The sequence below is a fragment of the Prionailurus bengalensis genome, chromosome C1 (genome assembly GCF_016509475.1).
Source record: "Prionailurus bengalensis isolate Pbe53 chromosome C1, Fcat_Pben_1.1_paternal_pri, whole genome shotgun sequence".
In the NCBI taxonomy this organism is placed as follows: domain Eukaryota; kingdom Metazoa; phylum Chordata; class Mammalia; order Carnivora; family Felidae; genus Prionailurus; species Prionailurus bengalensis.
The window spans coordinates 18843771-18904718 of record NC_057345.1 but is presented as its reverse complement, the minus strand read 5'-3'; the positions used below and the strand labels follow the sequence as shown (position 1 = coordinate 18904718).

Below are 60948 nucleotides of genomic sequence, written 5' to 3'. Positions count from 1 at the left end.
GTATCCTCCTCAGGGCTTAGTATTGTTCTTTGCTTCCATTCATTCATTCATTCATTCATTCCTTCCTTCTTGTTCAATACGTCCTTGTGAAGCACTCACTGGGTGCCCTTTCTGAGGTGGTAAGGTATTAAAGAGAAATTTTGTGAATCCAAATCCCCCTCTGAGCCTTAGTTTCCCCATCTGTAAAAGAGGAGTGTTGACCCGTTCTCTACCTGTCTGGTGAGGGAAACTGAAGGAACGAGCAAAGGAGGGTTCTTATGTTTGGGTGCTGAGTGAATGAACGCCCTCTCTCTCTCTCTTTTTTTTTTTTTTTTAACATTTATTTATTTGTGAGAGGCGGGGCACGAGCAGAGGAGGGGCAGAGAGAGGGGGGGACACAGAATCCGACGCAGGCTCCCGGCTCTGAGCTGTCAGCACAGACCCCGACGCGGGGCTCGAACTCCCGGACCGCGAGATCGTGACCTGAGCCGAAGTCAGACGCCCAGCCGACTGAGCCACCCAGGCGCCCCGTGAATGCCGTCTTCTAAACTGAGCACAGTGCCTGCCGTAGAGGAGGAGCGCAGCAACTACTTGTGGAATGAATAAATAAATAGCGAATGAATGAGTTCATGTTGGAATAAATGCATTTCTTCCCCCTCCCTGTCATAGTCCCTCTGCTCCTGTGTTAACTCCATAGACAGGCCGGCAGAGCCAGTCTTGCAGCCTGAGATAAGGCTGTTGGCGGGTGTCTCCCCTATGACTCCCTTGAGGGGGGGACGAGGGCAGACGGCTGATGCATGGAGCTGGTGAAAGTGCCACACGGAGCCGGACCCAGAATGGGCTCTAAGTACCCACGATCCATGCAGTGCTTCCTGCCCCTGTGGACCCTCGTGCTGGAGGTGGCTCTCATTGTCATCTTCTTCTTTTTCACCTCCTATGACACTTCCTCGCAGGATCCAAAGAAGCTCATGGAGACCTATCGAGGTGAGTGTCCAGAGGGGAGGTGGTCACAGAGGCAAGCAGCAGGGACAAGGGAAGAGGAGGTCCGTGATCCTCCGGGGACCTAGAGGTTCCTTTCCACGAAGTCGTTGAGTAAACAGGTTCCCACACCTTCTTCCGTGGGTTGTGCAAAGACCCAGCCAACAATGTAGGCTCTCCTTTAGGACCAGCGTGGACAACCCCTCTTCCATGAAGCCTTCCTTGATTTGTCAGGGCAGTCCGGGCCCCTCCTAGTCTGTATTTACAGAATTCCCTTTGCCAAATGGTCTTTGTAAGTCTCTGCTTCTCTGTCCCCTCCTCCCCTGTCTCCTTAACAGCAAGGAATTTCACGTTGTTCGGCTTTTAGTTTTTGTTTCCTGTTTGGGGGTCTCTCTTGTTCATTTCTGCGCCACCCTCCTTTCCGGAGCTTTGGTCTGTTGCCCCTCCTCCACCCCCAGCCTTCTCCTCACTTATTGGCCGGAAGTCTACATTCTGTCTGCAAACCCAGAGGCATAAGGTATGGCTGAAGAGGAGTGTTGAATGGTTGTTATTCTACATGCAGCTAAAAATAGTCACAGACTGTGACGAGGACAACTGTCAACAAGACGGGGGTGTCGCTTTTGCTTTTTTAATTTTTTAAAAATTATTATTTTTTAAATGTTGTATTTATTTTTGAGAGAGAGAGCATGAGCAGGGAAGGGGCAGAGAGCGAGGGGGCAGAAGATCCTAAGGGGCTCCGCGCTGACAGCAGCGAGCCCGATGCGGGGCTCGAACTCACAAACTGTGAGATCATGACCTGACCTGAAGTCAGACGCTTAACCGACTGAGTCAGCCAGGTGCCCCCTGGCTTTTTGCTTTTTTTAAAAAAAATTGAGATGAGTTTCAAGTGATCTCAGGGGGACGATATCTTATCTATGATAATGGATGGGCCTCCTTGAGTGACCTCCCTGAGACAAAGCTGAACCTGGAGTCTGGTTGAGTGCCTGCTTCTTCCTAAGAGATGTGAACTAGCTAGTTAGTTAAAGCAAAGGTAAGGCATCCCGGGGCCTCAGCGGCAGGAGTGGGACAAAGAGATGGGGGGGAGGGGGCGGGAGGGGGCAGGCAGGGAGGTAGGTGGGGGGAGGGAAGCATCTACACTTCAGGGGCTGCCTAGGGAGGAGCCCTAGGCTTGTTGTACCTAACAAGCAAGGCCTGGGCACAATTTAAATTCATTTCGGTTTACCTTAATTCTTTTCAATCCAATACAGTGTAATTCAATGCATGCATGCATTCATTCATTCAACCCTGTTATCATATCCCTAAATGTGGGATTTAGACACATGCCAATCAGAGCTAATATTTCTTGAACTCTCACTATGTACCAGGCACTATTTAAACGCTTTATGTTGAACCCTCACAACAACCCCATGAGGTAGGTATGATTATGATCTCTGTTTTTCATATAAGGAAAGTAGGCACATAGATGTTGAAGAGAGGTCACTCAGTAGCGACAGCATAGCAAATTTAAATTTATACAGCCTGGTTTTAGTTTCCATGTATTTAACCATTTGGCTTCACTGCCCCATTTCACAACGAGGTCGAGTCACTTGTCGTATAACCATTGGGTGTAGGAGCCAGTATTTAAACTCTCTAGAGTGGCTCCAGGGTCCATGTTCTTCAGCCTTGTGCTGTGCGGCTAACATAAAGTGTCCTCAGACACTCACTTTCCATAGAAGCACAGAGAAGAGCCCATAACCTGGGCAAGGGAGTGGATAGTGTCAGGGAAGGCTTCTGGAAGGAAGTGACTGCCCAGCCACGTCTTGGAGGCTCGGTAGGAGGCAACCATGTGAAAATGGATCATCATCCAGAGTGAGAGGACAGCAAGAGCCACTGTGTGTGCACTCATTGGAGTGGTCCAGGTGAAGGCTTAACATTGCAACATTGGAGCACCAAGATGGGGGTAGGACATGGTAGACCGACTAGATTGAGTCTGGAGTTTGACCCTCATGCTGCTGACCTAATAGGACGAGTTTGGGTTCAGGTTATGGCGACATGCACCATATTTACATGTTACAGGCAAAGTACTGCTACGTTAATATCTTTTATACATTATAATAATGCATACACACAAATTAGAAAATTTGACAGAGGTCAAATGAAATACATAATATTTTCAAATTACGGGTTGTGAGGGTACCAGGACCAGTCAATCTCGAGGCAAGGTCCATTGTTCCCATTACTGAGAAAGAATGTAAATCCATTCCTCCTAGGGTCTTCTTGATAATTTCAAATTCTCTTGGTTGACTTCCTGTCAGATCTAATTAGACTGACTTCTTTCTAACTTTGTGACCAGTAAAGAGTTTGCACAACTCTTTGCCCTTTTTTTTTTTTCATACACTTGGCTGCCATTACGGTTTTGCCTTCATTCGGTGGTTTTAGGCAGGCGTCCATTCCGTGAAAGTTAGTTGAACTAGAACTAGGTAACCTAATCTGTCAACTCACTTAATCTAATCCAGTCCGGGGGAACAACAATGTTATTCAAACCTGCCAATTCCAAAAAGACATTTTTGAGACAATCAGCAAGAATCCTGTACGATACCCAGGAATTGTTGTCAGTTTTGTTAAGTCTGAGAGCAGCATGCTGGGGTTTTTTTTTAAAGGCCCTATCTGCTAGAGAGATATACTGAAATGAGGCAATGTCTGGGGCTTGCTTTATGCCAAAAAAAAAAAAAAAAAAAAAAAAGAATAAAAAAGAAAAAGAAAAGAAAGAAAGAAAAAGAAACCAGTGGAAAAGGATAATAAAATAAGATTGGCCCCGTGTGACAGTCATCAAAACTGGGATGGGCACATGACATTCATCAAGTGACTCTCTGTTCTTGTATATGCTTAAACTTTTCCATAATCCATAATCAAATTTAAAACAAAAACAAAACGAAATCCTGCCATCCGTTGCAACATGATGAATACAGAGAAACAGATGTCCCCTCTTCCCTGTGGCCCAATACTCCCCTCAGGCCACCTTCCAAAGCTAGGAGACTGGAAGCTGTCTGACATCCTGAGCAGGCAGAGGAGGCTCCTGGGGTAACGTGGATCTTAAATGCTCTCAGAAATGCAAACTTCACCCAGGGCCTTTGGAGGAAGAGGTGCCTAGATCAGTGGTTCTCAAAGGGTGGTCCCCAGAGCAGCCACCTCAGCCACGGGCACCTCAGGAATTTGTTAGAAATGCAGATTCCCAAGCCCAGTCCATACCTATCCATCAGAAATGTTCGGGGTAGGGCCCGGCAACCTGAATTTTCCCAAGCAAGCCCTCAAAGTGACTCTTATGCACGTGAAAAGTTTGACAAATGTTGGAGCCAGACGGATTCAAACCCCGCCTCTGCCTCTCCTTAGCTGTGAGACCTTGGGCAAATTATTCACCATCTCTCTGCTTCATTGCTATCACATGACAATAGTACTTTCTCCATACGTTGTTGAAAGGATTGGAAGAAGAAACACATATAAAGACTGATTAAACGTATTTGCTGTTATTATTAATAGACTTTAATTTCTTCTATTTTTTTAAATACCATTTTTTAATGTTTACTTATTCTTGAGAGAGGGAGAGAGATTGACCAAGCATGAGTGGGGGAGGGGCAGAGAGAGAGGGAGACACAGAGTCCGAAGCAGGCTCCAGGCTCTGGCTGTCAGCACAGAGCCCGACGCGGGGCTCGAACTCCCGAACTGTGAGATCATGACCTGAGCCGAAGTCGGCCGCTTAACCGACTGAGCCACCCAGGCGCCCCAGTTCCTGATACTTTTATAAAAACAAACAAAACTGGAAGGGCTAATATGTTCCTCCGGGAGCCCCTGTGGATCTTCTGGAGCGTCTTCTGAGGTGTGCGTCCCCTACACTGGCGACCACCGTCCACACGGCCGGCGATGAGACCAAATGGGCAGGGACCATGAGGGAGAAGCAAAGAGTCACAACATCCAAGAGACAGCTAGGAGATCAAATGAGCTGTACCCGGTGAAAGTGAAAGGAGCTCAGGATGGCTTTAGACGTGTGGTTGGGTATATGGACGTGCCACTTCCTGAGGTGAGAAGCAGGTTCGCGAAATGAACGACGATGTATTCACTCTAGGCTTGGGGCTGAGGCGCCTCTGAGATGCTTAGGGGAAGCAGAGTGTATCAGCTATCCATTGCTGCATAACGGACCACCCCCAAACGTAGTGACTTCAAATGGCCATTTTGATTTGTTAATGGCCATTCGATTTGTTCCCCATTGTGATGAAGTGGTTCAGCGATACGGGTTGGGCCCAGCCGGGTGGTTCTTCTGTCGGTTTCCTAGGCTCTCTCGTGCATGTGCAGCCTGGAGGTTTGACTGGGGTGGGACGGCCTCATTCGCATGTTTGGCGGGTGATGCTGGCTCGTGGTGCATGTGATGTGGCTCCATCACCCTAGCCCAGACTTCTTCACACGGTAGCAGAATAGTTACTCCCGCAAAAGAGGGCAAGCCCCGATGAGTGGGTGCTTTTCAAACCTCTGCTTGTATCGTGTTGACTCAGGTCTCATTGGCCAAAGCAAATCACAAGGCCCAACCCAGGGGGGAGGGGCCTATACTGGAAGGCATGATTCCTTCATTGGAACCCATTACTGTAATGATCTATACACAGAGCCTCTTCTAGGACTGCCAGACTGGGGGAGCATCCTGGGCCCTGCACTGTGGATACTACCCAACTCCCCCCTTACTCCCCAAAGGGAGGAGAGCTACTAAAAGACACGAGGGGCTTTCCCACTGACATATAAATATGGTACCCCCAAATCCTAGAACGTCCCATGTCTTAGCCTTGGCTGTCCCCTTTGATGGGGAAATCTCTTTTTCTATTCCCAGAATGCTGTAGGGGTGAAGGTAGGGTGGGAGTAGAGGCTATTGGGGAGCAGAAATCAGCATGGGGCACTATGGGTGGTCCCAGTCTGGGGCTGCCGAGATCTTCTCAGTCAGCAGTGGGGAGAATAGTGCGGAAGTCGAGCCTCCTAAGGGACAGAAGCTGGGTCTGGCTTCAGAGCTGTTGGTGCTGGAGTGCCTGCAGGCCAGAGGAAGGAGCAAAGGCGGGTGGGAACACAGATCCAGGATCACAGGGGCAGCCAGGCCAGAGGAGGGGGGGAAGAGTCTTGCCCAAAGTCACACAGCTAATGAGTGGTAGGCACAGGATCCGTGATTTGCGCGAACCGGCGAAAATGTTCGTGACAATCCTCTGAGCAGGCACCATTGTTTCATACCATTTTACAGATTAGGCAGCCGGGACACAGAGGTAGAGCCAGCCTCTGGACCCTGACAACCCGACTCAGTCCATACTCTTCACCATTATACTATGTGTGCTATACGGAGAGGCACGATGTGTGGTGGTTAAACCCAGATGGTCCAGATTCAGATTGCTCACCATTTGCTAGCTGTGTGACCTGGGCTAGTTACAGCACCTCTCTGTGCCTCCCTTTCCCTATTTGTAAAATGTGGATAACAAATAGGACGTACTGCGCCAAGTTGCTGTCGGTTAAAGCTGTCAGGCACTTAGAAGGGGGCCTGGTGTGTGGGGGGGGGCGCACCACATACGTGGCCGCTGTCACAACGCTGGTAACAAGTGCCTCGTCTCAACACTGGCCTCTCAGGCTAGACCCTTTCTGCAAGTCATGGGGCTTTCATAAAATTCTCCGGAGGCCTGTCTTAGACTGTAAAATTCCCCTCTGGGGCCCGGTCACGGGGGCCCCTGTCGCACATCCACTCATCACCCCTGAACACCTTAGAGGCCATTAGCCTATCAGCCCAGCAGCCGACGTGGGGTGCAGCGCCGGCTCTGAGAGGTGGAGGCTGGCACCACTGGGGGTGCTCTGAGCTGGGACCTGGCCCTGAAGTGGGGGTCCGGATAATGAGACCTAGGAAGAATCAGAGAGGGGCCTGGGAGACCAGGAGAAGAAGCAGCAGAGTGCAGGGAGCGGAAAGGCCTGAATTCTAACGTCATGGACGGATTCATTTAGGGCGAATGGGCTCTGTCGACAGCTCCCAGAAACTGCCACCCTGACTTTATCCCGCTGGGTGGGGTACAGCTCCTCCCTTAGGGACAGTGTGGGGCCTTGGGGAGGAAGGCCCCGAGCTCCTACACCGGGCAGCGGTGGGGACGGTAGCTGTGCCTGATAAAGCTCCCCCACCCAAGATCCTCTGACCTCCTCCTCCTTAGGGCCCCGCCTCTGCCCTATCCCGGTCACCCTCCTCTCCCCACCCATCGATCCTCTCCTCAGAATATGCCAGAGTTGGGGCGCCTGGGTGGCGCAGTCGGTTAAGCGTCCGACTTCAGCCAGGTCACGATCTCGCGGTCCGTGAGTTCGAGCCCCGCGTCGGGCTCTGGGCTGATGACTCAGAGCCTGGAGCCTGTTTCCGATTCTGTGTCTCCCTCTCTCTCTGCCCCTCCCCCGTTCATGCTCTGTCTCTCTCTGTCCCAAAAATAAAAAAATATATATATATAAAAAAAGTAAAACTCTCTCCAAACCAGAGGATAATATTCATCGGGGGAAAAGTTCTTGCAAGTTCTCTCCCTGGGTATTTATACATGTGAAATAGTCGGTGTTTGTTGATCAAACGTCTTTCTGTCCCGAGTGATGGTGGGCATTATAGCATCGGACTCTGGGGACCCGACGAGGGGTGTGATAGTTTTTCCCATTGAGCGGGTGAGAAAACTGAGAACAGACAGTGTGGTGGGTGAAGGCACAGGCTTCGCGGTAGATCATCTAGGTTTAACTCTGGCTGTACGAGCTGGGGTGAGTTACTTCACTCCTCCGTGGCTCAGCCTTCACATCTGTGACGTGGTGATAAGAACAGCACCCGCCTTGGAAGGTGGTTGTACGAAATAAGTGAGATGGTCTGTGTGAGGTGATTAAAATCCTGGCTGGCTCAGTCCGGAGAGCGTGGGATTCCTGATCTCAGGGTCACGAGTTCGAGCCCCGCGTTGGGCAGAGAGATTACTAAGAAAAATAAAGTAAATAAAAGCGTGTTGCCATATGGGAAACACTTAATACATGTAGGCTGCTACTAAAGTTCAGAGACATTACACAACTAGCTTAAGCCGCACAGCTGGAAACTGCTAGAGCCCTGATTTGAACCCACGTTTGTCAAGCTGCGAACCAGTTTTCGAGCTTGGAAGTAAATACAAGGGTCCAGCCTTTTCCTTTTGCTGGACCTCTCCCTGCCATTAGGCAAGTCTCTTGCGCTCACCTGCCACAGCAGCCCTTGAGCAGGGTCCAAGGCTGGAAAAAGGTGAGGGTCACTCAGAAGGCCCCGGTGCTTTCTGCCCGAACACTGGGTCCCTCCCAGCAAGGGACAAAGGGAGAGAGCTGTTTTCTGCAAGGATAATCTGGTTCTTATCAACAGAACTTCGGGACCTGCTTCTGCCCCCTCTTTTCTGGGCCAAGTCACTGGCTTCTGTGGCCTTATTTTCTTTCTTTTTAAAAAAAATATTTTAATGTTTATTTATTTTTGAGAGAGAGAGAAAGAGACACAGAGCACAACTGGGGGAGCGGCAGAGAGAGAGGGGGAAACACAGAATCCGAAGCAGGTTCCAGGCTCTGAGCTGTCAGCGGATGAGCTGTCAGAGCCCAATGCAGGGCTGGAACCCATCAACCGTGAGATCATGACCTGAGCCAAAGTCAGATGCTTAACCAACTGAGCCACCCAGGTGCCCCATGTGGCTTTATTTTCTCACGTACATGATCAGGAGGTTGAATCTGATCCTCCATAGCAGCGGTAATTACCTTCATTGAGTGTCAACTGTGTGCCAAGCATCGATCCAGATGTTTTACACATGTTCATTCCATCGAGTTTAGTAATAATAATTGCTACATTTACTGAGCACTTACTATGGCCCAGGCCCTGCCTTTGTGCCTACCCAGCATTAGCTCATCGAATCTTTGCCTCAGCCCTGCCTGCTATGTATTTTCCCCATGATTCAGATGAGAAGACTGAGGCTCAAAGAGGCAAAGCAACTTGCCCAAGCACTCTCTAATGGTCCCTTCCAGCTGCCACCCCCGCAAATTCACACGGAATGTAGGTACATTCTAATTCTGTAAGTTCTGTAAATTCCAATTTCATACAACTTTCCGTCTCGTCTGCCTCCCTTTCTCCTTCTCCATATCTGCTCCTGGGCAGTCCTGCAGGATGTTACCATCATGGTGGCCCTTGGCTTTGGCTTCATCAACTCGTCTTTGCGGAGATACGGCTGGAGCAGCGTGGCCTTCAACCTCTTCTTGCTGGCCCTGGCGGTGCAGTGGGCAGTCCTACTGGATGGGTTCCTGGAGCAGCTCTCCCCTAAGAAGGTGGTCATCAAACTGTCCAGGTAAGCAGACAGTGGCTGGATCGTTTTGTGGATCCTTGAGGTATGGGGCCCAAGAGGGCTGGTTCTAGAATAGCTGGGATGTCCCCTTGAAGCCATGCGATATTGGGATATACCCTCTCAAATTACCCACTCTTTATCTAAAATTCACATTGAACTGGGAATCCTGTATTTTCTCTGACAACCCCGGGCTCAGATCTACAGCCCTCCCCAAGCCCTTTCTTTATTATCGACTGTGATTTTGTAAAGTTACACAAGCAGCATGGGTTCAAAGAAAAATGAATAGGGATTACAGAAAAAAGAAAAAGAAATATCACAGTCTCTTGAAAATAAAAAAGTACTGCTAGTCCTCAAATGTTGGTGAGCAAGAAATAGCCACGCCTTTCAATTAAGGTTCATCCATTTGGCTGTATTTATATGAAACTCTTAGAAGTAGCAAAATGACCCATGTTGCTAGGAGTCAGAATAATGGTTACATGGGGAATGCGATGATTACTGAGTAGGAAGGCGCAGTCCGTAGAGCATGCAAACCTTCATCTCGGCGGCATGAGTTCAAGGTCCACGTTGGGCATGGTGCCGAGCCCCCCGCCAAAAAAAAGACAAAAAATTTTTTAAAATTAAAAAAGCCATTAGCCCATGACAGGAGAAACTAGGTAGAATTTACCTTGAAAATTGGTTTTTGGTTTTCTCCACCTCTGAATCTCTGTCCTGCCCAGATGATGATGGTAAATCCCATCTTGGGGGACCTGTCAGCTCTCCAGGCCACTCCATCCTCCCCTCTGAAGCCCTGCATCTCTGAGCACCGCTGTTGAACATCTCCCCGGGAGCCAAACACTGTACCAGGCAGTGCACAAACATGGCTTCGTTTAACCCTTCCAGCAGCGGGCTAACTGGTGTACAGGCTCCGAGAGCGTAAGGCATTTACCAAGGGTCACACAGTTAAGGGGTGGAAAATGGCCTTAGCTTTTAACTATCCGTATGCAGCCCTTCCCACACACTCCAGGGTGGTCAGAACGTGAAACATACAGAGCCCGGTCGGTTCTCTACTGACCCTGATAAAAACCTCCACATTTTTTTCTTCTAACAAGTTTTAGGCTAATCCCCACGGGGATTCAATCTGTCCCCACCCCATCCCCCCAAGAAACACCTGGGAAGAGGCAAAGGGCACTCTCCGGAGGAGCTCTGACAGCGGTGGCCCTGGTCTGGCGTTTCTGCTGCCTTGGCTTAAGGTCGCACAAACCTTCAGCCTCCTGCACCTACTGTCCAGAAATCTCTGGGCTGCTCCTTCTAAGGTCCCCCGCCCACAGGGACCGAAATCTCTGGGCTGCTCCTTCTAAGGTCCCCCGCCCACAGGGACCAACTTGTTCTTGACTCAATCCAGGAAGACAAGAAGAGGCCCTTTGCAGCCTGAGTGAACTCCCCTGCCCAGCCTCTGACCACTTGGATCCTCCCAGCTGTGACCCCCTCCCCCCCCCTCCCGCCACTGGGACTGGCTTCCCAGATTGGAACAGAGAGCTTCTTCCCAACCTTTCCAGGGGCTGGGCTGGTGCAGGGGACGGGGCCAGGCTTGCCTCCGGTACAGCGCCCTCCCCTTCCCCCTGAGCTGAGCCTCCCCTGAGCTGTGCAGACTGACTTGGCACTGAGTTGCTTTGAGTCACCGATGACCAGTCCCTTCAGGGCAGGGGCCTGTCCCACTCAGCTTTGTCCTTTGTTTCCCTCACGTAGTGAAGACTTAGTAAATGGTTACTGGAACAAAATGAAAATAAGAAGAACCCTGAAAGTTGTGATATTTTTAATGCTGTAGTTTGAAAGGTTCAGGAGGCCTCCACCGGAGGATAGTGGCGATAACCAACCCTCTTATTGTGCTTGAAATATATCAACTCAGTTTACCCTTAGAATAGCCTCATAGGCCTTGCCTCCACCTTATAGGCGAGGACACAGAAGCACAGAGTGGTTCAGTGATTTGCCCAAGGTCACACAGCCAGGATTCCAACCTAAGCTGGCTGGACTGGAGACGGCACTCCTAAATACTATACTTCCCAGTCTCGACACCTCCCCAGTGCCAACTGGCCCCTGGGGTCTGGAATCCTACCACTGGCACATGTCCTCTTGAATCAGGCCCTTGCCAGTTAAATGAGTGCTCACCCAAAAGACATAACACGGCCAGTCGTGGTGAAACTTTGAGTGACTCCGGTTCTAAATAACTCCTGATCCCTGTGAGACTCCTTCCCAGGCCCTTGGTCCTCTCCTGATCTTCCCTCTGAAGTCCTTGAACCTTAAGCAAGACACTATGTTGGCAGCAAATGCCGAGGAGGCTGTGTCCAGACTTCAGAGCACAGGCTTTGGATCCAGGCCAGCTGGGTTTGAGCCTCAACTTTTGTTGTTAACTAGCTTTATGGCCCAAAGAGTCACCTCTTCTAGTCTCAGTGTCCTGTTCTGTAACGTGAAGGTACTGACTGGTACCCTAGCATCGTTTACCGAAGGCCACTTAGAAGATTAAAACTTATTTACTTATTTATTTTAAAGGTTTATTTGAGAGCGAGCGAGTAGGGGAGGGGCAGAGAGAGGGAGAGAGAGAATCCCAAGTAGGCTCCACACTGCCAGCACAGATCATGACCTGAGTTGAAATAAAAAATTGGATGCTTACCTGACTGAGCCATCCAGGTACACCAGAAGATTAAAATTTAAACGAGGGGGTGTAGTCGCAAGGCTGTTATACATAATGCTTAACAAATTATGTTATTTTGTACTGACGGTGGTTGGTGGTAGCATTAGGGAGGGAAGGGAGTCTCTGAGCAAGGTGCCCAGAGGAGGGTGGGTTGGTTTAACCACCATGGATTGTTCTGCTTAGTGCCGCCTCCCCCCGGAAGCCCTCCCTGATGAACCCAGTCCACACTGCTCTCTCCCTCCAGTGAGCCACCCCCCTAGCCACATGATATCATGGATAGTCTTTGTGGACAGACTCACAGTGTCAGCCCCATCTCCTCAGCTGGATCATAAGTACCTTGAAAACAAGTTGTTTTCTCCTCTTGAATCCCCACACTGAGCTTGCTCATTTGTCAAGGCAAGGAAGGAATCAGCAACAGTGCTAACAATGCAGGCTTCTACTCCCGAGTTAGTCCTTTGTGCCAATCGCGGTGCTAGACACACATGCACAAATTTTCCTTCTAATCCCCACAGCACCACCATGAGATAAATATCATCATCGGTCGTATTTTACAGAGGAAGGAACAGGCTCAGTGAGATTAAAGAGCTGCTCAAGTGGAAAAGCTGGGACAAGGAGAGGGTGGCGGGTGCTTGAATGACAGGCAGGCCAACAGGTGAAGAGCGCCCTCTATTGAGCATCTTTGCGAGATGAAGGCAGAAGAGAAGCTGGGGGAGCAGCGCCCCAGTTGTCAGACCCCAGAAGGGGGCCCTGAGGGAACAATCAGCCCCTGTAACTCACGACGACATTCCTACAAGAAATTCCTACACCGTGAATCGGAGTGTCCTCAGCAGGGATGAGTATGTGTGGATCAATTTCTCAGATATTGATGCCCCCCTGATGGGGGAAGGAGCCCAAGGAGACCCTAGATGGGGCATCATCAGTCCTCGTGTGGGTGGAATCTTGTCTTCTTGTTCTCCTATTGCGTCCTCAGCTTCTTAAACAGCACCAGGCTGGTTGAACGAGGGAATAAGTGAATGCATGAATGAGAGGATTCCTTTCAGTCATCTCTCTCTCTCTCTCTCCCCCAGTATTAAGCTGGCCACCATGAGCGCCATGTCTGTGCTCATTTCAGCGGGTGCCGTTCTAGGCAAGACCAACCTGGTGCAGCTGGTGCTGATGGCATTGGTGGAGGTGACAGCCTTTGATGTCATGAGGATGATCCAAAGGAAGTACTTCATTGTGAGTAACAGCGCTGCGAGGAGGGGACTTCGGGGAGGAGGGGTCAGGAGGTGTGGGGGGTGCAGAACACCACCTCCATTTGGTGGGTTTTCTGGGATTAAAACAAAATACAGGCCCAGATGGGGGTCCAAAGTGTGGTCTATGCTAAACGTTTAAACATAGCAACCTAATGGCTTTAACCAGAGGTGGTACAGTTGCTGGTGATGACAGGTCTAAGGTTTGACAGGGGACGTGGGTGACGGAAGTGTAATGCAGGAGGAGAAAGAGATTAGAAGAAAAAGGATCAAGGAACAGATAGAGGGAGTTGGATGGACCAAGATGATGACCTGGGGGAGTGATGGAGAGAAAGACTGTAAGGCAGGTGCTGAAATCCTCAGCGACCAAGAGGCAGGTAGATAATCAGCAAGGAGCATAGCGTCTGCTGGCAGGTCTTTTCAAGAGAGCTGGAGACATTTGGGGAGGGAAAAGGAACAGTTTAGAGTGGAAATTTAGATAGGAAGTTCTTACCATTTATTAATTTTTGGTTCTCCCCATCTGTCTATAGGACTTCATTTTAACCCCTACTTCAGTGTATATTTCCTATAAATAAGGGCATTCTATTACATAACGGTTGTTCAATGAACAAACTTTGGAAGTTTACATTAACACAATATTATCTTATTCAAATTTCACCAATTTTCCCAATAACATCCTGTTACAGCAAAGTTTAAAAAATATAAATATGTATATATATAAAGTTTACATATATATAAAGTTTATATAAATATATATATTTAGTTTATATATATAGTTTTATATATATAAAATATATATAAAGTTTAGTTTATATAAATATAAATATATAAATATTTATAAATATATAATATATATAAAGTTTGAAAAGTTTATATACATGAAGTTAAAAATATATAAATATAAATATTATGTATTTTTTCTTTTTGGTCCATGATCACACTTTCCATTCATTTCTCATGTCTCCTTAAACTTCTTTGATCTGGAACAGCTTCTCAGTCTTTATCTCTCATGAACTGGACATATTTCGAGGTTATAAGCCATTTATTTTGGAAGGCAGCTATGTTCACCACTATATCACCAATACTGCACCTAAGCCAGTTATTTTGTCGAATGTGGCTTTGTGTAGTGTTTCCTCATGATTAGTTGAAGAATATGCATTTTTGGCAGAAATTACACCGGAGCGATGTTATGTCCTACTCAGTGCGAAGAATCAAGAGACACATGCTGTCAATTTGTCCCATTACTGAGGATGTTAACTCTGATCACCTGTTAAGATGATGTCTGCCGGGCTCTTCCACTGCAAAGTTACTGTTTTCCCCTTTATAATTAATAAACATCTTGTGGGAAGATAATACCCTGTTTCTTATCATGTTTTTCACACACTGATTTTAGCATGTTGATTTTTTTTTTTTTGCCTGAAACAGTACGATGATTGCCAGTATTTTTTTCTTTTTTTAAAAGACTTTATTTTTAAGTAATCTGTTTACTTAAATTATGTATTAAATAATCTCTATTTAGAGATCTCTAATCTCTAAACCCCAAGGTGGGGCTCATACTTATAACCCCAAGATCAAGAATCACATACTCTACCAACTGAGCCAGCCAGGCGCCCCCCCCTCCCCATATTGTTTTTTCTGATTCCATCTTCCCTTCCACATTCATTAGTTACCGTTCTGCTGTAAGAAAGAACTTTCTCTTCTTCTCCATTCATGCTTTTATTTATTTGCTTGTTTGTTTATTTATTTAGATTACTATGGGCTCAGGGATTCACCCAGGCATACTTCCATTTTCTGCCGCTTCTCTCTGCTTACTACAAGGATTAATTCCCACCCCTTACTTTCAAGGAAGAAAACTGCACTGGAGCTTTTTTACACAAAAAGAGGAGAATTTAACATAAGGACCACCAAAGGCAAGGGATAGCAGCCAGTCTCAGGACTGGAAGTGGATCTGAGGAGTCTTTAAGACCCCAGGCAGTTCACGCTCTCCATCTTTGGGTTCTGTTCCTCCCTGTACATCCAACTTCTGTGCACATCAGCTTTCTCTTTGGTGGAGACCCACGTATCTCTCCTACTGCTCTTGTTCACGTGCCTCTAAGTCCCAGATCCTACGGGAAACAGCTCTCTTTGCTCTCAGCTAGTCCCAGGTCTATGGTCCGGTAAGATAGAATCTGATTGGCTCCCGCGGCCACGTGTCCACTCTGGGCCAATCAGCTGCAGCCAGCGTAGGCGGTCACGGAGTAAACACGTGGCTAGTCAAGAGAAGGGGTAAATTCCCAGAGCTGCAACGCGCGCGTTGTGTGCCGTTCTTTGTAAACCTGTGCCTGCTTTGCCAGGGTCCTCGTAATGATTGTTTTAAAAGGCCGCAGTTTTTCAAAGCCATCTCCTCTCCTCTCTTCTCTGCGGCTTTGAATCGCTAGTTGCGATGGTGCACAGGAGGATTTAGTACTGATTTTGAGAGGTGGCCGCTTCACCTGGGAACTTCAGTTCAGCCTGGGTTCTTGAGTGGAAAGACTCAGGAGGAAACCAGAGGCAGCAACCAGAGCTGTTTCAGTGGAGGCAACTCGAGAAATGGGTACAGTATTCCACGCCAACAATCCCCACTTGTGGTTCCTGGATTCCTGGGGGACCTCACACAGTTTTTACAAGGGACTATCACAGACTTTCGTTTTCATGTGTAAGTGAAATGTGTGAAGGTATCCTTCCCGTTCACTTGTTCATTTCACATGTCTATTCCATGTCTATTATGTACCGGGCGTCTTTTAGGCAATGCAACTGTTGGGGACCTTCCATTCCAGAGGGAAAGGCTGTCAAAAAACCATCAAATAGGCAAACGGTATCGCGTGTTAGAGAGTGTTAAGTACCACAGAGAAAAAATGGGAAAGATATGAAGAGTTGAAAGAGGGGTAAAATGTTAAGGTGGCCAGGGAAAGCTTCCCTGAGTAAAAAAAAAAAAAAAAAAATTGAGTAGAGACATGAAGGCAGCAAGTGTACAAGCCACGTGGGTGTCTGCGTATAAGGGCAGGTCAAGGGCAGGGCGGTGGGAGTGGCCTGCCTCTTCCAGGAGTATTTTATTGCCCACGCTGTTTAGAATTGTTGGCGCGTGGTGATAATAAAAAGGCAGGCTTTTAATTGCTTTTATTATTGTTTTAAATTCTCTCCAGACAATGCACCCCCTGCCTGCCTGCACCCATGGTGGCTCACTCCTTTCACCTGGCATTCCAGGCATTGGAAAAGCCAGTGTGAAGTGGGACTGACATGGGAGCATATCTGTGGGTTTGAGAAAGAGTGAGAGTGTGTCAGGAGTGGAGCAGGAGGTGAAGCCGGGGAGGTTAGGGAGCGAGCAAGTCACAGAGGGTTCTATAGGTCAGAGCAAGAACGTGGACGTGGACATTGAGCAAGACAGGAACCGTTGGAAGATTCTGAACAGAGACGGCCATGCGCTGACTGAGATGTTCACAGGGTCGCTCTGGCTGCCATGTGGAGAGGAGTCAGTAGGGGGACGGTGATTATTGCAATAACTGGGGGTAGCGGTGATGGTGGGGCCAGTGAGGCATGGTGGTAAAAACTCTGCCAGTTCTGGACATTTCTTTGAAGGCACAGTTGACAGGACTTACGAGTGGTCCACTAAGTGAGTTATTAAGGATGACTAACTTGGATGTTCATAAAGCGAACTTAGCGTATGTCTGGCATTTACTAAAGACTTTTAGTTCAGCATTATAAAGTCTGCCTGCTTTATGCTGCAAAATTTATATTGCTCACCTCTCCATCAATTCTGCCAAAAGTAGGAAGCAGTGGGGGCGCATGTCCATGTGGCTTTTTGCCTCACCTAAGTGGATCCCAGCCAAAAGCATGTAAGAGCTACTGATAAGGCCAACCAGCAATTTCCCTGGAATAAGTACATGGTTACTCCCAGGTCTCCTCTGAGAGGGGAGCTGCTGGGCTGGCTAAGCGCCAAACGCTGGTCTCATGACTCCCAAGTCACACCTTAGGGTGAAGCTCAGAACTGTCTCCCGGGGATGGGCCCATGGGCGGAGGCTGTGGGCATTCACTGCCTTTGTTGCAGAAGGACAACCACGTCAACATGATGCACATCCACGTGTTTGCAGCCCATTTTGGGCTGATGGTGGCCTGGAGCTTCCGGAGGCCTCTGCGTGAGAGAGTGATGGAGAAAGATCAGACAGCAAAGAGCTCCAGTTTGTTTGGCATGCTGGGTGAGGACAAGGTGGGGTGGGGTGTGAGTGGGTGGGTGGGGGGGGGTCTCACCCCTGGAGTGAGCCAGAGGTTCCCAGATGGCTCTGGGGAAAAATCTCTCTCTCCTTTGCCAACCCACTCAGGGTCCTCAGAGTCCCTCCATGATGACTCATTTCCCTGAGTGGTGTTGAATGGATTCACAATCCCTTCTAGGGCAACGCCCTTCATTAATATCCAGAGGAGAGGGAAGACTCACGTACTTGAGTTTAAATCAGTTTGCCCAATCCTTTTGTCCTCAAGTTAAGGGAAGGAAGTGGATTAGTGGAGAAAGCGGAGGCCAGCAGTGGAGAGAGGGACAGGGAGGGGAAGAGGACGGTCATACTGGTGTATCCTGCAAAGCTGCAGCGGAAATGCTGAACCCTGACTCCCGGGAGAGGCTGGGAGGAAATCAGGCAGTGAGCTGGGCAGCAGGTGACCCAACAGCCAGCTATGAGGCCAAATGAAATTGGCACATTACGTTCTCAAAATAAGCATTGGGCCATCACAAGTTGGACTCAGGAGGCCTGGGGGTTGGTGATCTCAACTCTCTGGGCCTTAGGTTTTTTGCCTGTAAAGTGTGTGAGTTGGGCCCTATCAACCTGAGAATTCAGAGAAGACATGACTTGCCCAAAGTCACATAGCTAGAAAGTGACCAGGCTGAGACTTGCCCACTCCAGGAAGCCCCCACAGGCTCAGGCTTTGGAGTAGGAGTGCTGGTTTTGGGAAGTGACCCTTTCTGGCCCCCAGGAACCCTCTTCTTATGGATATTCTGGCCGAGTTTCAACTCTGCTCTGCTGCTGGACTCTCCAAATGAAAGGAAGAATGCCATGTTCAACACCTACTATGCTCTTGCGGTCAGCGCGGTGACAGCCATCTCGGTGTCGTCCTTGGCTCACCCCCAAGGGAAGATCAACATGGTGAGGAGGGGGCTGTCCCTTGGGGAGCACTTGGGTCTTGCAGGCTGGACACATCTTCACGCTTCCTGTCCCAGAGCTAGCCCCACTGGGTGACAGAGTCTTATCTGCAGTATCACGGAGCATCGGAGCATCGGGGAAGGGCACTGGCTTATCAAAGGGAACTACAGTGTAGAGACCATGAAATGATCAAAGGCTGTCTTCGGAGAGTGCTTAAATCTATCAGTGTTGACATCAAACAGACATAAGTTTGAAACCTGTTTCTGCTAGTTACTAAAGCCAGCCACCATGAGGAAGAGTCAGCAGAGAAGAGCTAGAATAGAATCGGTCAGTCTCTCCCCTTCCCCTAAGAAATTTCTAGAATGGAATGAATAGAATCAGAGGTAAAGGAGTATGTTACTTTAGCCATGTGATCTTGGCTAAGCCACTTAAACCTTTGGAGCTACACTGGCTCATATGTGAAGAGGGACTTACAAGAACATGCTCATAAAGTGCTCCATGGCAAACATCACTGGCTATTACCAATGTGGCCAGGGAGTCTGTGTGTGTGAGTTTGGGGGGGGAAGAGACGTGTGAAAAGGTAGAGCTAGAGACAAAACGGTTTCCCATGAAGATCAGGTGTGTCCCCAACCAGCCAGGGGACATGGGAAAAAGTCTAGAGAGACAGCAAGGCCTGGAGTGGACAGAATGTGGCCATCCATGACAGGTTAAACACTAAGAGGCATGAGTGTCCTTCTAGGGGAGCCCCATGGTGACAGGGAGTCTAGGCTCAGACAAGGGGGGGACATCTAGGGAGGCAAGTGTGGCCGGAAGTTCAGAGAAGCCAGAAGCTGGTCCCAGGGCCCAGATCTCCCAAGACCTGGTTTGAGTGGAGGGGAGCAGAGGGAAGTAGCAAGAACCCCCACTGTTCTAGAAGAACAAAGGACATAGCCGAAATGTGACCCAGGAACAAGGGCTAGCTTATTATTATTATTATTTTTTAATTTCTTTTGAGAGAGAGAGAGTGCGTGCGTGGGGGACAGAGAGGGAAAGAGAGAATCCCTAGCAGGCTCCACACCAGCAGCGTGGAGCCCAACATGGGATTCATACTCATGAACCGTAAGGTCATGACCTGAGCCGAAATCGAGAGTCGGATGCTTCACTGAGCCACCCAGGCGCCCCACAAGGGCGAGCTTACTGACGTTAGGTCCAGTGGTACAGAGTGGCAGAATCACTAAATAGCCAATAATAATGATAAAAATAGTAAAAGCAATAATGATGGGTTATATTTCTTGAGCCTTTACTCACGGTCCCTGCTAGCTAGGCCGTGGGCTCAGAGTTGTACATGTGGTAACTCATTTAATCTTACCATAACCGTATTAAGTAGGTACTGCTAAAACTCCATTCTTCTGGCGGAAAAGCTGAAGCACGAATGCTTAGGTGGCCAAAGACACATCACTAACAAGCGCGAGGGTGACTGGGATGCGCTTTGAAGTTCAATGCCTCCCAGTCAGGTTGCCTGCCCCTGAGCCTGAGAAGTGGAGTAAGATTAAGACAATTGATGAAGGTCATGGACTCTCAATGGAGAGGAGGGGGTGTGAAGCAGGGAAGATATTACGGTGTTGCTTGCTACCAGCTTACCAAGCAACCCTGGGCGAGATGTTGTCCTCTCTGTGCCTCGCTTCACTCGCCCACGAGCTGTTTCTTTGCAGAATCATATCCACAATGCGGTACTGGCCGGAGGTGTGGCTGTGGGTGCCTCGTGTTATCTGATCAGCTCGCCTTGGCTTGCCATGGTGCTGGGCCTTACGGCTGGACTGATCTCCACCGGAGGAGCCCTGTGCCTGCCGGTAAGAACTGGGCAACCAACACCCTGATGTGCCTTAGACCAGCAGGGCCCCGGGAGCATGGTGGGGCCATGCAGTGCCATGGGCTGCATTAGGCAGGCACTGGCACCTTCTCAGGCTGGCTTCAAAGCTTGGGTGAGATACCCACCCAGGTTGGATGGGACATTTGTTAGGATCTGGGGAGCAACTAACAGAATCCACTCAAGTTTGCTCAGGCATGGCGGGGGGGGGGGATATTAGAATATGCTGCTGGGAACCCAAGAATGGCTGACACCAGGGACAGGAGTGTCGTAAGGAGCCCAAGAAGTCCCAGCTCTTCTTCTTTCTTTGCTTCTCCTGAATATCCGCTCTAACCTCACTCTGTAGACTTCCTTCCCCCTCTTCTTCTCCTACCCACATGGGGGAATGTAGTCTTGCTCTTCGGGAAAGCAGCCAGGTAGAATCTCTCGGCCCTATACCCAAGTGTTCTGGAGAAGGGACTCCTTGGTTTAGCTTGGACAGCGTGCTTATCTTGGGCTGGGGTGTAGGGGGGGTGCTGGAGCATAACATACATACGTGGCCACTGCCCATGAGCCACATGAATGAGGGGGGGAGGGCAGCAGCCAGAAGAGGGACGCTGGGCCAATCCAGGCCATGTCCACTTCTGATTGTTTAGTTCTTCTGAGCAGATGGACTTTTCTTCCTTCCGTACTCAGCAGTTACTAATAATGCCCAAATACCCCATAATAGCCACTTTGTTCTAATACGCTTCTAAGAGAAATATTTAGGAGCAACAACCCTTCATGGGTTTGAAGGCTTGGGAGGAGAAAAAGGAGTAGATTTTTAAGAAGCTGAACTTGGATGAACAGCGGATATTCCGGGAGGCAGTTTCAATCCAAGATAGGGGAAAATGTACCGACAATTTGATCTGACCAGCCGTGAGTAGTCTGCTCTTCACCTTTGGAACTGGAATAAATGTCTTGTAGCTCTTCTGCTCTGAGGCCCGATTCTGAGAGGAGGAGCATACAGCCAAAAACTGCGTAACGAGTTCTCATCAGGCTGGGTGTCCATTGCTTCCTCTAGGCCTGTTTCCTTGACTCTGTCACTGGGGGAATGATTCAGAGATGATTCACTCCTTCGTTCGTTCGTTCGTTCATTCATTCAGCATGTATGTTTTCACATTGATCCTGCTTCCCGGGCTGTAGGGCAGTGAGGGAAATGGACAAATGAACACACAACCACGTGGCAGCTGCTGCAAAGCCCATCTAAGCCAGCCTGGGACGGATCAGGAAATGCCTCCTGGAGCAGAGGGTGTCTCAGCCACATGTTGACAGATGACTAATATTAGCCAGGCAAAGCGAGGGGCAACGTATTCCAGACAGAAGGCACAGTGTGTTCAAAGGCTCAATGGTGAGAAGAGACACCAAAGCATTGAGCTCACCTGGGAGTGTGGTGGCACCACAGTCTTGAGAGACGAGAGATACTCAGGTATATCCCCTGGGCAGGTTGAGGAGTCTGGGTTTTTATTCTGCCGGCAGAGGGGATCCTCAGGAGGGAACTGGCCTGTCTAATTTGCATTTGTATCCGCATATGTTGGCTCATGGCCCCCTGGAAGGCTTAAGGGGCAGAGGGGAAGGAGTGGTGAGGATAAGTCTGGAGGGGTGGTCACATTCTTTTCTTCTCATTAGCCATGCTGTCTTTGGGGTGGCAGTTAAGTTTGGACTAGACCAGTGGGTCTCAGTCACCCACCATTGTCCCCTCCAGGGACGCTTGACAGTATGTGCGGACATTTTTTGGTTGACACACTGTGCGGGGATGCTCCTGGCATCTAGAGGGAGAGCCCAGGGATGCTGCTACACGTGCTACGACACACAGGACGGACTTTTCACAACACAGGGTCATCAGGCCTGCGCTAGACCCTTGCTTCCCAGAGGCTGGTCAGTGGGCCCGTAGCCTTGGCATCACCCGCAACTTTGTTAGAAATGCAGAATCTCAGGCCCCAGGCTCACCGTATCTACCTCTGCGGTCTAACAAGCTCCCCGCGTGATGCCCGGGCACGTGCAGGTCTGAGATGCGCTTCCGTAGGGGAGCCCCAATGCCTACCCTCTTTGGGTGGCCCTGGAGGCCAAGGATCTGTGGAAAACCCGGGGGGAGAGTCCCAGTCTTGCACGTACATCTGCTTATGTGACGCTTGTTCTAGATGTATTTTAACCACGTGCTGGGGATCCACGACACCGGTGGCGTGTACTACACCTTCGGCTTGCCGGGGCTCCTCGGAGAGATCGCCCACATCGTGCTGATCACGTATCAAGCCGACCAGACCAAGAGTGCCATGTGAGTCACTCAGCTCATCCCCTTCACGCCCCCATTCAGCTCGGGGGTGAAACACGCCCCCCGCCAGCGCCCTTCGCTGAAGCACACGTGTTCAGAGCCGGGCACTCAGCAGGCCTTAGCAAATATTTGTCGGCAGATGGATTAGTAAACCCTGCAGAGCCCCTACCTCTCCAGGCCGTGGCTGCTTTCCAGGAAGGACAGCTTAGGGGCGGGGCAAAGGCAGACAGGTGTGAGGCTCCCCCAGATGACCTGACAGAGCAGGTCAATCAGGCCAAGCCAGCCGAGTCTGTTTTAGCTGGTGGTTTGGGTCCCGGGGAAGATTGTGTTGTGCAGTCGGACTTGTTCTGACCTTGTACCAGCAGGCACGCTACCTGATCTCTCTAAGCCTCATTGCCTGATTATGAATGCAGACACTGATGGCGCATTCCCTCCTAGGGTTGTTGGAGGCGACTTGAGGCCAGGCGCCTTGTGGTTAAAAGGATTGAATACTTTTTTCTTTTTTTTTTTTTTTTCTTTTTTTTTTTTAAATATTTATTTATTTTTGAGACAGGGAGAGACAGCATGAATGGGGGAGGGTCAGAGAGAGAGGGAGACACAGAATCCGAAACAGGCTCCAGGCTCTGAGCGGTCAGCACAGAGCCTGACGCGGGGCTCGAACTCACGGGCCACGAGATCATGACCCGAGCTGAAGTCGGCGGCCCAACTGACTGAGCCACCCAGGTGCCCCGAATACTTTTTTTCTTAAACATTTTTTTTATGTTTATTATTTTTGAGAGAGAGAGAGAGAGCGTGCACACGCACGCACAAGCTAGGGAGGGGCAGAGAGAGGGGTAGATACAGAATCCAAAGCAGACTCCAGGCTCTGAGCTGTGAGCACAGAGCCCGACGCAGGGCTCGAACCCATGAACCGCGAGATCATGAGCTGAAGTTGGACGCTCGACCGACTGAGCCACCCAGGCGCCCCAGGATGTAATACTTTCATGTAAGAAAACACTAAGCACAACCCTCCCTGAGGCCTGGGGAGAGGAGGAGCTTGGCCAAGGTCTCACTGTGAGGCAGGAATGTGGGCCTCCGGACTCGGCTCAGATCCTATGTCCTCCAGACAACGGATGGCGGCGACTGGTTTCACATACCCGAGCCCTGGCCATCACCTCCCGGGGCTTGCGTGACTATCTTCCAGGCGTGGCGCACATAAAATGAAAAAGTGACTTGGGCATGATACGGGGATAGGTTTTTCCGGATGAACTGATATAGTGATCGCAGTAATAGTACTGATAACAATCGCCGCTGTTGATTGACGGCTTTCTAGATGCCAGGCACTCACTACGCGAAAATCATCGTATGCATCATCTCATGGAATCCTCACGACCACCCTGTGAGGTATTATCATATTCCAAGAAATGATACGTGTGGGGTAGTGATCTGCCCTAAGTCACTTGGCTGGAGCCCATCTCCAGGTGGGGAGACACCTCAGTGGGGCTCCGATGGTGTGTCTGCCACCATTTTAACAGCTGTGCAACTCAGCAAATCCTTTCCCCTCTCTGGGCCCCTGAGTCCCCTCTGTAAAGCTCAGGTGCCTGCTGGGGCCGGGCCGGTAAGGTCAAAAAATGGGAGCAGCGAGGGGAGGCTGGAAAACTGTGGGAAGTTGCTCCTCAGCACCAGGCAACCATAACTACGCGGGGACCAAGGCTCAGTGTCCCCAGATGTGACTTTTCAAGAGAAGCCAAAACTCCAGAGCTATGCACCTACACTCCCAAGCATGGGCAAAAGATTCAAAATCGTCAAGACACATCGTGTGGGCCAAATTCTGCTCCGGGGCGGCCAATCTGTGACTTCAGAGCCGCCGGCCCTTCTAGCTTCCTAAGTCTGTGATTCTGTGGCTCTCCTAGAGCAGTAAATCCTACCCTACCCCAGACCTGCATGGTTAGAAATCTGGTGATGAGGTAGGCGCCTGGGTGGCTGTTGCTTTTAAGTGCTCAACTCCTGATTTCAGCTCAGGTCATGATCCCGGGGTCATGGGATCCAGCCCGGCGTGGGGCTCCCCGCTCAGCACAGAGCCGGCTTGAGAGTCTCTCCCCGACCCCCATCTCTCTTCACCCCGCAAAATTTAAAGAGATCTGGCGATGGGAGCCCAGCAGTCTGTCTTCCAGCCAGCCCTCTAGGTGATTCTCCCATAAACCAGTTGGAGACCGCTGGCCTGTAGCAAAGAACAGGAAAACAAAGGCCGGTTGACCAATGGGGTGCTGCTAAAGGATTAACAAACAAAGCCCTGACTGCAGTGGTGCAACTACTCCCTTCTGTGGCCAATTGCAAGCCATCAAGGGGCTGTCACTGAGCGGGTACACTTAGGAAGGGTTGAGAACACGGCCTGTGCACCCACCAGGTGAGCGGGCTCTAGCACACCTCTGTGAGTCAACTCTGACTGCAAAACCTTATCACACGCAGGGACCGGGCAGAAGAGAGAGGGAGAGAGGGTCTGGAACTGACACTGTGTCTTTGGGTTTGTAGTGGTGGGGTAATGAATGGGGGGAGGTCTCCGGCTGGGCAGGAAGAGAAAGCATATATTAGAGTTTGTGCTTGGACAGGTTATAATATGAATTTTGCACTCCTTGAAAGTTGACTGGTGGAGAGAGAGGAGTAAACAATTTCGGCTGTTAGTTGGGCCCAGTGATAAATGAGTGCCAAGTAGACAAATACTGAATCCAAGAAACACAGTTAAAATCAGTGTTCTATTGTATGAATGCGGCACAATTTATGTATCCACTACTGATGAGCATTTGGGTTCTTTCCAGTTTGGAGCTATTACGAATATTCTAGTGTTGCCGCCATGAACGTTCTAGCACTTTTTTTTTTTTTTTTTTTTTTTAGAACATACAAATGCACTTCTGTTGAGCAAATGCCTAGAAGCAGAATTGTTGGATCACAAGCAGAATTGTTGGATCACAGTATTCCCATGATCCCTTTTAGAGGAAACTTCCAGTTTTCCACCATAGTCTGTGCCGGTTTCTTCACCTGTGGTACCCAAGAGTTCCCCTTACCCTATATATTCTCTAACACCTCATGTTTTTCTTCTTTTTAATTTTCTCCATTTAGGCATCAAACTTCTCTTTTTTTTCTTTTAAAGTAGGCTCCACACATGGTGTGGAGCCCGACGCAGGGCTTGAGCTCACAACCCTGAGATGAAGACCTGAATTGAGATCAAGAGTCAAACGCTTAACCAACTGAGCCACCCAGGTGTTCCTAGGCATCAGACTTTCTCATTTTATTATTATTATTTTTAAAATGTTTTTCATTTTTAAATGTTTATTTATTTTTGAGAGAGAGAGAGAGACAGAGCACACATGGGGGAAGGGCAGAGATAAAGGGAGACACAGAATCCAAAGCAGGCTCCAGGCTCTGAGCTGTCAGCACAGAGCCTGATGTGGGGCTTGAACCCATGAACGAAGAGATCATGACGTGAGCCAAAGTCGGGCACTCAACAGACTGAGCCACCCAGGCACCCCATTTATTATTATTACTTTTTTTTTTAATGTTTATTTTTGAGAGAGAGACAGAGAGCGTGAGCGGGGGAGGGGCAGAGAAAGAGGGAGACACAGGATCCGAAGCAGGCTCCAGGCTCCGAGCTGTCCGCACAGAGCCCGACGTGGGGCTCGAACCCACGAAGTGTGAGATCATGACCTGGGCCGAAGTCAGACGCTCAACCGACTGAGCCACCCAGGCGCCCCTATTATTATCACTTTTTAATGTTTATTTATTTTTGAGAGAAGGAGACAGAGTGTGAGTGGGGGAGGGGCAGAGAGAGGGAGACACAGAATCAGAAGCAGGCTCCAGGCTCTGAGCTGTCAGCACAGAGCCCGACGCAGGGCCTGAACCCATGAACTGTGAGATCATGACCTGAGCCGAAGTCAGATGCTCAGAAGTCAGATGCTCAGCCGACTGAGCCCCCTGGGTGCTCCTAGGCATCAAATTTATCATTTTCTTATTATTTTCTTACTGTTTATTTTTCAGAAAGAGAGATCACACGTGTGTGAGCACTAGTGGGTGAGGGACAGAGAGAGGAGACAGAGGATCCAAAGCAGGCTCTGTGCTGACAACAGACAACCCTATGTCGGGCTCGAACTCAAGAGCCGTGAGATTGTGACCTGAGCTGAAGTTGGATGCTTAATTGAGCCACCCACTCAAACTTATCATTTTAATTTTAATTTCCCTGATAACTGATTAAATAGAGCACGTTTCATATGCTTTTTGGACATTTGATTATCTTTTTTTGTGAAATGTCTCTCCGAGTTCTTTAGTTCTTTTGCCCATTTTTTGTTGTTGTGCTGTTCTGTCTTTTTCTTATAGATTTGTAGGAATTCTGGTTATAGAGTCTTTGTCACATACATGTGTCATGAATATCTTCTCGCATTTTGTAGGTTATCTTTTGCCTTCTTAATGGTGTCTTTTGATGAACAGAAGTTCTCCATTTTAATACAGTTCAATTTATCATTGTTCCCTTTACATTTGCATGTTCTGTTTAAGAAATGTTTCTCTATTGTAAGGTCATATAGATGTCCTGCTAGGCCACTTAGTAGTTTAAAGTGAGGTCTCGGGGTTGTCTTGAAGGAGGGAGGACAGGGAAGTATGTTCAACAGGGGTGGGCAGGGGAGATGAGCCTTATAGCCAAGCTATGCTCTGCGTTGCCCTGATGGAAAGAGAACTCATCTTTAATTGCCTATGAGGAAACTTGGGGCTCAGAAAGGTTAAGTGACCTGCCTAGGATTATGCAGCTAGTGACAGTCCTTGAACATGAACCTGGGCTTTCTGCCTCCTGATCAAGTTCATCACCCATGGGTTCTGAGAATTGAAGTAAGCCGAAGAGGATCTTAGAATCCCCCCTTCCCTTCTTACATGTCTGTGTGGCTTTGCGGGAATGTGACAGGGGAATGTGTTGCCAGGGGAGAGGACGTTTGTTCTTCTGGTAGCCCTTCCTGACAGCATCGTTACTGATGCAGACAGTCTTTTTTGATCTCTGCAGTCTGATGCCTGAATGTGACTATATTCTGCTTTGTCATTTCTAGGATTAACTACCAGTTGCTCTTGGACATTGGGGCACTGAGCTTGGCCATGGCTATGGGTCTGCTAATTGGTCTTTTGACAGGTAAGTATGAGACCACCCTTCTTCCCCATGGTGCAGGGCACAGGCCCCAGGGCCAGAGTGCACCTGCCCCATGGCTGGATGTGTATACCCATCCCCTTCTCTGTGAACCCCCTCAGCTCCAGCCAAATGAGGCAAAGCACTCAGAACTTGATTAACAACAACAAGAGAATCACATCATTTCAGCATCGGAAAGGCCCTCAGAGGCCGCTTGCTGTAGGTGTGGACTCTGAGGGCCAGAGAAAGTTAAAAGACTTTCCTGAGGTTGTAAGTAGGGGTGAGTGGCGACACTGCAACCTTGTGAACCCAGGGCTGGTGGCTTCACCCAATTTTGTGCATAAAGCCAAGGAAACCCTTATGCCAAAAAGCTTACCTTTATTCCCTGAGAATACTCAAAGTATTATTTCATTCAGCAAATATTTATTCAGTATCTACTATGAGCCAGACACTATTCTTAGGCACTAGGGACACAACAGTGAATCGGGGCGCCTGGGTGGCGCAGTCGGTTAAGCCTCCGACTTCAGCCAGGTCACGATCTCGCGGTCCGTGAGTTCGAGCCCCGCGTTGGGCTCTGGGCTGATGGCTCAGAGCCTGGAGCCTGTTTCCTATTCTGTGTCTCCCTCTCTCTCTCTGCCCCTCCCCCGTTCATGCTCTGTCTCTCTCTGTCCCAAAAATAAAAAATAAAAAAACAAACAAACAAAAAAAAAAACAACAGTGAACAAGTTCCCTCATCCCATGGGGTTGATATTCTAGTGGAGGGGGTGGCAATAAATAAACGAAGAAGTAGAGTATTTGCTATGTCGGAGACTCAGGGTAGAGGAGCATAGAGTCAGTGTGAGGGTGGGGTACTCTTTTAGAAGGGGAGGAAGGGTGAGGCCCCTGGGTGGCTCAGTGGGTTAAGTGTCTGACTCTTGATATCTGCTCAGGTCCTGATTTCATGGTTGTAGGATCCAGCCCTGGGTCAGGCTCTGTGCTAAACGTGGAGCCCGCTTGGGGATTCCCTCTTTTCCCCTTTCTCTCTCTGCCCCTCTCCTGCTCGCACTCTCTCTCTTTCTCAAAATAAATAAACATAAAAAAAAAAAAAAGCATGGGAAGGAAAGGTCTATCTAATAAGTTGACCTTTAAGCAGAAACCTGAACAGAGAGAGGGAACAAGACCTACCACGTGTTTATTTGGCAGAAGAGCATTCCATGAAAAGGGACAGCAAGTGCAAAGGCCCTGAGGCAGGAGCAAAGAATGCTCGGGGTGGCTGATATGGATATAGTGAAAGGGAGAGTGGCAGGGGTTGAGAACAGAGTGGTAATAAGGAGCGAGATAATTCTGAGATGGGAAGCCATTAGAAATCTTTAAACAGAGGATTGAAGTATGCTTTTGCTCCTGCAATATGACAGAATAGCGAAGAACCTCAGAGAGTTACTAATTTGCCAGTCTTGTTTATATGCTAGGTGAAAAGATGCTTTCTGTCCAGAACTGCTCACCTTTATTCAACAAGCAAACAGCTTTATTGGTTGGACATTCATATATTGTTTCCCTAAGCAGGGAATGAATGCCAATTAAGAGAGAAAATAGCATTAACAGATGTAAAAGAGTTGTATGGCCTTGGGCACATCGGTTTACTCTCTCTGAGCCTGGGCCTTGGGAGGCTTTTCTGGAAAATGAAAGGACCGTGGTAGCTGATCATTGGGCTTCTTTTATGCCCCAAAGCAAATATGAAGGTACTTTTTGGAATTGCCTGGGTGATTTTAGACAGCAAGACTGACTAGAGTCACTTTAATATACCAACTGGCCTCAACTTTCATCAGAGTCGAGGAGATTAAATACAGATGAGAAAAATGCCTCCCTCTGTAAGTTTGCGTTCCATCTGTGGTGGCAGTCCAATCCTGAGTAGGGCTACCAGATTTAGCGAGTGAAAATACAAGGCACCCGTTTTTTAAATTCAAAATTAACTGAGCATCCTAGATTACTTTATCTGGCAACCTTCACCCGGACTATGACACCATTCACCATCGTCACTAGTATTCACAAAATGACACTGATGTGCACTGTCTTGTAAAACCCCTGGGAGGGCCTTTTTTTAATGCTTCACTGGAGTCAAAAAAGAAAATGGAGGAAAAGACACTCACAGTGTTCCTTTAGGAGTCAAGACCAATGAGCGTCTGTCTTTCCATGTAGCTTTGAACATAAGAAAGCTGGTGAATAAGAAAAACGTGAACAATGGAAGGGGAAAGAGGCCACTAAGCAGCCAAGATAGCACCTGACTCCCTAAAGGCAAGCATTTCACTTGTCAAGAGGCCCCTGATTTGGGGCCTGTCTACATTTACTTAAGAAACAATCCTATGGGGGCACCTGGGTGGCTCAGTTGGTTAAGCGTCCAACTTCAGCTCAGGCCATGATCTCACCATTCGTGAGTTCAAGCCCCGCATTGGTCTCTGTGCTGACAGCTCAGAGCCTGGAGCCTGCTTTGGATTCTGTGTCTCCCTCTCTCTCCGCCTCTTCCCCGCTTATACTCTCTCTCTCTCGCTCTCAAAAATAAATAAACAGTAAAAAATTTTTTTAATAATAATAATAAAAAAAAACGATCCTATCAAGCATGGTTATTGGGTTTCTGAATTCAGGCAGATTAGAAATGGCAGGTTAGAGGTGGGATAGTTTTCTCGAAGTAAGGCACACTGGGAGAAGTTAGAGGTCAAAGTAGACAGCCTAACAGAAGAAAAGAAATTCTTGAAGCCAGACACTAGAACATGTAAAGCTTGGGCTGCTGAGAGAAGAAGCCAACAACCCCAACAGCTATATACTTTCTCTGCATTATATAGTGCATTTCATAAATGGATGTTCCTAGCAATATTTCCGATTAAAAAAAAAGTCTAGATGTGTTTAGTGTTGTCTCATAAGACACAAAAATATAGCATATTTTGAATGGATTTTCATCAGCTATCTGGAAAGTTCATGTAGGTGTTAGAGATCGTTTCTGAGTAATTCTAGCTAAATGAAGGGTGCTGGTTGCCTCCTACATGCCAATATCAGTTAAAGGTGTGCCCTACAAAAGGAAAATGTGACTAAGTACATGCCTACTCTTGTTAATCTTAATATTTAATGCATGAGGGCCGATCATCATTAAAAATACATAGATAAGGGGCACCTGGGTGGCTCAGACAGTTAAGCATCTGACTTCGGCTCAGGTCATGATCTCACAGTTCGTGAGTTTGAGCCCTGTGTCAGGCTTTGTGCTGACAGCCTGGAGCCTGCTTCAGGTTCTGTGTCTTCTTCTCTCTCTCTGCCCCTCCCCGGCTCATATTCTGTCTGTCTCTCAAAAATAAATAAACATTAAAAAAAGAAAAAAAAGAAAAAAGGTGAGCAATCACTTCATGTATCCTGGGAAATTCGGCCAACTTTGTGCAGCTGGAGGAAGGCACAGGGCCAAGCTCTCTGGGCAGGGGCGGGATGGGTGGAGAGAAGAGTAGGCACAAAAGCAAGTTGGTATAAACTACTTTCCTAACTAAGAAGTGGAATCTTGAGCTGAGGTCATGGAGAGTTTATTGGAGCTGGTGACGCAGGACCTCCAGGGCCACCTAATTGGAGTTGCTGTCCATGGTAGTTCCTGTGTTCTAAATGGATCCACTTTTAGGTAGGGGCACCATGTTCTATTCCATCTTGGGAAGCATGTCAGATCCGTGGCTGTTGCATACCTCTCACTGTCATCTTAATCCTTTGGAGATATAATTGCACTTGCCAGTTTCCTTTAAAAGGTGTTTATAGAATTAACTAAGCTGGTCCAGGAAGGACAGCACTCCAATTTGTCTGTCTCCTGGTTGTAGAAGAAAAAGGGATTTTTGTGGAGATAACCATACCTGGCATAGGATATTTTTATTAATTTTGAGATAACAAATGCTGTGCCCTAAATGTTTAACATGTAATTTTGAATTTTAACAGGTCTGGTCTTAAACCTCAAAATATGGAGAGGACCTCATGTATCTAAATATTTTGATGACCAAGCTTTCTGGGAGGTAAGATTTTTAACCTAATGTCATAGATTTTGAGTGAGTGAACTCAAAAAGATATCTGGTATATCTGTTTATAGGTCGACCTGGTGTTTGGAGAACAAAATAAAAACAAAATGTGCGTGCGTGTGTGTATACATGTGTTGGTGAGGGCTGGGGAGGTGGTAAAGGTTACCATTTCCCTGATGCCTCAAGGTCAGAGATGTGAGAATGGCCGCTGGCCACACTTCTCCCATCTGGAGTCATCAGAGTGGGCAAATAGTTTGACATGAAGGTGACAGAATCCTGCAAGGCAAGGGCCGGAAGGTCTGCAGGGGCCAACAAATCTACTCCCCTCATTTGACAGACACACTGAGTGGAACCATGACTGTTCAAGTCCTCGAGTGAGTGTGTGGCACAGCTTGATCTAGGACACAACTCTTGATAAATTATAGCCAGTGGACACAAGAAAACTGATACTATAGGAGTCTGGGATCATTTAGCCAAAGAACAGAGAGCTCAAGCAATGCAGCTGCTGCTGTGGGTCTCTGTGTTCCGTGTCGCATTTGTTCTCATGACTAGGCTAGAAAGAGGGTCAGGGCTCATTTCCTGTCATCCTCCCTTTGACCTACACTCTCACATTTCACTAGGAACTCTGATATGTGTAGGACGTCTGGGTGGCTCGGTTGGTTAAGAACTTTGATATGTGTCACCTTAGGTAACTTCCATTTGATGCTGAGGTTGAGTGGGCAAACATTGCAAAACTATAAATGGGAGGTTGGGGCTGACAGAGGTCAGGCTAACGCCCAACATCATACCATTGTGAGTGGCAGAGACAGGAACCAGGCCTCCTGAGTCCCAGGCCGATCCTTTCTCCACCTGCCATGCCAAGATACTGATCACGAAAGGGACAGAGAACCAGCCTTATAATGGATGGGCCTTGGCATTAGCATTTGTAGGGGCAAAAAGGAGAACCGGCCTCTTGTCCTTTTCCTCCCTTCTTCATCGCTTCTCTTTCCTTCTCTTCCTCTTCAAACAGCTTTATGGAGGTGTAACTGACAGCAAACACATATTTAAAGTAATATAATTTGATACATTTAAACATATTTATATGCCCATAAAACCGTCACCACCAGGTTTCCTCGTGCCTCTTTGAAACTACTCCCTCCCCGCTCCACCCCATTCTGGCCCCAGGCAAACACCTAACTGCCTTCTGTCCAATAGATTGGCTTACATTTTCTACAGTTTTATAAAAACGAATCACACGGAACATTCTTTGGCATCTTTTCGCCAGCGTAATTATTCTGAGAGTCACCCATTACGTGGGTGCTTGTAAAGCGTCTCATCTCGTACCAGCTTTTCCCTCCAGCTGGTCTCTCCCAGTCCCTGCAAGGGTTCCTGCCCCTCTGGCGGCAGCAGGGTGATCTAGTGAAAGAGTTACTCAGAAAACTGGTTTAATCCAGCCATTCATCGGGCAAGTATTTATTGAGCAACTACTATACGCCAAGCATTCTGCTGATTAACCAGATATGCCGCAAACAGGACAAATGTCCAGCTCAATTATCTGAGTTGCAATAAATATTTGCTAACTAAATGGGGGAAATCTGAGGAACCCCGCCTCACACTGGCCACTGCGGCAGTGGGCGAGATGGAACAATGAATGGACACCAGTCCTGCAGGGTGTCACGTAGGCCAGTTTGTCAACCTCTCTTACTGGTAAAATAAGGATGGTAATCTTTGTTCTACCTCACCGGGTTGTTTGGGAGACCAAACGAGAGGTAATAATGTCCGGAACTACATTCGGTAAAATGCAAAGCGGCACATGAACGTGAAACGGGGGGTTAACCAACCACAAAGGAATGCGTAAGCCTAATACTTATCATTTATCGTAAGCCTCCGGTGTCCGATTTTGTGCTAGATGCTTTTCAACATTATCTGACTTTTATCCTTGCAATAACCATGCCCAAGAGTAAGGATCCCAGTCTCGAAGATGAGCAGTAACTTGTCCAAAATGATAGAGCTAGTAAGTAAATGGAAAAGGAGGAATTGAACTGGTGTCTGGCTCCGAAGACGCAGCACGTGTGTGTGTGTGTGTGTGTGTGTGTGTGTGTGTGTGTGTGTGTGTGTGTGTTGTGGGCAGTTGCTGGAGGACAGTCACTTCTTGCCCCACTATTCTGATTTAGTTTCTTACAGCTGAGTAGAGCCATTTACTCAGCAGTGTAACACAGCTTTCATTTGAAAAGCCAAATATCCATTAAAGAGGCAAGAATTCAAACTTCCAAAGCTGATAAATCCAGGGGTGATTTTTTTTTTTTTTTTTGTAAACCATCCAAAAAGGATTTTAAACATTATTGAATCTCCTAATGCACTTCAGGGAACCAGACTCCTGGGGGTTGGAAGGGACATTCCTCTGCTGGTTGCCCAGACCATGCCTGGAGGTTTGGGGGTTGGGGTACTCGCTATTCCCCAGAGGTCCCCCATCTCATCCTCGGATGGTTCTATTACTAATTGATCATTTATTCACTAATTAATTCCATTTAAAGTATTACCTGATCTATGACAGAGCTCTTGGGTGGAGAGCCAGGGAGACGAATCTAAACAAAATACAGTTCTAAGTCTCAAGAAACTGCATATACTAATCCCATCTTCCTGTAGATGACAATAATCCTAACTCAGATACTGATTTACAAAAATTCAGTTCATAACACAAGATTTCATGTGGCTTGTGCCTTCACTAAGAGAGTAAATTCCTTCCTTCAACTTTTAATTTCAATAGCCCATGGATTTTATTTTGTGCTTTCCAAAGCACAAGGACTCACTGACATCCACTTACTCAAATTAATCCCACAGTTAACCTTTCTGCAGAAAATAGCTTTGTTGGGAGTCTGCCGCAGGCAAGCCCCTGTTCTGGGTACCGTGGGGGAGGAGGGCATCTCAGAGAAACTAGGGCTTTCACCCCTTGGAGGGACTGGGTCTTTCTAGGTGCATAGCTCTGTTCAGAACGGAGTACGTGATCCTGGCAGTAGCTGCTGGAAGGAGAGGAGGGTAGGATCCTGAGTCTGGGGAGGTCAGGGAAAATGGAGCTTGGAGTTGTGTTGGATTTGGGTAAGTGACGGGAAGTGAAAGACATTGCAAGCAAGGGGAACAGGAGAAGCATGAGGCCATCTGGCTCAGCAGAGAGTTGGTGAAGGGAAGGATGAAAGGTAGGCTAGAGCCACTTGACTTACCCTTCAGGCAGCTGGAAGCTCCCGGAAGTTTCAGTGGGGAAATGGTACAGATAATGTTTGAGAGTCGAGTAAAGTAAGTTTAAGCTTGTAGAATGGATTCTGAAACGAGTGCAAGTATGCTGAAGATCATCCACTGGCTTCTGAACAAGTATTTGCGGCTTATTTTTAACATGATTTCCTTGCCAAGAAATACAAACACCACCACTGATTTAGCATGAAAATACCTCAGAATGTGTTACGAGTTCCTCCTGCTGTTTTGTAAAATTCTCGAAACCTAGCCTTGTCGCACGGGTATCACCCCAGCTTCCGATTAAAATAAATGTTCTAGACACACAGTAAGGATCCAACAAATGCTTGTTCAACAAAAATGAGGAGAGGCGGTTTTTAGAGCAAAGTAGGAAAACAGATTAGGAGCCTGCCAACTGACTCCTCTCCTCCTGGAGAGGCCCCTGAAAAAGAGCACTGTTCTGGAAGGTGGATCTGAATTCAAGTCCTAGCTCCCCCAGTGGCAGGCTAGTGCCTTCAGGCAAGTCACTTTCCTTTTCTGGGGCTGTTTCTTCGTTTGTAAAATGGGCTCAAATTCCACATTCTGGAGGCAGATCTGGGTTCCACCACCTCTTGTCCTGGGGTCTCTCCGAGCTTCAGTGCCCCCATCTCTGAAATGGACAGAGTGATAGCAGTATCTCACTAGGTTGTTGTAGGATTTAAAGGAGATACTGTGTGTGAAACGACAGCACACGGATCCATAAAAAAAACGCCCCATAAATGTTAGCTCCTCGGATTTCCAGTTCTAGAATTCTGTGATCCAGGTTACTCAACACGCAGTGATGTCTGGTGGGCGTGACACAGCACAACCAAACAACTTGGTATTTTCAGCTTGCAGAAGAGAACACCCAAAGGGGACCTAAAGACAATCTTCAAATACTTCAAAGACTGTCATGGAGAAAAAGAAAACGATGTTCTTCTATGCTTCTCCAAAGAATCTAAGTAGGCCCAGTGGGCAATGCTGTGTAAATGCCGAACAAGTTGAACTTGTCTGCAAAACGGAACGAACTGCTTTGTACAGTAGTGTGTCCTCCATCACTGGAGACATTCAAACAAAAGCCGATCACCGTGTATCCACGACTTGGGCAAAGAGCTCTGAGAATGAAGGTCTATCGAAGAGCTCTTCCAGTTCACATTTTATGAAAGACCTTCTAAGATCTTTGTGATGAGACAGCATTTTGGTCCAAATAGAAGTTTCCAAAGACCAGACTCAGTATGTGTCCACATTTCAAAAGTCTAAGGGCTCATCTGTTTGCTTTGCTTTTACAGTTTCCTCATTTGGCTGTTGGATTTTAAGCAAAAGCATCCAAGAAGCAGAAGTCCTGTCTGAAATCGAGACCACCTCCTTTCATGGTTATTCACCCTTTTTGTGTGTACAACAGACACTCTTTACAGTGAAGTCTCCCTAATTACATACAATGAGACAAGGTCAGAGATAAATGCGATATTTAAAAAAAGATTAAACATTTGTTTAAATGGTCATTTCGTAATAGCTTAAAATAGATGTTTGGTTTCCTTTTTTTTTTTTTAATTTAACGTTTATTTATTTTTGAGAGAGAGAGTGAGACAGAGTGTGAGTGGGGGGAGGGCCAGAGAGAGGGAGACACAGAATCGGAAGCAGGCTCCAGGCTCTGAGCTGTCCGCACAGAGCCCGATGCGGGGCTCGAACTCATGGACCACGAGATCATGACCTGAGCTGAAGTCAGACGCCCAACCGACTGAGCCACCCAGGCGCCCCTAAATATTTGGTTTCCTTAAAGATGATGCTGTCAATATTTTCTTGGGTGCAGACACATAATTAAGATATTGGTTCAACTTTTTGTTTTAAACATACACATTTAACTTTATTTCTTTGGTTTAATTTTTTAGTGTTTATTTATTTTGAAAAAGAGAGCGTGTGCACATGTGCGAGGTGGGGAGGGGCAGAGTGAGAGGGAAAGAGAATCCCAAGCAAGCAGGCTCTGCGCTGTCAGCATAGAGCCTGACACAGGGCTTTATCTCATGAGCTATGAGCTCATGACCCAAGTCAAAAATCAAGAGTCGGACGCTCAACTGACTGAAGCACCCAGGCGTCCCAGTATTGGGTTCAATTTTATTGACAATTCTTAAGATTCTTTCTCATGCTCAACAAAGTGTGTTGTGCTACCCAGTGAACTCTTGTCTACATCAGCAGAGCAGATGATATAAAACAGGGAAAAATTAAGAATTCACTTATATTTAGTCCTATAATGTGGACACTGTGTTTCTATTGCAGCAGTTTCACAAAGTAGTTCTTATTCCCTGAGCACAGGGGAAGATGTTGTGGTCCATTGTGGAGGTACACCGACTCAAGATTTCAAAACTAGTTCTATGTACGACCTTGAGAAATTTAAGTTTCCACCGTCTGGTTCCTCCATCTGTAAAAAGAGAAGGTGGACCTTCAACCTCTAAGGTGCCCTCCGGTTCTCTAAAAACCCACCGTGAATGATTGGCTGTGGGATGGCAACAACACGGCCATTTCTTTGAGTGTGTGTGGATGCCCAGGCAATATTCCAGAGCATATGTGCTAGAAGACCACATGGCTGGTAGGGAAAAGAGTACCACAAATTTAAATCATCTAAGAGGTATTTTGTGTTTCACGAAGGGCTAACTGTAGCAAGTTCTATGAAAGAAAACATTTCGAGCTGTAGTTCTGAAGAACACGGACCCCATAGTTATCTTTAGATTTATCCCATAGTAAATCTTTAAAAAAAGATTCCCATTTTGCCAAGATTCAGGAAGAGCCTGACAGATAATAGGGTTCCAAAGAGAAACAGACTATGAGAATTCGCGGTAGTTAATGTTTGTAATTATAATTGACCTTGCTGGGTCTATCTTGAGGTTGGTGGTTCAGTACAGAGATACGATGAAACTTGGAATCCAAATGACTGTCAAACCAACAACATAAAATCCTGTCGCCAGAGTAAAGCCTAGTGTCAAGTCTCTATCCTCTTCGTCTTTCCTTCGATGGTGGATGCGAACTGACTGTCGGCGTCCCGCCAGGACCATGTGTCATCGCTGAGTGACTGCCAACCCCTGCCTCCCCCATCAGTGGTACTGAAGGGACACTTCTGAGCAGCCTCGTGGCTGAAATCAGGAGCTTCTCTTCCGACAGGTTCACTCCCCCTTGGGAGACCCTCAGTGGCTACTGACACTGAAATGTTTGCAGAATTTTTGGCAAAACTGTAGAAACCAAACACAAAGTATAGCAAGAAAGAATTCTGGCCACCGTGTAGATTTAAAAACATGAAAATGTTTATATCTTATTTAACATCTGACACAGAATAAGCCACATTTACACAGACACATTAAATCTTCAGAGCACTTGAATCACAGTTTTGGACCTTAGATATGACAAATGCTCATATGAGATGCATCCGTAATTTCTTCTGTAATTGATTTTTACAAGTTATACCATGATAAGACTTAATTAAAGTTACTCATGTGGCATATTTTCAACATTTTATAAGTAAATCCAATGCTTACCACAATCGATTCTTGTTGCTTACACAGGAAGTTCTCATGATTTTAGTAGTACACAAATTGAAGCTGAGACCACACTCAAAAATGAGCTTAGAAAATGGCATTACAAAAAACTGGGAGTGAAAAGTAAAAAACCCATGCAGGGCTGCTGCGCAGAAGTAAATCGGAGGTTTTCACTGCCATAAGTCTTCAGTGCGGCCAAACTTAAAAACCAGTCCCCTGCAAATGAAATCAGAAACATCACACCTAGTTGAGTTTGGGGCTAAAATGAGTATGTGAGATTTGGAAAATGGTGGGAAACTGGCAACAAAGACTTGCCGAGTTGTATGAAAAAAGCCATGGAACGTATCAGAATAGACACCGATCATGTGCAGTTACCCACCAACTCCACCACTGCCTTAGCCTCCAGGGGCTGAAGACGTATGTCACCCTTAAAAAGTTAACCAGAGTTTGGTAGGTAACCATACTATCATATTCATTCCACAAACCTTTCTTGAGTGTAGACGTGCTGGATGCTAGGGCTACAAAGATGAGTAAGATACAGGGTCTGCCCTCAAGTTGTTCACGTTCTTGATGACACAGCGTGGTAATGGCGAGAGAGGTGAGGAAGGGGGAGGAGGTATTTATACCACATGTTGAGGGAGCACAGAAGCCTATAGAATTTATTCGGCCTGAATGTGTTAGAAAAGGAGTTACAGGGGCAGTAATATTTGAGATGGGCTTTGAGGGGCAAGCAGGAGTCTGAATGGGAGATTTGCAGGGACAGAAGCTAGTTTGACGAAGGAAGAGGTTTCAGGAGAGGAAACAGTAGATCAAAAGGCAAAGAGGAAGAAAAGACCACGGGGCCTCGGGAAGAGCCCAGGAGGAAAAGCCCAGGAGACTGTGGCGTCAGGAACACGCACACACAGAACGTACAATCCCGGGTTTGGGGGGGAGCTATCTACAGCTCTCTTCAAGGTTTCAACTTAAGAGGGGCAAGAGGGCAATTACACACATAAGAAGGTACCTGTCTAGGTCTAGATCTGCAGATACACATAAAGGTGTCTGAGGTGCAGAACAGGAAGAGTCCAGTACAGCTAGATTAGAGCTTCAGGGGTAAGAAAGGGAGGGAATGGGGGTGGCCAGGATTTGGTAAGCCAATTGACCAGGGTGGCAAACTGCCCACAGGGGCTTTCCGAGTCTTAAGTGAGTCAAGAGGGCAGTGCCAGCCTGCGCGCTCTACTCCAGGGGGCAACCGACCCCCCTCTCGGCCGATTTCTGAAATGGGGTTCTACTGAGCTGCGTCCCCTACTTGAACAACTATTCGCCTCCAGCTGATGGTTGCCATGCGAGGCTCAGGATCGTCAGATCTTCCAGTTTTTGAAGAAAAGCCAAAAATTCAGATTTTGATGTAAAAATCTCTTGATTCTGAACCATCGGCTCAATAAAACAGAAAATACCGTACAGGATAAACAAGACAGAACTGTGGACAGAATCTTGCGGGATGGCCGCTAGTGTTGAGTTCTTCTGGAGACAGCTCCAAGTTTTGAAAAATTTTAACAAGGGGGGTGCCTGGGTGGCGCAGTCGGTTGAGCGTCCGACTTCAGCCAGGTCACGATCTCGCGGTCCGTGAGTTCGAGCCCCGCGTCGGGCTCTGGGCTGATGGCTCCGAGCCTGGAGCCTGTTTCCGATTCTGTGTCTCCCTCTCTCTCTGCCCCTCCCCCGTTCATGCTCTGTCTCTCTCTGTCCCAAAAATAAATAAACGTTGAAAAATTTTAACAAGGGAAATGACAGGATTAGAGCCATGTTTTTAGATGGAAAAGTGACACAGGAAAACTGGATTCAAGGGAGGAACCAATCAGGGATGTGAACTGCTCAGGACGGGATGGTGGTGACCGAACAGGAGAAATGGACAACAAGGGAACAAGTGTAAGACAATTCAGAGGCAGGTTCGCTGGGCCTTGGATGGGGGGGGGCCAGCGTGAGGGCGAAACTGAAGACGGAAGCAGACGCCAGTGGCATATGGAGGTTTTCATTTTGTTTTCTCATCTGTTTCCCAGTTAGCAGTGTATACTTAAGGTTAAGCCTACAATCCTAATGATCAGTTTACCCTTAGAAAAATAAACACTTGAGCGTCTTTTGATGAAAACAAAAATGCAACCAGGGAACGGTCTATACACTCTCGCAAGTATGTTAATTTCTCTTTATAAAGGATTTCCTAAATGCTCCAAAAAGTGATCTGGTCTCTATCTTCTGGTTAGGATGAGGGAGGCCTCCACCCTCCAGAGAGCCTGAATGCGACACACTTCAGAATACTGCCCAACAGATGTAAATTGTAATCTGAAGAGTTTCTTGGGCAAAAGCCAGTCCCTCCTACACTGTCAGATGGTCACCTTTGGTACTGACATCTGTGTCTGATTTCTGAAACCGTAATTTCTCAGCTGTTGCTGAGTATTGTTCTGTTACGAATCAGAATGGTAGGCAATCAGCTACAACTATCCTAGTAGCAGTGCCTATTTGCTGAATTTGACTTCACTTTGCTTATAGTATTTTCAAAAACCCGAATTCCTTTTTACACTTAACAGGGACAACAGGACCAAATGAGAAACTAACCAAACTTGTTGCATATAAAAGGAATTTATCGTAATTTGGGACAAGTCCATGACTGGTTTCCGAGGTTTTGTGACATATGAAAACTGCTGTATGAACTTAGTGTTTCTTCTCTCATTGGAAGAGATACACATTTCCCGAAAATCTTCCCCCTCAATCCTCTGTTCCTCCGTGCTGTGACAGAGTGACTTCTCTGCCACAAGCAGCATCTCAGCGTGGAACCTGTTTCATCCTTTATCACTGCCAGAGTAAATAATGATAAAGAAGGCTGCCGTTTCCCCTCCCTGGCTGGTTCTCAGTAAATCCCCTCCCTAGGAAGCTTTTCTTACGCACCCTTATGCTACCTTCCTTTGGCTGAAGTTGTGGGGTACTTAGTTCTCGGGGCACCTCTACCGCTGGGGACATACGGGAGTAGCGAGCTCAGGGTGCTTGGTCCTTCCTTACAGATGCCCAAGCCTCAGCACCGCAGCTTGAAATGACAAGAAATCCTAACTGTCAACGCTGTCTTTCTCATAAGCATGCTACACTACCCTACAAAGTAACAAACGTCCTCAAATTTTATTTCATACGTTGAGGAACGAGGTTTACTCATGCTGCATTTTTGAAGTCTAGTGTTACACTCTAAAAAAAGGACGGGGGAGGAGGGAAACAGAACTAACACTAAACAACCGGTTGCGGACAGCAAAAGGAGAAAACGCCAACTGATTTCACCCCAGATTTCAAATGTCATCATCCCAGTAGCTGGAGCCTGAACTCGAGTCAGCCTCAGTTCTAGCCGGACGATCTCAGACAAGGAGCCTACCTTCTCTGTGCTTGTTCTCACATATAACATGGGGGTGACGGGGTGTCCTCCAGAGCTGTGCCGGGGATTGGCTGAGAGCATACAGGTAAAACACTAAGAAAGGTGCCTCATGGGGCACCTGGGTGGCTCAGTCGGTTGAGCGACCGACTTCGCCTCAGGTCATGATCTCACAGTCTGGGAGTTTGAGCCCCGCGTCGGGCTCTGTGCTGACAGCTCAGAGCCGGGAGCCTGCTTCAGATTCTGTGTCTCCCTCTCTCTCTCTTCCTCCCCCGCTCATGCTCTGTCTCTGTCTCAGAAATAAACATTAAAAAAAAAGAAAAAAAAAAAGAAAGGTGCCTCGTGCATAATAATTGCTCAATGAACTTTGGTCATTATTATTTTCCACATAAAATCAGTGGCTTAACTTTTTGTTATTGTTGTTTATTATTTGTTTATTTTGTTATTGTTGTTATTATTGTATTGTTTTGTTATTGTTGTTGTTCTTTGGGTTTTCTCCACTAGTTTTATAAGAATGACCCAAAGATGTTGTGCCTCTTGCCACTCCTAAGTTCACACTTTTTTTTTTTAAGGTTAATTTATTGAGGGGGGGGGAAGGAGGGAGAACCAGCAGGGGAGGGGCAGGGAGAGGGGGACAGAGGATCCGAAGTGGGCTCTATGATGACAGCAGAGAGGGGCTCCAATCATGAACTGCGAGATCATGACCTGAGCTGAAGTCTGATTCTCAATGAACTGAGCCATTCAGGCGTCCCCAAGTTCACATTTGTCTTATTTCCAAACTGATTTTATAAAATTCCAAGAATTCCTGGTGAAGGAAGAAGTCTGAATATCACGGCTGAATGTTACTGAATGGCAACAAGTGGATACGGGGCTTCGATTTCCCCTTTTGGGGGGGTGGGTAGGAAGGAGCAGAGAAGGAAAGTCTGACCATGGACTGTCCTACAACATAGTGTTTGAACCTTTTTTGGATTAGGGACTTCTTGGAATATCTGGTGAAAGCCATAGATCTCTTCCCAGAAACAAGCTGAAACACCAGTGTCTTGCATACACAAATGTCTGGTGGTTCCCCATCTTCAGATCCCTACTCATGGTATGATGGTTAAGAATCCCTGATGCAGAAGATAAAGAGAAGCTGTGGTGAGGCTGGGGTTGGGGAGGCTAAGGCCAGGGAAAAGGGCAGACCCTTAGTTTCCCTAAAGAGTGAACACTGAAGAAGATTATTGATAAACGTATTAAGGTTTTTAGGGGGTTTTTAAAAAAATTTATTAATGTTTATTTATTTTTGAGAGAGACAGAGACAGAATGCGAGTGGGTTAGGGGCAGAGAGAGAGGGAGACATAGAATCCAAAGCAGGCTCCAGACTCCGAGCAGTCAGCACAGAACCCGACACAGGGCTCGAGCTCATGAGCAGTGAGATCATGACCTGAGCCGAAGTCAGTCACTCAACCGACTGAGCCACCCAGGTGTCCCTTTTCAGGGGATTTTTTAATCTTTTCATTTGTCATTGCATCAGAAGGATAAAGAATGTTAGGACTTCTCCACACCTCAAATCTCATGCATAAGTTCTAGTAACGCCAAGGATAGAAAGAACTATAAAATGCACTCGGAAACAAAATTGTAAGGAGAAAGGGTTTTAAGCAGGCTTTCACTGAAAGCAACTGTTAGAGATACAGATTTAACATGAACATTGTCCTGATGAATGGATAAAGAAGATGTGCTATATATACATATACAATGGAGTATTACTCGGCAATCAGAAAGAATGAAATTTTGCCATTGGCAACTACGCGGATGGAACTGGAGGGTATTATGCTAAGCGAAATGAGTCAGAGAAAGACAAATATCATGACTTCACTCACATGAGGACTTTAAGATACAAAACAGATAAACATAAGGTAAGGGAAGCAAAAATAATGTAAGAACAGAGAGGGAGACAAACCATAAGAGACTCTTAAATACAGAGAACAAACTGAGGGTTGCTGGAGGGGTGTTGGGTGGGGGGGATGGGCTAAATGGGTGATGGGTTATTAAGGAGGGCACCTGTCAGGATGAGCACTGGGTGTTATATGGAAGTGATGAATCACTAAATTCTATTCTAAATTCTATTCTAAATTTTATTCTAAATTCTATTATATATATATATTTTTTTTTTTATTGGAAAAAAAGAATGTAAACTTTCTTTTTAAAGAAAAGAAACATAGGCAAATGATAAAGAATAAAATAAAATGAACATAGTCAGTGTTACATAACTAAATCTACACAAATCATAGTTCTTCATTAAAGGGGACATGGTTGCAGTTTAAAAAACCAGTGTATGTTCCCAAGGTTGGCAACGAACCAACTCATGTATTAAAATATCTTTCTCAGCCTCATTCTTTACATGTTATGACACAGCATGGGGGAGGGGCACTGGACAGGGTAAATTTAAGCAACTAAATATAGTAAGTGACTTAAAAGAAACAATTATAAAAAAAGAATTAAGAAAATAGGATGAAGAATGCAAAAGAAACTTACCCAAAAAAGATGAAGGCATTTTGGAAAAATACAGCAATTCCAGGATATACGATGGCTTTTTCTGTAAAAATAGTTGCGAACGTTTAGTTTCTGATATACTGGTGAACAGCGGTTTTCCTGCCTTACATAATTACATTTTCTAGTAACCATGGTTGGTTTGAATATTTATTAAATGATGTAATACGTGTGACAGAGTCTAGCACTGGTTTAGTAAGTGATTCCTTCAGTTAACAAATATTTAGCAAGTGCATATTATGTTCAGCATCGTTATGTGCTGAGAATATGGCAGTGAATAAAACAGGCAAAATATTTTTCATCTTCATGAAGCTAAACAATGTAGAAAAGAAGGAGAAACAAATGAAGTGGGAAAAGGTAAGAGAAGTGTAGTGAATGATGCCATTTAAAAAAAATGTTTATTTTTTTTATCTTGAGAGGGAGAGAGCACGTGAGTGGGGGAGGGGCAGAGGGAGAGGGAGAGAGAGAATCCCAAGCAGGCTCCCTGCTGTCCACACAGAGCCCGATGTGGGGCTTGATCCCACAAACTGTGAGATCACGAGTAGAGCCGAAATCAAGAGTTGGACACTTAGCCAACTGAGCCACCCAGGTGCCCCCAGCTGCCCCTTGAATGATGTATTTTCTACAGGTGGCCAGGAAGAGCTCACAAGAAGGTGACACTGGCATAAGGTCAGGGAGGATGTGAGGGTAGGGGCCATGCAGAAGCAGCAGAACAGAGGGCACAAACACCTGGAGGTGGGAACATACGGGCACCTGAGAGGAATGGTCATGTGTGCAAAAGAGAGAAAAGCAGGAGACAGATCAGGAAAGTACGAGGGGCGAACTGGGCGTGCGTGTGTGCGTGCGTGTGCGTGCGTGCGTGTGTGTGTGCGCGTGTGTGTGCGTGTGTGTGTGTATGTGTGTGTGTGTGTGAAGATCCTATAGAGCTCTGCAGTCATGGTGAGGGCTCTGGTTTTCGTTCTGAGGGAGATGAGAAGCCAATGGAGGGTCTGAGCAGAAAAGTAAGATGAGCTGACATATTTTAAGAGGATTCCTCTGGCTGCTGTGCTGAGGGGACGGGAGAGTAAAAGGGTAAGGGGAGAAACAGAGACCAAAGAGGAAGCTATTTCAGGAAGTCGGACGAGAGACTACAAGGGACGGAATGAGGGTGGCAGTAATGGAGATGGTAAAAAGTGGTGGGATTCGGGGGGCGCCTGGCCGGCTCAGTCAGTAGAGTGTGCAACTCTTCTTCTCGGGGTGGTGGGTTCAAGCCCTACACTGGGTGTAGAGATTACTTAAAAATAAAGTGGTGGGATTCAGGATATATTTTAACAGCAGAATCAATAGGATTTGCTGATGGACTGATGTGGGGTGAGAGAGAACAAGAGGTATCACCTTTGACAGGCCTTAATCACCCCGTTTTTGGCCTAAACATTTGGAGGGACAGAGTGGCCACTAGTGACTGCCAGGGGATCATTTGTTCCAATGTATCCCAGACTGAAGTTGAAATTCTCCTAAGTTTCTACTACTGGAGCCAAGGTGTGATGAATAGATAAATTATCCACTTTTTCTCAGAATAGTTTTAACTTGGGGCGCCTGGGTGGCGCAGTCGGTTGGGCGTCCGACTTCAGCCGGGTCACGATCTCGCGGTCCGGGAGTTCAAGCCCCGCGTCGGGCTCTGGGCTGATGGCTCGGAGCCTGGAGCCTGTTTCCGATTCTGTGTCTCCCTCTCTCTCTGCCCCTCCCCCGTTCATGCTCTGTCTCTCTCTGTCCCAAGAATGAATGAACGTTGAAGAAAAAAAAAAAAAGAATAGTTTTAACTTAATCTGATCACCGTAACAGCTGGTTTGCATAGGCCTTCACTACTACAAGGCCACATTAAATATTCCGTATTAGTGGTAACAACGGCTCATAAAAAGATCCTACAGAAAGGCAACTTATAAAATTACACATCTCCTGATAATAATTCTCAAAGCATAACTTGACTCCAGAAACCTTTAGGAAAAAAAAATCACTAAAAACTCTAGGAGATAAACACTCTCCTACAAAAAGGGGCTCTGTATTAATAACAGCTATATCCAGGAAAGAAGAATTACAAATAATGTTATTTACTTCTTTAGGCTCTTTTATGTTTTCAGTATTCTACAATAAACAAGTATTATGGAATTCAGATAAAAAAAGTAACATTTTTGTTTTTAAAATATGGTGATAAAAGATTTTGTAGCAGCAAGAGAGCTACTTAAGGTATCATGTAAAATGCAGAAGCCTGTGTTTGAAACTTTATTTACAGTATGATTATAACCACACAAAAACACAAAAGAAGAGGCCAAAGGAAATACACCAAAACATTTCAGAGCAGGACGTTATTATAGTCTGCTATAGTTGTTTTTTTTTCTCTTCTACATTTTCGGTAGCATGGTTTGAGTAATAACTTACATGAGCAACAAAAAACATACCTATTTAAAAAAGACTATCATTCCTGTCTATAAGACTTAAAAGATCTTCCTAAAAATTCAGGAAACCCACGATTTTAATCCAAGAATTACATTCTGTTCAAAGAAATAAAGGGTTAAAATATGGGCTAGTTTAGATCTCTGCTGGTCCAGTTTTTGCAAATCATCAATACCATATTTTTACTGTGAGAAGCATAGTCAATTTTACCTGGAACATTAAGGGATTTTCGTAATTTTCCGGGGTCCCTCAAGGTGAAATTTCAACCAGGGATCTAAGAGCAGGCCTTTTCCTGTAGGCCTTGCTTTAAAGTGGCCTGATACTTGCACATTAAGTGCTCATTTACTTTCTATCTAGAAGGAGATGATGTCATAGTACCAGGGAGGCTAACCTCAATAAATTTTAATTATAGGATGTTAGAGCTTTGCATAGATATCATTCATCAAGTCAAAACTTGCCAAATAGCTTGAGAACATATATATTCTGCTTTTGAGGTTTTTGGAAGCCAACGAGAAGCAAGGTTTGGAGCTGTGTCCCATTACTTCTAGGCTCTATTCGAAGGAAAAAAAAAAAAAAAAAAACCAGAAGAAAGGAATACCAAAAACATACCAAACGAACAAAATACTGATAAGGTGAAGGGAGTTCCCAGGCATAAATGCTAGTAGCTGACCCATCTAGATAAAAAAAAAAAAAAGCTTTATTCTAAAATAACCTGGAGTGCCGGGGTGGCTCAGCAGGTTAAGCCTCCAACTTCGGCCAGGTCATGATCTTCTGGTTCATGAGTTCGAGCCCCACATTGGCCTCTCTGTTGTCAGGACAGAGCCCGCTTTGGATCCTCTGTATTTCTCTCTCTCTGCCCCTCCCGAGCTTGTTCTGTGTCTCTCTGTCTCTCTGTCTCTCTCTCTCTCTCGGAATAAATAAACTTACAAAAAAATAAATAAATAAAAATAAAAATAAAAAAACCAACTTTTGAGGCGCCTAGGTGGCTCAGTCGGTTAAGCGTCCAACTCTTGGTTTCGACTCAGGTCACGATCTTCCATCTCATGGTCTGTAAGACTGAGCCCTGGGTCCGGCTCCAAGCTGACAACACAGAGCCTGCTTGGGATTCTCTCTCCCTTGCTCTCTGCCCCTCCCCCGTGCACGCTCACTCTCTCTCAAAATAAACAAATAAAATAACCAACTTTAATGCACAACTTCAGTAATCCACTGAGGTAAAATGTAAACTATTTTCTCTTACCTTTAGCAACATAACCTCCAAAGAGAATCCACATAGATGCAATCAGAGATCCAAAGGCCAGCATGAAACCAATGAACAGCCAGATGCGAGCACCTTAAAAGAAATAACATTTTACCAGAATTGTTTCTCATGTGGCAGCAGTCAGTTCAATCAACTTTTCAAAAGGAAAGCAAAAACCAAAACAGAAAAAATGTATCATTGCCATTTAAAATCTAAAATAAGAATGAAAGATGTGCTGAGTATCTTTCATCAGTGCAGACGTTGGCCTTCTTCCTGTTGGCTGGTCTGTATTCTAAGTGCCTATAATTAATCTCCTTAAATATGAATACTGAGAAAAACTCCTCAACCATCCTATAAAAATCTCACAAAATATGTTTCATATTTACAGGCTCATTCTCCATATATTTTTAGAAATTGTACTCCAAAATTTAGACTCCTCCAGGAGAACTTTGAGGCAATAACATGTGTATACTGAGCAAAAAATTCATATTCAGTGATAGATGAATAGGTAAGTCAGGCAGCAAAATAAATTCAAACTTACTGTGACTGGCGCTTAGGAAAGCTACATTAAAATTATGTTAATAGAGGAGGACAAACAAGGTTTAAATCACATTTATATAATATTTATGAAGATTTGCTACAAAATAAACAGCCCTTAGATGAACTGACATGACTTTAATTGGCACGAATACGTTTTAATAAAAACACTGCCCTCTTCCATACAGCAAAGCAAATAGAATGCTGTATTTAATTTCTGATTTCATCTCCAAAACATAAGAGCATTATGAAAATAATAAGCTGACAGTTTTAGATATGGTATTAAATACAACGGACTCTGGCCCCCCGAGCTGTGCTAGCTAACCAATGTTAGTCAGAGATGCGAGGGCCACAGTCTAGTCCTGGCTCTAGCTATCACTGGCTTAGCAGTATCAGCGCTGGCCGCTAACATCTGTCTGTTCGTTTACAGTTCACGGTTATGGCAGGTCAGGGCTCCTGTATCTCTGCTACTTAAGTTCATCTGCAGAGACAGTGAACCAGAGAGTCAGAGTGTAGATCGGAGCTGACTCCTGCAGCTTCTCCTGTTTCATTAAAAAAAGAAAAAGAAAAAAAGTCACCTGGATTTTGCCTAAATGTATTTATTTGTAGGTTTCCTTTTTGTATGGATGTAATATTTTGTTTACCATTTAAATTGCTTACTAAATGTGCCCCCCATGTCTTTGCGTATACTGGACTCTCGAGGAAGCCGACCCACACGCATGCTGAATTTGGCCTCCCTTGGGTGCGCAGCCCAGGAGTCTCAGTGGAGAGGGAAGGGAGTGGGTGAACCTAAGCACCAAAATTCTATTACTCTACTCCGTTTTGCAAGATGCAAAGAGTTCTGGACGTTGGTTACACAATGATGTGAATGCATTTACGACTACTGAACTGTATACTTAAAAATGGTTAAGATGGTACAATTTACGTTGTGTATTTCAAAACACACCCCAAATACTGTGATTCTAAACTATTTCAAAAATGCCAATCCAATCAAGTAAGGCTGGCAAAAAAGAGAAGAAAAGAATTTATATGGTATAGCTTAAAGTACTAGAAGTTCTATTTTGCACATGGATTCTTTTATTAGCTATTGTCTTTTACCGTCCGTGGTACATATTATTGCATGGGGTTATATACTCAAGACTGTGTACACTATACTATACAGCCGATTTCGATTAAATGTGACTTGTACCTTATGCCTTGAAATCTATAGCCTCTGTTCTAGACAGGCCTCCATCCTATTTCTGATGTGAAGGGGTTAGACGAGTGGTCCTTCCATGTAGAATTCTCACTTTTAAGGATGTATACGGTAAGATGTCGTTTACACCTATTTACCTGTTTGACCCAGGCAACCTTCACTGTAACTATCACCTCGGACTTGTCCATTTGATACTGCATTAATCCTGTGTGAATAAAATAAAGCCAAGATATCACGGTCTTTGACTCCAAGAGGAAACTACCCACGACATCAAATCACCAGAGCCGATAAGCTAGAGTGCCTCAAATGCAAGGTGAGGCCTCATGAGTCTTGAGTAATGGGCTCACGTAAACTTAAGCAAGTCCCTTGAAGCAGATAGCGTCTAAGCAGTGGTGACAGCCGCCAGATCAGCAGAATTAACATCACCCGGGAACTGATTACAGAGAAAATTCCCCAGCCCCACCCTAGACTTACTGAGGCAGAAACTCTGGGCAAGGGGCCCAGCAATTTGAGTTTTCACAAGTCCTTCAGGTGATTCTGACGCTCACTAACATTGAGAGTGAAATTTTCAAAATTATGTCTCATTTGTTAAAGTTTGAGAGTGAAATCCTCAAAATGATCTTGCTAAGATGGAACCATCGTTAGCTTTGGATCTATCTAGCTTTCCATTTGTGCAAATGCCACCTGTAACATGCATGCTGACAAAACAGAGAGGGCGTGGTCCCTAGACAACCCCAAAGTACTTAAAATTGGCTTAGGAATGAGGGGTTTTTGGGGGGATAATTCTGTACTAAGGTCCAATGTTTGGAGAAATAATTATACTTCAAGCAAAACAAAAGCTTTTTGCTCTGAAGACATCATCAAAGGGATTCGAGTGGTAAAATGTTGGGGTTTTTTTTAGCCCCTGATACACGTTCCAAACAGGAAATCTTTCGTTAACTTTCACAGAGAACCACTCTAAATCGAGATAACCTGGCTTTCTTTAGAAGTAATTGTTCAAAAATTTAAACATCACAGGACAATGTTAACAATATATTAAGTTAAGAAGTTATAAAATTTTATACACACTATTATCTGTGTGTATATCTATATATCTCCACTCGTGCGTGCGTGCGTGTGTGTGTGTGTGTGTGTGTCTACCAGTAGAATGTAAGCTTCATGAGGGCAAGGACTGTGTCTACCTTGTTTCCCATTTTTATTCTCAGTGCCTGGCACAGGGCTTGGCACATAGCAGGTGCCCAATAAATGTGCTGACTATGTGAACCCTAATTTTTTAAATAGTAATATGAAGTCATAATTATTCAAATCTAAGTTTTAGAATGATCAAAATACTCATAATTATGTTCAGTGATCTCTATTATCAACCACATTATCTGGTACACAAAATAAATACATTTTAAAACAAGCATAGGATTTTTTTTAATAAAAATTTTTAAAAATGTTTTACTTATTTTTTAGAGAGGAAAAGAGAGAGAGAGAGATAGCGCACAAGCAGGTGAGGGACACAAAGAGAGAGGGAGAATCTGAAGCAGGCTCCAGGCTCTGAGCTGTCAGCACAGAGCCCAACGGGGGGCTCGAACCTACCAACCATGAGATCGTGACCTGAGCCAAAGTTGGACGCTTAACCTATTGAGACACCCAGGCGCCCCAAACAAGCTTAGTGTTTTTTAAAAATGCAGATGTTCTTGGGTTAGTGGTACTTTGCTCTTGCTTTTCTCCTTGCTGAGCCATCTCAGTAAACTCTCTAGCCCTCTGTCAAACAGTCACGCCCCTGCCATGTCAGTCTCCACGATCAGGCACATTCTGAAATGAACAATCTCCATTTGCTCTCTGGCATTACTAATTTCACATATAATCTCAAACTTACACAAAAGATGTCAAGTACAGTTCAAGTAAATTTTGAAAGTTGCCAACCTGATGCTCCATCACCCTAGAAATGTGTATGTGTTTCCTACAAACAAGACAGTTTCAGAGAACAATACAAGCCTCGAAACTGGGATACTAACAATGATGCATTACCACCATCTAATCTTCAGACGTCATTCAAGTTCCCCAGTTGGCCCAATAATGCTCTTAACAGCAAAAGAGCAGAATCATGAAACACACTTTGTTCTCATGCCTCTTCAGTCTCCTCAGTTTTCTCTGGCTTTTATGACCTTGACCCTTTACTCCAGCCGTCCTGGTCTCCTTGCCATGGAGCCTCTTTCCTTGCTATTCCATAGGACTGGAATGATTCTCTCTCATATAGCCCCACAATCACCTCCTTCATTTCTTCAAGTCTTTCCTATGAAAGCACCTTCTTCAGAAGGCCTTCCTTGACTCTACTGAAAATTTCTGTACCCTTGCTGACATCTATCTGCCTTCTCTGTAGCACTTCCTGGTATCTCACAGGCTATATACACAATTTATTTCTCCTTGGTTACTCTCTGCCTCGCTCATTTGAGTATAAATTCCATAAGTGCATGGATTTCCTCCTGTTTTATTCACTGCTGCATTTCCTATACCCAGAGCAGAGCCTAGAACACAAAAGCCTAAAGAATAGTTGTTGGCTGGGTGAATAAACAAACGCTTAGGCAAAGGACACAGTTTCTGACCTAAAGGTAAAGTTACAAACATCAGCAGTACAGAAGGAAGAGGAGAGAGGAGAGAAGCTGGGGGTGGGAGTGGAAGAGGAGAGGTGGAAGGGAGAAGAGGAAAGAGAACGGTTGCTTTTCTTTGTAAGTCCTCCTCTGCGAGTTGACTTTTAATCCATGTCCAATACGTTGATGACATTTAAAAATATGAACTCTACTCGACTACATGTAAGACATTTTTATTTTGTGGCAATCTACGTAAGTAGTGTGGACAGTGACACTTACATGAGGAAGGCTATGGTTGCTATGACACCACAGGCATGGTATGAGTGGTTGAATTCTTCCATCGTGGGGTAAATGACAGCTGCATCTATGATAATCCACCAGCCTGTAAAAAACTAAAGCAGACACACACCAAAAATGTGACACTAGTGAGAAATTACAGTAACTTCCTATCTTACTAGCTAAAAAGAAAGCAAAGTATCTAAGAGACCCCTTCGGATGAATTTCAAAATTTTCTTAAATGTTCCGGCAGTTTCTCGCATATAATGTGTATGTGGCTTAACCCCTGAGGAAATATTTGATACCCTTAAGTCGGCCAGCAATTACCACGTAACACGAACTTCTTTTCTAAGCCCACTTTGGTCATTATTTTATATTGTTGTAATAAAGTCTGTCATCTTATTGTGTGAACTGGAAATAAGTTGTAATAATCTCATGGCAGGAGAAAGGAAAAAAGTGATTCACATGCCAATCGACAGAAGGAGTGGCTTGTGGCTGATGTTATAAGCTTCCAGAAAGATGTTATCACTGAAGACAAAAAAAAATTATTCAAAACAATATGGGGAATAGTGATTGTTGGCAGCATTTGAGCTGTCCTCTTGGTGTCGTGAGATAGGTAAGGGCCCCGCAGTTCGCCTTTCCTTTTGATGCATTATAGTGCGGTGTATGGATGCTTTTACGTGTGAGGTTAAATTCAATTTAAACACGATGTTATCATTTATCTTTATTGAATTTGGTTCTGGATATTATCCAGGGCCAATACATAAGGAAAAACATTAAAACTACACAAATATTAGCTAACCACAAACTTAGGAGTAAAATATTAACCAAATTCTGCTAAGTAACTGAGAAGGTTTTGAAAATAACACCGAACCCTACCCCCATTCCCAATCATGACCCAGTTAGCTCTGAGAACTGCCATCTTCTGGCAATTCTTTAAAAATAACTAATTTAGGCTAATCAAATTATTTTTATCAGGTTACAGACAGCTCCATACTCTATTAATGACATTTTTACCAGCTAGCCCGAGTACCTCTTTCATTTTTCTACCCTCATCTCAGTGCTTTTATTCAAGATATTTTCTTCGTAAACTAAAATGTAAAGTTTTTTTTTTTTTTTGGATGTTTGTAAGAGCAGAATTTCTACAGTAGTTTTGTTTTTTTTGTTTTTTTTGGTTTTTTTTAAGATTTTATTTTTAAGTAATCTCTATGCCCAATGTGGGGCTTGAACTCACAACCCCGAGATCAAGAATCCCATGCTCTACGGACTAAGCCAGCCAGGTGCCCCTCTACAGTCGTTTTATACTTTACTGTTACTTTGGAAAAATATAGGGTAATCATTTTTCATAAATTATAAATGTCAGAGACGAGGCAAAGAGGAGATATTTGAACTCGGATTTTCTTTTTTCAAGATTTATTTTTAAGTAATTTTAACACCCAGTGTGGGGCCTGAACTTAAACCCTAAGACCAACAGTCACATGCTCCACTGACTGAGCCAGCCAGGAGTCCCTAAACTTAGATTTTTGTTTGTTTATTTAAAATCCATTATTTAGAGCACATGACCACATAAGAGCATAAAACACAAATATCAGATGCCTTGAGGGATTTGCAATGTCAATAAAAATTTTACACTATAGATTACTTCTCGGCAATACACTTTAATGAGTTTCCTGTTTGGTTTTTGTTTTTCAATGAGATTGAGAAGAAAGTTAACTCCGGATTATGAAAAAGTGCAACCATCTCTCTCCACTGGTTCTGACCTGTTTCTTTCTTAAACACTTTCTGGTTACTTAATGTACTGACAAAAAGGAGGCATTATTCATATAATGAATAAATGTAGAAACCTTTACTGTCTTATATACCATGCATTTAAAGAAAACCAGCCATTGTACTAATCACTATCAAACCATAAGGTCAACTCTTAAAATGGAATAACTCAACCCCCGCATAAACAAAACATCAACATTTGTTAAAACAAATTTAGTGGTCAAAGATAAAATAAATAGTACATATTTAAAAACCTCATACAGAATTCAAAACACATAAAAACAAACAAAATAACGAATGGCCAAATTACCAATGACACTTACTAGAACACCAGCAGCAATGGAAGCAATAGTATTGCGCTTTTCCCCCCAGTCAATGCATTCTGAGCATCTCAAGCCTTCTAGAAATCCAGACATTTTTTCAAGTCACTTAAAAAAACAAACAGAAAAATCAACTAAATAAGGTACTTCTATTTACTTGCTTCAAACATGACTTCTGTTCCTAGAAGATAATTAACAGTTCAGGGGTAACTGAATAAAAGTGAAAGACTTTATTTTGGCTACATATACTTCTTCGGAATATTTAATTTTTGATGAATTTCCACATCAAAACTTTGGAAAACAAAATTTAGATTCATTTAGCTTATTATTTGTTTAATTTAAAAGACGGTTTTGGTATATTTAAGAACTAGGAACAAAGGTGGGTATCCAAATATTGAAAAAATTTATAACGATGATTCATTTTAATTCCAAACTAAGTTATTATGTGATTTTAACATTTACAATCCAGGGGCACTAACATAATGGAGAGACAACGATAGACTTTGGCTGAGGTAAAGCATGCAGTTAGATGAAAAAATACTTGTATTAGTAATTTTCACATTTTATCATAGGACATGTGTTTCTACTCAGATTAAGAAGTTAAACACTGCCCTACGGGTCTTCGACTCACATCCCGTCCTTTCACTTCATTATTTTTTTCCTTCTCCAACCCTTTGTGTTAGTGTCACTTCCAGTAAAGAACACCAATTTCATTTTAATATGTTTCTGATTCTAACAGATGTTTTCCAGCCAAAAGAAAGCACAAAATTGAAGTTAATACTAATTCGGACACGAAAACATCCGCTGTGATGAATCCCGACCTAACAAATTACATAAAACCATTCCTGCGAGCAGACCTAGGCAGACCTGGCCTAAAACCCATCCGGATTATCTCTATTTCAGAGCATGAAAAAGCCTGAATTACGTATAACTTGCTAATTATCAAGACACACCCAAACTCCTACCAGCGACTCTGAACCCGTCTGTTCAACTACTCTTGTAGCCAGCAATCCTGATTGTCCAAAAACATGACATTCTAAAAAAGAGCAATGAGTCCAATCGTAACATCCCTTTTAAGCATTAAATATTAAAAACTGAGATTGTAACCAATACTGATATGTTTTTAAGACAAGCCCAGTTTTGACCATTCACCTTTGTTTTTCCCTGGGAGGAAGAGCAATCCAGTTTGTGTTAGTTTCGGTTCGTCTCAATGTCCCCGCCCCGAGCCCATCCGAGTGCACTTTTCTCAAGTTTATTACCGTCACACTGCCGCACAAACCCCGCCCCCAAGCTCGGGATTCTCGGTCCGCAGTGGACACGGGCTGGGAGGATGTGGGAACTCGTTCCAGCTCGGCCACCCCCTGCCGCGTGAACCCGCCGGGGACACTCCCTCTCGGGGGCTGTTTCTCCAACCCTAAAGGAGGGGACCGCGGAGACGCCGGAGGGACCCCGCGACGTCCCGGGGAGGGGCGCGGTCCGGCAGCCGGACGGAGGAAGCGTCCGGGAAGGGTCCAGGGAGGCACAACCCGAGCCCGCAGCCTCCCAGAGGGTGGAGGCGATGACTCGGTCGGCACCGGCCGGGCAGACGGGCCCGGGCCCGAGCCCTCTCCGGCCTGTGGCGGCGACCCCCTCCCCCACTCCCGCCCGGCACTTACGGCCAGCCCCGCCAGTGCAGTGAGTCCCGAGCCAGGTGTCACGCCGCGCGCGGCCGCCTCACTTTCCCCCAGTTTGCAGCCAAGAAAACAAAACAGCCACCCGCCGCCGGGTACCCGGATGAAGCAGCACCGCCCCCCGGGGCTCGGTCGCGCATGCGGAGACCGGGGCGGAGGGGGCGGCGCGGGGAGGGAGGGGAAAGGGCAGACGGAGGGCCGGCGGGAACGGGTGCCCCGCGCCAAAGTGGGCTGGTGCGCCGGGCGCTCGTGGCGTTTCGAAGATGGGCGGGCTAGCCTGAGTACGCCTTCCCGGCAGAGGTGTGAAAAGTCGCCCTTGGTCTTCAGCTTTGCGAAAAGGGAGGCGTCTGTTGGGCCCTGGATCTGTCCTGTGTGAGGTGGTAAATTTTCGAGGGCTGCGGAGGGCCCTGCAGTTATCTCAGGCCTGCGGTGGCGGGAAGAAGTGCCGGTCCGCGTGGGGCAAAGAGTGGCTCTGGGTTTGCAGCCCTCGCCCCAGCTTTAAGTTGTTGAGGGTGTTTGTTTCTTTCTTTTTATTTGGTTGTTTTAGAGAGAGAGTGGGGGAAGGGGCAAACAGAGAGAGAGAGAGAGAATCCCAAGCAGGTGTCATGCTCAGCACCGAGCCGGATGGGGGACTTGAACCCACAACCCAAGAATCAAGACCTGAGACGAAATCAAGAAGAGGGGCAACCCAGTGAGCTACCCAGGAATGCCCGAGTTCTAGGTTTTTAAGTCTTATTTTCTCAGTGCCTGACCCGGCCCTCATTGTAGCTCCGCCTCCAGAAGGGGCGGGCTCAGTCCCAGGAGGCCGGGACTACCCAGGTGAGGGCGTGGTGTACTGTGCAGTCCAAATCCCGGTGCTGACCCTCTTCTGGGGCTTCGCCTCCACCCCCCCCTCCCCGCCCCCACCCTTTGCTTTAAGGCCCGGTTTCTCAGCCAAGCCACTGCTGACATTTGGGGCCAGATAATTTTGTATATGGGGGCTTGTCCTGTGTACTGTAGGGTGTTTATCTGCATCCCTGACCTCTGCCCACAGGATCCCGGGGTTATTCCTGCTGTTGTGACAGCCAAAAATGTCTCAAGACTGCCAAATGTCCCGTTGGGGGGAGGGGAGTCATCTAGGTTAGAGCCGCTGTTAATACCGGTTTGGGGGAAGTGACCCTTTTCAAAAGCAGGAAGCAATGAAGTCTTGATTACAAGAACCACTTGTGGCCTGGCTCGCCTGCTCTTCTCCCAAGAAGCTCTTGGTCTTGCTCCATCGGCTCCAGCCAGAGGTTCTCCCGGAGTCGGAGCCGCCCCAGAGGAGGAGCAGGTCCAGGTCCAGAAGGCGCCACCAGAAAAAGCACGGGCGCCACTTGTGGTCTTACTCGCTGAGCGGGTGGAGTTCTCGAAGCAGGTCCGGTCCTGCGGGAGGGTTGTGTTACTACGGGATCACTCGGGGGCAACAGTAGTATGGCTTAGGGTATAATACGATAGCCTAGGGTGTACCCGAGAGAATGCAGTGGTTGGAGGAAGAAATCCAGCAAGAGGTCGCAGAGCAGAACCCCGTTTTGCTTAAGTTAAAGGTTGCGCGGGTCATTTGTCGTCAAGAGGGGCGCAAAGTTCACCTTTTTTACATGTGGGGCTACAGTGTATGAGGAAGCTGGGAACCAAGGTCGTTGTGCCCTTTAATTTCTTTGATTTCCTTTGATGCATACAATGCAGTTTTGTGTTTTGCGGGGGGTGGGGGTGGGGGCATTAGCTGATTAGTAGGCAAAACTGTACAATACAATCCATAGCGTATTTTTAAAGGACATTGCTCTTACCCCTTAGGACTAAAGATTAATTGTGACTGTTAAATGGCTCCGAGTGGAGGATTCTACTGCAGGCAGTTCTTAATAGAAACTTTTTTGGTAATGTTTATTTATTTTTGAGAGAGAGAGACAGAGCATGAGCAGGGGAGGGGCAGAGGGAGAGGGAGAGGCAGAATCTGAAGCAGGCTCCAGGCTCTGAGCTGTCAGTGCAGAGACCCATGTGGGGCTGGAACTCACAGACCTCAAGGTCACAACCTGGGCCGAAGTCGGAAGCTTAACCAACTGAGCCACCTTGGCACCCCCATAGGAGCTTTTTAATCAACTTTTCCTTTCTCGATGTTTTCTCTCTCCACCCTTTTTTACATTTACTGGGGTTAACATGATTGTCAAATATTTTATAAACATAAGTAAGCATCTTTATATGGCTTTTACAATAAAGCACATGCTTAATTTGTCATTCTTAGCCTTTTTTGGATACGTTGTAGAATGAGTGCTTGTTTTTGTCCTTTGTAGGTACAATGGAGCTATTCGAAATAGGAAAAGCCAGTGCAGCTGGATGTTGGCCTTGCCAACCAGTCTCAGAACGGGTCCTGTAGTTAAAGAAACTTAGGAGCAGCTGTAACAAATAATGCAAAGTGCAAGACAATCCAGATTAACCTAAACAAAACTTTGCAAAAAACGATTGCCCAGGGGCGCCTGGGTGGCGCAGTCGGTTAAGCGTCTGACTTCAGCCAGGTCACGATCTCGCGGTCCGTGAGTTCGAGCCCCGCATCAGGCTCTGGGCTGATGGCTCAGAGCCTGGAGCCTGTTTCCGATTCTGTGTCTCCCTCTCTCTGTGCCCCTCCCCCGTTCATGCTCTGTCTCTCTCTCTCCCAAAAATAAATAAACGTTGAAAAAAAAAATTAAAAAAAAAAAAAAAACAAAACAAAAACGATTGCCTGAAAGACCTGGTTAACCATTTTTATTTGATTCGCCTTAGACTACACTTCCAGAAACTCTAGCTAACTATAATTTGCTAATGTCAAAATAGCAGATCTGAAAATACTAGACAAGCCGTCACTCATGAAAATGGGAGAGTAATCAACTTTATATTTGGTGACCAACCATACCAGATTGGGACTGTCCTTGAAAATCCCACGTTCCAAGAAACCCTTCCTGGATGTAACAAGCCCGGGTTTTCAGCAAAGAGTGACAGAGATTGGAGGATAGGAAGAGATACAAAACCCATATTATGTCCCCTCCCCCCCAAAAGGAAGACAACATCATTTTTAGTGACAAATGAATAGGGTGATTATCTGCCTTATGTTGACCACTGACACTGGCAGCCATGATTTGTGGTTGACCATAATGTATCTATTGTGGCATTTTCTCAGAGCAACTTAAATTCTAATCATGCGCCTTCATAGTCCACGTAACCGTTGCGCTTTGGGTGCAATTAATGCTAGTTTAATTTTTAACTTTGTGAATATTGTGACCATGTTTTCTAAGAGTTGAGATGATGAAAATGCAAGAGTACAATACCAATGCCAGCAGGACCCAACCAATACCGAAAAAGAAGACTAAACATCTGTGTTGTTTTAATGACAGGCGGAAGGACACAGGCAACTGGCTTTGGATAAATGATCCAAAGAGAGCATACTGCACAACTTGCAGAAAAGAATTTGGGGTTGGGTATGGTGGAGGGGGGTGTGAAAAAACATGCGGAGACTGAGTACCACAAGTGTGGGATGAGACAAGCAGTACTTTTGAATCAATTACAAGTGTCTTCCTCTCCTAAAAAGACACCAGTGCTTGAGGAAAGATAGCAGTCGCTGAATTAGCGTGGGCATACCCCCCAAATGAACATGTGTTACGTTATTGCTTCCTTGATTGCTCTATGAAGCTGAGTGAAGTTACATTTCCTGATTCACAGGTTGCAACTAAAATGTCCTGTGGACAAACAAAAGGGGAACTTTTGATTAGGATGTATTGGTCCCTTCCAGCATGGAGCCGATTCTGTCAGATCTCACCAATAATCGTGCCTTCTGCAGTATGTCAAGTGATGTGTTGTATCATGGCAATAAAAAAGAGTTCCCCCTACCTCTTTGGTTCTTTGATTTGAAAAATGGGGTTTCAAATAGGCTGCTTGGTTTCTGTGAAGATTGTAATGACACCTTAGGAAACATTAAACAAAAGAGCATTGATAATCCTGTCCAAATACAATCTAGACGTGGCTCACTTATTTGCATATTCAGCAGATAGTAGGGACGTAAATGTCAGAAACTTCCATTCAGTCTCAAAAATGGAAACCTCTTACCTGTTAAATGTCCTGCACACCTTGTACACAGGCTGCTAAACAGGGATGTGATTTACTTTCTTGTGACATTGACTCTTACATAATGAAAGTTTTTGGTGACACTTCAGTTTCAGAGGAGCAGTTAATGAGACTTCTGACTTCGTAGAAATGGAAAGAGATAGACTCCTTAGACATATGCCTACAAGATGGTTGTCATTGTTGCCAGGCTTAGAAAAGATGTTAAAGTGTTGGCCTACCATAAAATCCTATTTTCAAAGTGTGGGAAAAGACGAATGCCCTTCTCTAGTTGGGAAACACACTGAAGATGAAAATGGAGAAAAGGATTACAATACAACAGAAATTTATATGCTGTTACTCCACAACTGCTTGGTGGTCTTTGAAAACAAACCGGTTCATGGGGTGGAGCCCCACATTGGGCTCTCGCTCGCTCGCTCTCTCTCTGCCCCTCCCCTGCTCTTTCTCTCTCTCTCTCTCTCTCTCTCTCAAAAATGAATAAATTAACATTTTTTTTTTTTAAATGACAGACATTTTAGACATGGATAACCTCTATGATGAATTTATGGATGCAAAG

The 60948-nt window shown here is 46.0% G+C and overlaps 2 protein-coding genes across 3 annotated transcripts; one reads left to right on the top strand and one right to left on the bottom strand.

The window, feature by feature from the left end:
• Positions 1 to 701: 701 nt before the first annotated feature.
• On the top strand, positions 702 to 36344 carry RHCE (Rh blood group CcEe antigens). The gene is made up of 10 exons (XM_043574089.1): positions 702 to 963; positions 9110 to 9296; positions 13029 to 13179; positions 17257 to 17404; positions 18171 to 18340; positions 20029 to 20166; positions 22343 to 22476; positions 27537 to 27616; positions 31544 to 31617; positions 36132 to 36344. The coding sequence occupies exons 1-10, from the start codon at positions 777 to 779 to the stop codon at positions 36156 to 36158; spliced, it is 1296 nt and encodes a 431-aa protein (XP_043430024.1). The 5' UTR covers positions 702 to 776; the 3' UTR covers positions 36159 to 36344.
• A 1769-nt stretch (positions 36345 to 38113) lies between these two features.
• On the bottom strand, positions 38114 to 56426 carry TMEM50A (transmembrane protein 50A). 2 transcript variants are annotated; one of them, XM_043574090.1, is made up of 7 exons: positions 56277 to 56426; positions 54625 to 54729; positions 52538 to 52650; positions 49817 to 49884; positions 47948 to 48040; positions 44266 to 44326; positions 38114 to 38582 (listed from the first exon to the last, which is right to left on the bottom strand). In XM_043574090.1, the coding sequence occupies exons 2-7, from the start codon at positions 54715 to 54717 to the stop codon at positions 38537 to 38539; spliced, it is 474 nt and encodes a 157-aa protein (XP_043430025.1). In that variant the 5' UTR covers positions 54718 to 54729; positions 56277 to 56426; the 3' UTR covers positions 38114 to 38536. The 2 variants fall into 2 exon arrangements, with proteins under 2 accessions (XP_043430025.1, XP_043430026.1); XM_043574091.1 differs by lacking the exon at positions 56277 to 56426 and adding an exon at positions 55774 to 55897.
• Positions 56427 to 60948: the final 4522 nt, after the last annotated feature.

Excerpts from the sequence above, each read along its gene's own strand:
- RHCE (XM_043574089.1), top strand. The coding sequence starts at position 777 with ATGGAGCTGGTGAAAGTGCCACACGGAGCCGGACCCAGAATGGGCTCT. Across the intron at positions 13,180-17,256 it reads TCCAAAGGAAGTACTTCATT|AAGGACAACCACGTCAACAT; the intron begins GTGAGTAACAGC and ends CCTTTGTTGCAG. Across the intron at positions 27,617-31,543 it reads GCTAATTGGTCTTTTGACAG|GTCTGGTCTTAAACCTCAAA; the intron begins GTAAGTATGAGA and ends GAATTTTAACAG.
- TMEM50A (XM_043574090.1), bottom strand. The coding sequence starts at position 54,717 with ATGTCTGGATTTCTAGAAGGCTTGAGATGCTCAGAATGCATTGACTGG. Across the intron at positions 48,041-49,816 it reads AGGTTGCCTGGGTCAAACAG|GTGCTCGCATCTGGCTGTTC; the intron begins GTAAATAGGTGT and ends ATTTCTTTTAAG. Across the intron at positions 44,327-47,947 it reads TGGAGGTTATGTTGCTAAAG|AAAAAGCCATCGTATATCCT; the intron begins GTAAGAGAAAAT and ends CTATTTTTACAG.